The following is a 70818-nucleotide window of genomic DNA, read 5'->3' as shown; positions in this document are numbered from 1 at the left end:
CCCACGAGAGGCCAGTAGCACCTCCCTCCTGAGTTGTAACAACTAAAAAAATGTCTTCAGACATTGCCAAACGTCCCCGGGGAGGCAAAATCATCTCCAGCTGAGAACCACTAGTCCAGATGAAGGAAATGAGGCCGAGAGAGGAGACATAATTTTTTCAGGGCCACTCATCAAGCCCGGGCGAGAGCCAGGGCTCTTCCCACCGCACCATACCGCCTTCCCTAAGGAACCTAGGCAATGAGTACAGGCACCTTGCGGGTATTGGGCTCCAGCCCCGTGAACTGGGGTCTCTGGGCGAAACGAATTCCTTTCTACCACCCACACTCAATCCCCACCTCCGGTGGGCCTCGCTCACAGATGGTCTTAGGCCTAGTGGTCTTAGGCCTCCCCGTTCCCCCTGTCTCCAGCTGATCCTGCTTAAGTATGGACCTTTGACCTTTGTCTACCCACGTATGAATTCCCAATATCTCAAGCTTGAAGGAGCTTATTAGTCCCTGCAGGAATGGGGTACAATTGGTTAAAGTATGACGATCTATTCCCCACTTCCCACCTACTTTCTCTTAGTTCAGAGAAGATCTACATGATTCATATTATTCTGAGGTGCTCCCAAGGCCATCCATATTGGTTCGCAAGGAACCCTTCGGTGTCCCTGACGGTGGCGACTGACAAAAGCTGCTAGGCTGAAGAGGGGCAGGAAGTGACTGAGTGGCCAGTCAGACTAGAAGTAAACGACAGGGTCTGGCAGCTGTGGAGCTAGAAGAGGCAGTTGTGAGACCAGTTACCCCCTTATCTGATTAGTTACTCTTACACCTAGTAAGTGGCCAAATCTGCCGCGCCAACTCACCCTGGTTCGCAGCACTGTCAGGATTTCCTTTCAGAGTTAGGATTTCTGTTTCTGGCTGTAAACCTGGGGCCTTTTCTTTCCTTTTTCTCTGTATGTTCAGATATCTCTGCCACTTCATTAGAGTCTTTCCCTCTGTAATTTTAAGACTCTTTTTTCAGGGGGGGAGCCCAACTCCATTTGACAGGAATTTTGCCACTAAGATGGGCGCCAAGGCTATGAACTGGATGTTCGGGAAAATCAAAGAGAGTTACCGTAATGGTAGGTGGGGTAAGAGGGCAAGCCCCCTCCATAGAGGTTGGATCCCCATTATTGAAGCTTATTGACCTTTATTGCAGGGAGGATCTTTGCCAATACGCCAGACTCGGGCTGTGTTCTGGGGATGCGTAAGAGGGCTCTGGTCTTTCAACCAGTGACTGAGCTGAAGGACCAGACAGATTTTGAGTGAGTACATCTACTTCCCTGGTAGTTTCAGGATCTCTTCCCAACCTGTTCGCTGTCTTCAATCCTTTTATCTTAGGACTAATGCCTGTAGTCGAAACTATTTCAGATCTTAGCCCTTGCCCTAAAATCCAGCCTCTTCTACTCAACTTCTTTCCATCAGTTTTTGATAGAAGTCAGTTGGGGTGCTAAAAGGGGAAATCATCATCTCTCTCATTTCTCTGTAGGCACCGCATCCCCAAGGAACAGTGGTGGCTGAAGCTGAGGCCCATCCTCAAAATCTTAGCCAAGTACGAGATTGACTTGGACACCTCAGAGCACGCCCACCTGGAGCACATCAGTCGGAAGCGATCTGGAGAAACTTCTATCTAACCCTCTTTGGAGTGAGGGTCATGGATTGTCTGATCATGGTCAGCTCACCCCCTGATAGATCCAAGTCCATGTATTCCCAAGTGTTTTAGTGCATTTTTCTTTAGGTTTCCTTTTATTCTGCAGCTGTAGCCATGACCAGCTCTGCCAGGGAGCTGGGGCAATAGGCAGTGAGTAGAAGCCACCTTTAGGTAGAATTTATCATGACTTCTACCCCAGCTTCATCCGTCACACAAGAAGACTGGGCTCCTCTAGGGCTACTGCTAGATTTCAGCTACTCGGTTAGAATTTTCCTAAAAATAAGCTGTATTTATTTCTTTGTGATAACAAAGTCTTGGTTCCTCTACTACTTTTACTGCAGTGACAAACAATAGCTACACTAATAAATGCCAACTGGTCACTGCTTTTGGTTCTCCTGTTGTCACTTGCACAAGTAGCTGTCATACTGTCAGCCCTAAGGACCAGACTCTGCTCAGACACTTGGGAAGATGCAGCCCATACGATCACCCCCATGTACTTCTCTCCACCTCCTGGCTTATTTCCCGCAGCATCTCTTGGCTCTGTACGTAAGGTCCTAGGACATCGTACGCTGGTCCTTACCCTCATACCACACCAGTCCCTCCCGCATCCTCTGCAGCCACAGGATGCATCAGCCTCTCTTAAGCAGGAAGTTGTGTTTCACCTTTTGATCATCTACCTATTTCCCAGGGGTGCTTTTTTCCAGCCATCCCACGATCTGTACTCCTCTTCTGACAACTCAGCGTTCTTCCTTCTCAACTCTTCCCCTGTACTCCTTCCTAAATGAAAGGCAGACTCCGTTTGTGGGGAGACATGCACATTTTGAGAGCCTGGGAAAGAGACCCCCCCAGCCCGGGACCTGGTTTGGTGGGTTGGCTGAAATAGGGCTTTAGAAAGTTGTCAGTTCTTAATTCAGCTCAGTTTGTGTTCTGTGCCGTAACAATAGCTTCTTCCTCCTCATCAGCCAAGTGACCATGTCATGCAGTTGGTCTTCGGGAGCCTCCAAATTGACAGGACGGTGCCCGCTTGTGGCTCTCGGCACAAGCACACATATTCCTCTCGACCCAGTCTCCTCACTTGCTTGATGAAGCAGGAAGAGGTTCAAGGTTTTACCAGTGGTGGAGGACGGATCAGCTGTAATACATCACTTTTGCTTGCTATCCAAACTATTACCTCTACACCCTGAAGACAGTTCTAAACAGTAACTGAGAAGGCTTGTCGGAGTCCAGGATTAAAGCAGCCAAATGCTCTCTGTGCAGCTCTTTACGGGGAAGAGAACTTAACAGTAAATAGCAAGCACTGTTAGCACTGCATCCTCAAACCAGCTTAGTAGGAGGGTAGTGACAGCCCCATTTCAGAGTTATGGCCAATAGGGCTCCCAGGGATTTAATGATGATGTGGAGAAAAGTAGGAACAGTAGAAATTGCCAAACTCGCTTTTAGAAGTGTTTATTTCTTTTTTTTCAAGTGAGCAAAAAAAACCCACCAACAGCAAAAGGGCAAAAGCAGACATTGTTTTTGAAATCAGCTGTGTCAGCAGATTCCAGTCATTTTTATTTGTGGTTCCCAATCGGTTAAAAAAAAAAAAAAAAAAGTTTTCAAATTTGCATCTGGGTCATCCAAGATCAATAACAACTTGCTCTAGTTTAGGAACATGAAAAGAAAGAGTATTGTTGACTAAGTATGGTTCACTAAAGCAGTTCTTTTTTGAGTAGGTGGGCCATCTCAAAAGAAGCTCTTATAATGCTCTTCCCCCGCACCCTGCACTCCCCAGTGTCTTGTATAGATCAGTAGAAAGCAAAGTTTCCAAAACAACTGAAAGGAAAATAACTCCCAACTCTTAGCAGAGTGAGCTGCCTATGGGGAAATGAAGACCCATGGGAAAAGGCAGCCCAGTCCATCTCGTCCCCTGCTGGAGTAAACACCTTCACCTAAGGTGTACAAACACCTGCTAAGCCCGTTGGAGCAAACTGGCTTTCACAAGGAGAAAGACCTGCATTAGGAGAAAAGTTCTTAGGACATCTGAGTTCTTAGGACTGCTCAGAACCTGCTCTCTCTTCTACTACGTGGAAAGCAGCAAGACAATGTTATTTCTGAAATAGCATTGCTGAACTACTGTAACCCTCAGGCACACCCATGGAAAAGAGGCAAAGGCTGCTGTTTGCTCTGATGGTGAGAGGGGGCTAGTCCCTTCTGCACACTCCGTGATGGGGCACGCTAGGGGATCATCCGTATCATCCAGCCCAACTGTGCATCTGCACACCATTGGAGGTTGTAGTATCTTCATCTTTGGGCCACATCTGTTAGCTGGAATTTTCTTAAACTTCTTCACTGACCAGTTACAATGCTTCTAGAGGGATTCTTCTGAAATGTTAATCACGTTCCCAAAGGAAAACTAAACACATACTCTTTAAATACTCTTCATTTTCCTAGAGAATTTTGTTGCATTGTTGACTTTTTCCCTAAAGGGGAGGGTGGGGGAGACCTCTTCTTTTGCAGGCTGCAATATAAAAAGCCAAGTAAGCAAGAAACAGAAAACAAAAGTGAGGGATTTTTTTTGTTTGTTTGGTTGCTTGGTTTGGGGAGGGGAGATGGTGTGGAGGTTACCGTTGGGACACATTGTCTCTAAATACAAACCACGCAACAGGAACAACTGCTTTTCCTGTTTTCCAAGACAAAGAGAGGACTGCAGGGAAAAACCTCCCCCCGGGGTTGCCTGCGTGAGGGTGCAAACGGCTCCTGCAGCCTATTCCACAAGTAACAGGTATTCCTTCAGGGAAGCTGGCAGTGGAAGGCCCTTCACCGCATCTGGGAGGTACTGGAGTCCCAAACTCCGACGCACAGCATAGCGAGAGAGTGTTTTTAGAGTTCCTGGGGCTGAGCACAGGACAGTCAGTTTTTCACACAGCTGCTGGTCTCTGGCCACTTCTCGTGGCATGGTGCCATTCTTCCTTAATTCAAAGTGTCCAACAGCTCTGTGCAGGAGCTCAAAGCAAGAGTCTTCTTTCTCTGTTCCAAGTCCCCTGACTAGCAGAGCTACCAGGCGGGAGATGGGCGTCTGGCCTTTTAGGTTGATGACTCTGACCTCTGCACCATAATCAAGAAGGATGCTGACGCTCTCAAGGTTTCCCTTCATGGCGGCCCAGCTGAGCGGGGTATCATTGTTATAATCCAGGGCGTTGACAGAGGCCCCACTCTCTAGGAGGGCCCGCACACACTCGGCATTGTTCTTAAAGGCTGCCCAGTGAAGTGGGGTGTCTCGGTTGCCATCCAGTGCATTGGGGTTTGCACCATACTCCAAGAGGACCTCCACGCAAGCCTCATCTTTCTCAGCTGCATAGTGGAGGGCTGTTCGGTTGTAACCATCCAGGGCATTCACCTGTAAAGAGGGAGGAACTATATTACTGTAGCTAGACTACCGAGAGGAAGATGGGTGGGCAAAAGCAGCTTGCGTGTGTTTATCCAAGACCTTTGCTATGTCATGTTCTGAATATAAGAGTCAACAAACAATTCCCAGCGAGTCTTGGTGATCAAGAGGAGGTATGACAGGAGCTTAGGGGCAAATAGGAAGAGAACGGCCTCAATACGATCGGCACTCTATTCTGTGCATTGATTAGTTGGCCTGCTTTATTTGGGTTTTTGCTATGTTCTTGTTTATGATTCACTAGGATCTCTACCATGGGGGAAGGGGTAAAAAAAGAGAAGATGAAGTCTAAATCCTCGTAACTACTCTGGAAGATATTTATTGGAAAGTTAGCTTGAATATATTAGCCAGAGTAAAGGTTCTGGATTATTTTACTTATCCCAACTCACTCTGTCCTGTGGCTAATGGCAACCAGACTGAAAAATGAGGCCAAACTCTGCCCATGTAGTTTTGCTATGTTCTTTAGCCGTACAGAGAGGCTCAAATTCTGACTCCAATCAGCGCCCTTGCAAATATACGCCGTGCAGTCACAAGAGGACCTTGATAAAAGCCATGTAAAGGGAAGATCACAGATCTTCCAATGCTGGAAAAGCAGCTGACTTACTGAAAATCAACATTACTTATCATTTCTGAAGGCTGCAAAGACTTCAAAACCCAAATTATATCTAGCATATTATCTTCCCCTCAAAATGCCATAAAAATACGCTGGAATATTTAACTGAGTTCAACTTTCTATTTAGCTAAAGACTTTTTTTCCACAGGGTATTTTTGTCATTGATATTAATCACTGGCTTTCATTTCAGGGTCCCTCCCAAGAGTGATGGAAAAGATAATGACAAGTAGAGGACAGCATGGCCGTGAACAGCATGGCCATGTGGAGACGATGGTGCTGGGGGCTGGCGCCTTGGGCTTACTGACCAATGTGTTTGGGGCCTGCACACCAGCTTCACAGCATGTCTGATTCCAATGAGCGCCTCAGCATCTGCAACTTCCAGATTGCTTACAAAGAGTCAAAACTGCTTATTTATTTATTTAACAAGCAATGACTTAGCAATTACTACATGCCAGTGTAAAACTAAATACTTGACAACCTTATGAAGAAGATACCATTATCATCTCCATTCTACAGGTAGGGAAACTGAGGCAAAGAAAAATTAACTTGTTCAAAGTCACAAGAGCTGGAAGTGACAGAGCTGGGATTCAAATCCATGAAGTCGGGCTCCAGAGTCCACTCTTTTAATCATTCACTACACTATGCTGCTTCCTGCTAATGCCAATATAAATTAATCTATGTTTCTTATCTTAAGATACATTAAAAAGAAGATAGGAACAAGACACGATAAATGGATAATAATGAGTGGGCAGAAATAGCCCCAGTAGCTACTTCTGAGGAATGGATTACCTAATGAGATCTATCTCCCAGTAACGGTGGTATTAGAAGTGCATGTCCGGTAGCGGGTTGTCAATGGTTTCCATTTCATCACTCGAGGGGCCTTTGTACTTAGAGCACCTGGACAGTCAATGGGCAATGAGAGGGCTGAATGGAAAGGTAAACAAGCCCAGGAGGAAGGCTGGGAGAGAAAGGGGAAATAAAACTCCCTCTTCCCGGAGCCACGGACAACTTAAGAAAGAAAGGCAAAGGAATGAAATCCTTTGGATCACTGTATATATTTACCATTACATTTTGCTTTAATATTGGCCATGCCAATGTTACCACGGGCTAGAAGGTGGGAAAAGATGGGAGAAAAGACAGAAATGTTAAGGAAATGCGAAGCTCAAGCTTCAGTGGGTCCGTAACGTGACAGTGTTAAAAAGTTTTACCTGCGCTCCCTTTTCCAGGAGCAACTCCACACAGTCAGCATCTGACACCATGCACGCACAGTGCAGGGGCTTCAGGGTGCCATGGGTACAGTTCACATCTGCTCCCTGCGGGCGGAAGGAAACTCCGGTCAGCATGCTCGGCTCTGGCTCACTGCGCAGGATGAGAGTCAGAATGGAGTCCGGGGGGGAGGAGGGCTCTAGCTCTGACCGCACTCTAAACATACAACTGGTCCCGGTTTCCAGTCCTGTTTGTTAAATAATATCCAAACCAAGAGAATACACTGAAGATGAAGGAAAGGAACTATCGATTCCTTAGACTGAATTATTATGTTTTTCCACAAGGTAACTTGCCAGATGGTCATCTGGACATCACTGAGGACATGACCTCATGTGTAAAAGCAGTGGGAAACTTAGCATCAGGCAGGAAAGCTGGAAAAGCAATCCACCTTCTACGGCCACCAGGCTCTGAAAAAGTCAGGAAAGTGAGTCTGTCAGACTGAAACCAGGAGAACTGGCATGCTCTTTCTGGCATTCAACAGATGACCATCATTAATAGTAAGGTCATCTTAATGTTATCTTTTTGTTTATAAACATCTTCAAAGTAGCCTCTTAGCATCGGCATTCTCTGCTACCTAGACCCTGCTGGTACTTCTGTTTCAAATCTGATGAAAGGAGATGGGGATCCTACAGGCAGACCAAAGTCGCTGAATGACTCAGCAGCAGAGCTAGAATTAGAATGTGACAAACTTCCTACTGCTGAATCCTCTGGTACCGCTTTTGCTGAGAACAAGCTAACGCTGTATGACTATTTCTTCTCAAAGCTGCGCCCAACTTCGAAGCAGCTATAGAGCTCCAGGCAGTAAATAAGGATTCCACAGTTGTTGAAAAGAACGTACAAAAGTAAGCATCTGGATGCATTTTCTAGGGATCAAAAAATTACCCTGTAACTTCTCTTCAACAGGAATAACATTTAGAAAAAGATAGCAAAGACCAAAGACCGTCTAGGACACTAGTCATATAACAATTGCTGAATAGCAGTGGTTAGACGTGTTAAGATGTTTTCTTAAGTCAAAAATTACCATGCACTTTAGGGGCTGTTGTCAAGATAGATGGCAAGTGATATCTCTCCATGTAATTATTATATACCACAAGGATTTGAAAACCACTTCTGCTTTGCTCATCTCCTTCCTCCCTTAGTAAAACATGTGTAGAAGACTTTGAGCTTGCTGGATCCCATATGTACCATATCCAGACAGAGATTTTACAAAGAATGTGAGACTAGGGTTATCTAGAACACATTTCCTGAAGAAAATATCGGATGCACAAAGTGAAAGGGAGAAGGAAAGAGAAGCAAAACACAAGGAAAATGTATTTTCATAGTCAAGCTAATGCATGTAAGAGGACTGTAAAAACTCCTTGTGATCTTGTGCCAAGTCAATGATACAAATCTGTAATCTATTACGATTCCCCAGGAACTTTCCCGCTTCACCTCCCATAGGACTCTCCGTCAATCCAGCACACTCACCCCTCTGATGAGGTCCTCTACATTATCATGTGGGAAGGAACGAATGGCAGCGATTGTTCGGATTAAGCGCTCTGAGAGGGAGTATTTGCTCTGAATGCTCTGCATAATATACCACATACTGGAACTCATCAAGGCTCAGAGTATGTTCACATGCTCCAAACTGCCTGAAACAAAGAAGTTTTAGGCATACACAATATCACTGAGCACACCTGTCCCTAGGATTAGGAGTTCTCTGAGGCCTTTCCAATAGTAAAAGTGGATTTCAAAGAGATCAATGATTAATATTTTTTCTGAATCATAAATAGATTGTAATAGCTGCTTAGGGAGCTGGGTAAACCCAGATGAAAATGCTCTGACCCTCGGCACCTCAATTCTACATTCTGAACTAGTCTGGAACAAGATTTCCCCAAGAGGCCCAAGACCCTCATGGAGCTCTGTGTAGTTTACAAACAAGACTAGGCAAGCAAGGGGATTTTTTTAGAAGTCTGAAGATGCCACGAAATATTCTTTCCCACCTCTGGATTCTGTGGTCTTCACTATCACCATCACCTTTAGCTTACTTGTTATATTTGGCCCTGCAGTATATTTATATTCATATTGTTTCTCCTCTAAATTATAATCAATTAGAAGGCAAGGTCCCTGTCTTCTATTTTTTTGTTCATGTAAGACCAGCCACAGAATCTCACGAAAAGTAGGTATTTAATAAATACTGGTTGATTGACTAAAGGCTATACAAGTGATCGATACCTGTGTGAAGAGAGGGAAAAGGCTATGGAGAAAATACATCTATGTTAACAATGACGAGGCATCAGATTAAAATGTCTTCAGTAAAGAAAAAAATGGGAAATATCTGAGGTCATATTTTAAAATAAAAATCTCAAAAGTATCATTAGTCATGTATATAAAATTAGAAAAAACTGCAAAGTTCATACCAATGACATATGCTTGTGGTTGTAGGAAAATGAGATTTAAGAGTGCAAAATGAATTAAAAATTTTAATAACTGGCCGTTCATGACAACTAAGAAATAGACTTGGGCAAATAGATGTTCATTGGACCGAGAGTTCTAGCATGGAAGAAAATAATGCAATATACTTAAATTTAACTGTAAAAGTTTTGGCTGTATAAGAGCCATATACTAGTTGGGGAACATTTAAAATTATAGCAAACAAGGTGGAGCATTTCCATGAAAAAGCATATATCAAAAACTGTAGAGAATATATAGTATGCAGTATCAGCTCTCTAGGAATATGTGTTCTTATTGAACTGTAAGTTCCTTGGCAGTAAATACAGTGTTATTTTCAATAGTTCCTGGCACATGGCAGGTTCTCAATAAATATTTGTTGAATTAATGTAAAGATTATTACTTTAAATCCTAAAAAGTTCACAATTTGCATAATTAAATATGTTATGCATATGAGGACTACTAGGGTAAAAAACCTAAAATTATTTCGGTCATTTCACACTACATAATTTTTGCTTTTTGTAATGGAGTATCCCCTTATGCATTATGTAATATACTATAAATTTGAATAGTTTCTATTTTGCTAATCAGTAGCCATTAATCTGTTTAAACTATATACAGTATTAATTAATAGAATGCAGGTTAACAATGCTCAATTCATAGGTATCAATGATGCATATTGGGCATTCTTCTCCCCTACGTTATTATGAATGAATAAGCTTACACACTTGTTTATATGTCTCTCTGAAATTTTCCAGATAGTTTAGACTTGGCATATGTTTTAATCCAACAGCCACTAAATGAAGGGACAAGGGTCTGTATCTTATACTTGTTTGTTGTAAGGGAAAAGGAGAAAAAAGCAGAGGTGCATTTGAATCAGAGATTGCAAGAATGGGGGCAGAAGACAGAACATCTAAAGTGGAAGGCTTAGACTGAACTGGTTCTGTTAACCGTTTCTGGGCTACGATAATCTGCAGAAACTAAACCCTGCAATCATTTTCAGGGCACTCTTGGGACTCCAGGCTAAGAACTCCTAACTCAGGACATGACCAATGGTTCTCTGCTGTTGCATCGAAGCTCCTGGTGAAGAGTGAAACTTCGGGGGCATACTGTTGTCAGTATGTGGGGATGGGTCAAGGAAACGTAAGCTTGACCTATCTCCAGACAGCAGCCCGTGCGCCGTTTGACCCCACGTGGCCTCTTTCCTCTGCTGGAACTGAAAGCCCTCTCTCCCCCGGTTTTCTTTAACTTCGGATCCAGAGAAAACACCAAAGGGTTTTCTACTGCGATGCTAGAAGCAAAGTGGGAGAGAGGCGACATTCAACACCTTTGGTGCTAGTGAGGCCTTGGCTTCCGCCCAGGCAGGGCAGACCCTCAGCCCAGCCAGAGGCGCCCCCAACCCCACCACACCTGCTGGGGCGAGGGGTGGGGGCGGCTCGCGGCAGCTGCGTCTTGCCGAGCCAAAGAGCCGGAGGGCAAGGGCACGAAATGCGAGGACGTGTGGTGTCACTTTCCGCATGGGATCCGCAAAGATCGCAGCAATGCCGGCAGGTCTCCCAGAGCGGGGGGTGAAAGCAGGTCGCGCAATCTACGCTGGTGGAGCCCCGGAGGCTAACCAACCCCCGCCCTGATTCCCCCAAGGCCGGGAACCCTGTCTCTGCCTCGAGGACTAACGAAACCCGAGCTGGGAATGTAGAAAGAGCTACTGGGCGTAGTGCCACGGGTGAAGGAACCCGGCCGCAGGCACTCCCGCAGCGAGGTACGCACTCACCAAACCGCGGGGCTGAGCTGGGTGGTGAAAGCCGCTGTCAAGGTGTGACCCGGAAGCAGAAGTTGTTGTCTCCAGCGGGCCCCTCTGTTTACAGGATGTGAAGGGTGACTGGCATGGGTGCCGGCGCACCGGCCAATGGCTGCAGGCGGGGTGCGCCTGCGCAGACTCGTGAGGCAGCTTCCGTCCTACCCAGGTATAGTTAACAGATTACTTCGTTTGCCCGCCCGAGGCTTTGCGCGCAGGCGCAATGTAGCGCTCTCGGCCGCAGCCCGGCAACTGGAGGCCGCAGCGGTAGGCAGAAAGCTCACCTGCCCCGGGTCTTGGGCCGACCCTGTGGGGCCGCGCCAGTACGGACCAGACCTGTAGTGGGTCCTTCCGTGCCCTCCGCTGCCTCCCACTGTCTCTAACTGAGGTAGGGCCCGAGCACCTCATTTCAAGATTTCTAAACTCGCTACACTTGATCAGTTGCGTAGGAGACGAAACTGTTAGTAAGAAGTGTTTGGGGAAAATAAAAGAGACTTCCATCATTATTCATAATATTGGAACGCATATATGCTTTTCTGAACCCTCCTGGATACTGTCCACCCTCCCTCAAAGGGAACTATACCGAAGATAACCACCCAAGAGGTGTAGGAGCCCAAATGTTGAAGACTGAAAAAGACGTACATGCTTACAGAACCCTTCCCACCCGGGAGAGGCTGACACCTGTCAGTGATGTACTTTCCATGCAAAGCGTAAACATTCGAAGCCCGCAGCACGTAGTGGTCAGGTGAAGGGTGAAGCAGCCCACCCGGGACGACTTCCAGTGCCGAGATCTACCCGGCAGCCTCTTTAACAAAAAAACGCCCCGGCACAAACTCCCCAAAGCGCGTTCTAAGCAACACAATCGAATGAGTTTTAGAGGAAAGCAGGGCCCAGACAGTTCATGAACATCCCCAAGGGGATGATGAACTGGAAAAGCTCATGCCTTGTCTGAAGAGTGAGCCTCTGAGTTCCAAACTCAAAAGATTTTTGCCATGCAGGAATGTGTCCCCCACCTCCGCCACTCTGCTATGGTGAGATTGTCCAGTTTTTCAAAAGAAGCTGAAATCCAGATTTTCAGAAAAGTGAATCCTCCCCAATTGCAAATATTGGCAACATTAAAAAAAAGAAAAAGAATCATTTTGAAAGCAGGCAACATTCAGTCTATAGGCCACCAATTCCACACTCTGAATTAAAGGCTGCTTTGGTCATTGGCAGCTCTATGGAAGAAGGGCTTAGGGACAGCCCTCTGATTGGGATGGAGTCCGGGGAGTTGACTTGAGGCTGTAGCTACGTATTAACTACATTGCTTTTAATTCATAGATTTACTTAGGAAAGGTTGAAGGAATCCCAATGATATGTGGAGGCTAGACCCTTCCCCCCTCCCCCCAAGCTACCCTAAGGCATTTGATCAAATTCAGTGAATGGAAACAGTTTGATTCTGTGCGCATTGCTTCTAAACCAGAAATCTATATTATTCTCTAGGGCTCTAGAGAATGTTAAACCTTCAAACACAAGGGCAAGAGATAGCTGTGTGCTGATCCAAAATGGGGAAGTTCATCCTGTGAACCTAAGTCCTTCCTGGCCACCAGAAGGGAAGACCATAGATAAATCAAGCCACTATGTGTCTTATCAGACCTAACCTTGTTTCAGTCAGTACCTCTCAAACTCCCACCCCTGTGTCTAGAACTGTGTGACTCACGTTAATACCCCAATGGTATATTCTCCCTGGAATTCCCTGGAATCCTACTTGGCTGGGGAATTAATGAGGTGAGAGGCAGATGTGTAATAAAGTCCACTGCATGATGCACTGGGCCAAGGTGTGCTAGGTCTCCCTCTCTCTAGACCCAGTAAGATGATGCTCTACTTGGCACCACCCATAGCTTCCTCTAAGTAGAGCACAAGCTTCAGACAACTGACCTATTGAGGGGTTGGTGACTGCCTCTCTGGCCTTCATTTTATTAAGTCTAGCTCTGAGTCTACCACTCGGTCTTGGAATATCCAGTGCACAAAAGAAGGAGGTCCCCACGTGTACACAGCAGAAATGATAGGGTCAAAGGATGCAGCAAATGAAAATAGTGCACCTGAGTTTCCCTGCCTTGGCAGCTTTTGTTCAATGTCAGATGGCACCCAGGTGGAAAGAGAAACCAGAGTACAGAAGTATAGAAGTCCTGGCTCTGAGATTGATAGTTACTTCATCCCATTTCTTTGGGCATCAGTTTTCTCATTTGTCAAGTGAGAGCATTGGCTGAAATGATCTCTGAATATCTTTCTATTTTTATGATATTTCTACATTTCTATAATTCTGAATCTATTTAATTCCTAAGCAAAAATTCCTGCTTCCAAAATTTTTACTCTCTCATCAGATAAGAATAGCTTTATGGCTATCATAATACTACTATATTAATGGGACCTGTGAAGGCTTAATTATGAGATGCCAAAGTCTACATAGTTTCCATTCCATTTTTGCTTCTTCTGGTGCTCCCTTTCTAAAGCAGGGTAAAGACAGTGCCGATTCCAAGCTTCAATTTTTAAATGTTATTTGTGTTACATAAATGTTCAAGCATACTGAAAAAACTAGAGAGAATAGTACGATGAACTCCTTCTATCCATCATCCATATGTTAACATATTAACATTTTGCCAAATGTTTTAAATCTATTTTTTTCTTTGTTGTTTTGTACAGTGTTAGGGTTTCTGAATAGACTATTCAGATAATATCCACAGTTCCCACAGTTTGGGCGGAATTTTTTTCTGAGAAGTTTTGATTTGATATTCTACACATTTTCTAAAAACTTGGGCTATCTCATGTCTATCCATTTCTTCCTTGAAAAACTATGAATTTTTCCCTGGGTTGTCTATTTCCTCAAAAGTTCTTGATTGGTAAACGTTAGGGTGTATAAATTCTGGGAGACTCCCAATATCTTATAAATATAGAATGATTAGTCTCCCAGTGAGACTCGCATAGGCCATCTATACGGATTATTTCATAGTGTCTGAAAAATCTACTTCACAACCAAAGGAGGTTTCAGATCTATTCATTCTTACATTTATCAAACATTTACTGGCACCTACTTTGTTCCAGGCTCTGTGCTCACACTGCAGGGCAGACAGTGATGGAGAAACATATTCTCTTATCGAGAGAGAGAACTAAAGTGAACTGAAATTCCAAAGACGGGAATAGTGGAATGCCTCTATGTACTGATCCTTGACCTTGAAAAAGAAGTCAGAAGTTACATTTAAAAGAAAATTTGAAAAGGAGCTTTGGAAATAGAGCAAAGGAAAAGAAAAAAAGTTCAGAGAAATACAAGCCTTGTGAAACTTTTTTTACACTTAAACTTTGTCCTAGAAAAAGTAGTTCAGCAGAGAAAAGAACAGTATTAGTGTGCAGCAGGGGTAGTCTCCCAAGATGTGTCAACAGGATTAAGCAAGGACTTCTTTCAGAAACTGCTCAGAAGCAGACATGCTCCCAATATTTAAACTGTATTCTTTTTACTTTTCCTTTTAACTTTCCCCAAGGCTCAAGGAAATCTATGAATTGCTACTTTTTGAAAATTAGCTTTTAATCAATATTTTATTATTTTTTTGCCTCATAGGTTACCAATATTTTCCACAATTAGAATCATTTTAAAGCATTTTGAGACTTTGTAGAGAAAGAATGCCTGAAGGATTTGGGGGGGGATGCAGTAAAAATAGAAATAACAATGTTAATGATAATATTTAAATTACATATACATAGATACTATTTTTCCAAGAATGTGGGCAGTTACAGCTAAATCACCTAGCAAACTGGAATAGACAGACTCTAGCAGGAGGGATTTCAAGATTGTTCAAGGAAGGGAAATTAACGGAGGAAATGCTCACTTGTCTGGTACCACTGGGTGGTCTAGACTGATCTGGAGAGTTCTATTAGCAAGGAATGATTGGATTCTCTGAATCAATTTCAGGGACTTAAGAAGCTTACTAACTTAATTTGAGAATTTTGTGCTCTCTTGAGGCCCATGCTATTTCTAGTAGGAGTAGGCCTCCCCCTAGAGGGGAAATAGAGAAATTTTCCTCAAGCTTCTTGCTCAGAATTCAGTAACTAGTTCTTTGTTCATTCACTCATCATTCGTCCATTCATTCAGTAAATACTTATTAAATTCTATCACTGTGCTGTTCCTTATGATAGATGCTGAAGATACAGCTGAAAATAAGATCAACATGGTCCTTGCCTCCAGGAAAATTATAGTGTCAGAAATAAACATTAGGTAAAGAATCACAAAAATAATCACAGTAGTGATAAGTTCTATAAAGGAAAAGTATGGAGGATAATATGACCACTCAATAGAGAGCCTCAACAAGACTGGGAGGTAAAGGAAAACTGCCCTGAGCATGAATTTGAAAAATGAATGGATATAATCAGATCAAAGCTGTCTATCAGAGGTGTAGGGAGTGGGCCCTCCAGCAAATGGTCAAGAGTATCCAAAGACTCTGAGAGGGAAAAAGCTTAGGAAGTTGGAAGAAGAGTATGAGGCCAGAATGATAAGGAAGCAAAGGGCACAAGTTAAGGCTGGAAAGGTACAGATGCTCCAGATCATCCAGGGTCTTGGTAGACATACTAAGGATTCTAAACTTTATCCCCAAAGAAGAAGCTATTGATAGGTTTTATACAAGTGACATAATCACATCTGTGATTTCAAAGGATCACTTTGACTTTCTGATGAGTGGATTATGGAAGGAGCAGAGTGAAGATTAAGATAGGAAAAATAGCAATTAAGTGATCTAGGCAAGAAGTGTTAGGGACTTGGACTAGGGTGGTGGCCATATAAAGGGAGAGAAGTGAGTGAATTTGAAATATTTTAGGTCAGAATTGATAGGGCTTGGTGACTGACTACAAACTGAAGATGAGGGGGTATACCCTCATTGTTTGCCAACAATGACTCTTAGATTTTTACTGTATGCTCCTAGATGAATTACAAAGATAAGAACTTGAGAGGAAACAGGGGTGTGTGTGTGTGTGTGTGTGTGTGTGTGTGTGTGTGTGTGTGTGTTGGGGGATCTGATCAAAGATCAGTTTGTTAAATATTTATTAAGGCTACTACTAAATGTCAGGCACTGTGTGGTTGGCAATAGACACTGGAAGTTAAAAAGTGGAGGCAGTACAGGGTTCCTGTCCATTAGAAACTTTTGACTAATGGAAGATAATGATAACATTAATGAATTATTTCAATGTTATGCAGCTATATAATAAATGCCATCCAGTAGAAGCCCAGAAAAGAGACAACGTAGCATAACCCGGGGTCTCAGAGAAAACTTTTTAAAGATTATAACTGAACAAAGTCTTGAAGGATTAGAAGAAGTAAATAAGGTAAAGAAAGGTGGAAGTTTTTTTCTTCAGGAAAAAGAAGGAATAGATTATTTAGACCAACCATCTGCTGAAAACAATTAAAATACTGGATAGAATATTTCTTAAAAATCTCCCTAAAAATTATCCAACAGGTTTCAAATAGGTTTTTTTAAAAACAACTTCAAAAAGTTTTAATGAAATAAATATAACATTGAAACCAAAATCTGATAAAGATCGTACAAAAGAGAAAGCTATAGATGAATCTCATTCATGAATATCAATGCAAAAATCCCAAATACAGTATTAGCAAATAGAATCAAACAACATGATATGTCATGACCAAGTAGAAATTGCTTTAGGAATGCAAAGATAGTTCAATGTTAAAAATACATTGATATATTTATTAATATTATATATAAGAAGAAAAGTCTTGTGATTATCTCCATAGATTCTGGAAAAATATCTAAGAAGATTCAAGATGTATTCCTAATAAAAATAATTTTCAAAAGAGGAACAGAAGAGTATTTTCCTAACACATAAAGCATCTTGCTTACCAGTATCTTACTATTTTTATGGGAAAACGCTGGAGGCATTCTTGCTAATGTTTGAAACAAAACAAGGATGTCCACACTATTACTATAACATCTAACATGGTGTTGGAGGTATTTGCCACAGCACTGATACAGAGAAAGCAATTAGATGTATGAGAATTGTAGAAAATAAAATCATGTGTCTAGAAAATGAAAGCAAAGCAACGGGAAAACTACTGAAAATAAAAAGATAATTCAGTAAGGTAGCAGGATATAAAAGCAATTGACAGAAGTCAGTAGGCTTCATACATACAGGAAAACTTTATAATACTCCCCCAAAACACAAAAGTAAACTTGAACAAATGAAAGACATACCTTAATTTGTAAATTTAATATAATTTCAGTAAAAGTTCTAACAAGTTTTTTGTTTTTTAGTTAGATAAATTGATTCTTTTTTTTTTTTAAGATTTTGTTTTTTTATTTGAGAGAGAGAGTGTGCACCAGCTGGGGGGAGGGGCAGAGGCAGACTCCCCAATGAGCAGGGAGCCCAAAGCAGACTCCACACGGGGCTCAATCCCAGGACCCAGGACCCCAGGATCACTACCTGAGTGGAAGGCAGATACTTAATCAACTGAACAACCCAGGTGCCCCTAGATAAATTGATTCTTAAATTCATATGGAAAAAACTAAGTAAGACTTTCCAGGAAAAACCCTGAAAAGAAGAGCAATGGGGAGGGGCCAGTCTTACCAGACATTTAAAATTCTATAAAGCCTTCACAATTAAAAGTGTAGAATTGGTACATGAATAGAGAGTTACACTAATGAAACATAATAGAAATCCAGTACATAAAGTAATTTAATATATGATAAAGATATTGCAAAACAATGAAGAAACGGACCTTGCAATAAATGTTGCTGAGACAACTGGGTACCATTTGGACATAGGTAAAATTGGATTCATAGGTTATACTGCACACCAAGATAAACTCTGCATGGATTAGTTAACTAAACATGACAAAAATGGAAACCCTAAAAATAATAGAAGAAAACATGGGTAGATTTCTATATAAACATCACCCATGGGAGTAGTTAGGAAAGCATTTCTGTGACTTGAAATCTAGAATCAATAAAAGACAAATTCTATTACATAAACATTTTTAAAAATTGCATGACCCAGATACCACAAATAAGGCTAAAGGCAAATGATTCACTGGACAAAATATTTGCAACTTAAACCATAGGAAAAAGTCTCCTTAATATAAAAAGAAAGCCTAGAAATAAAAAGATAAATCCAGTGGAAAAACAAGCAGAAGACATAAACATAGTTAAAAATTCATGCAAGTGGCCCTTAAAGTAGTAAGACATACTCAACTCATTAAAAACAAAAGAAGAAGCAAATTATATTACATTGAGATAGCATTTCTCACTGTGTTGGCAAAAATCCAAAAGTTTGAGAGCACACTGTTGCCAAAGGTCTGGTGAAAGAAACATACTGATATGTAGAATGATATAGCCCTCAAGGAGGGGAATTTAGTACTATCTAGCAAAATTACAAATGGATGCAGTCACACTTTAACCCAGCAAGCACATTTACCAGACATTTAAAATTCTATAAAGCCTTCACAATTAAAAGTGTAGGGGATAAGTGTTTTCTAGGAATCTATCCTAAAAGTACATCTGCACAAATTTTGAATGATATATGCACAAGGTTATTCACTGTGGCATTATTTTTAGTGGCAAAATATCCCAAATGCCATTAAGAGAGAGGAACTGAATAGTTAAATAAATTATAGTATATAGTGGACTAGTCATACAGACATAGGAATACTTCTTTGCATTGCTATAGAATGATTGTCATAATAATGTGAGGCAAGGTGTATGTGGTAGCTACTTCTTGTACAAAATTAGACATTAAAGAATCATCCAGAAACTAATTAAAAATGGCTATTTATAGGAGGTGGGGATGGGAAACGGGGATCAGCAGGTAGGATTGGAAGAGATTCCTCTGAGTATACCTTTTTTTGTAGTTCTGACTTTAGAATCATGTAATTATTTTAAATAGTCAAAAAGTAAATTAAATCAAAAAGAGAAAAAAAGAGCAACCCCTAAATTGAAAACAAATTAAGTAAACCTAAGCGTGTGATTGGTAACACAACCAAAAAAAAAAAAAAAAAAGATTCAGTTCACATGACTTTTGAATGCAGGGCTTTGACCTTTCTTAGTGGGATATATCCTAATAACAAAACAAACTGTGAAGAATCTTAAACTTCATTCTGTAGTTTTATTGTTAATACCAACACTGGTATCATGAAACATTTTATGTATCTTATAGGATAAAGCAAATAAGTTCAGTGCAAGAAATGATAAAAATGTAAAATCAATAAGTTAAAAATCAAGTGTTTAAATTAAATCTGCAAGCTATAGGTATTTTGAAGAAGGTACTAATCTCACTGAAGAATATGAACAAGCTGAATGACGTAGAGCTATGGATGAATCTTTAAATGAGGAATCATAGAAGACCGTTCTTCGGTGCCTGAGGCTGATGATTCCCCAGAACACTTCTGTGAAGCTGATGACATTTAATATCCTGATACTGAATATGTAAATTGTCCTTAATTCTGAACATTACACAGTTATAAGGGACCAGATGCTTGGAAGATAGGGGATATCATCATCTATGAAGACAACTGTTTCAAGTCACAATTAAAAACCTTTAAATATTTTAGCTTCTCTTCGAGGGAAATGTGAAGAGAACATTTTTCACAGATGGTCTCCATGTACAAAACTACTCTCCAGATTGCCTGCAAGCATTAATGTGCCTCTCAGTGCAAGATAGCCCTCACAGTATACCTGTTTGGAAAAGAAATGAGGATGCCCATTACAGAATTTGACCAGTGTGTTTGATGGGGTTTTCAAGAACTTGTACTTTCTCTACTTAAAAGAATTAAGGCCTTTATCTAAAGTGCTACCATTCTCTGAGCACCCAAATTTTCAACTGTTCAGTGGAAATGAAGTTTAAGATTCAGAAGACAAAGTTACTCTTGGAAATACTTCATAAAGTTACATAATTTCTCTTGCATTTTTATAAGAATTATTATTTTTGTTTGGAATAGAAAAAGGAGCAAGCTAACTAAAGGCAGACTTTAGGTTGCATTATAGAAATGTTTCAAAAATTATGGATTGTATTTGTTGGTTTAAATGTCAACTGTGGGAAAATATTCAGAGTCAGGGTTTGGGCCCTGCTTCGAAGGCCTTTTCTTCAGAGAAATTGATAGCAAACATAGCAGAAAGTGGGCCCACTTATGAATTCCATCTAACCAGACAAGAAATAGTATCATTGTTTATTACAGTTGGAAGAATTTCTACAAGTGTGAAAAAAATGGAAAACTTCAGGAACTTGTTGCAAAATATTCATTAAAGAAATGAGTTGAGGGGCGCCTGGGTGGCTCAGTCCGTTAAACGTCTAACTTTGGCTCAGGTCATGATCTCGGGGTCCTGGGATTCAGCCCTGGGCTCCCTGCTCAGTGGGGAGTCTGCTTCTCCCTCTCCTCCCTCTGCCCCTCCCCCCACTCCTGCTTTGTCTCTCTCTCTCAAATAAAATCTTAAAAAAAAAAAAAAGAAATGAGTTTAAATGTGCCTGTCTCTGGACAATAGAGGCCAAAGAGTGGAATAGTAAGACAGTTTGAAGTCAAACCTCTTATATAAAGTCACTTCTATTAAAAGAGAATGATACTGTTTAAGTAAATAGTTTTATTCTGTGACTTCTTGAATTTAAATATGTAAAATATTATTGTGAGTCAAGTAATATCTTGATTATGTGGCACAAATTTTAAAGTTTAAAATTGAACAAAATCATGATTTTCAAATTTAAAAATTTTTTTAATTTTCACAGGAGGAGATATAGCAAATTATAGACTATAGAAGAAAAGGTTAGAGAACTTGGAAACCTAGAAATAGGAACTATTTAAAATTAAGTACAGAGAGAAAAAAGACTGAAAAAGAAAGGATCAGGACAAAAGTGATCTGCGAAATATATCAAGCAGCTTAACACACATGCAACTGAAGTTTCAGGAGTTGGGGACTAAAAATATATTCAAATAAAAAGATGGCTAAAAAATTTCCAAATTTGAAAGTCATGAAATCTAGGCAGAATAAACTTAAAGAAAACATGCCAAGGCACATCCTAATCAAACTGCTAAAAACCAAGGGTAAAGAAAACATTTCTAAAAGTAGCCGGGTAAAAAAGACATATTACACATAGAGCAAGGATTGGTAAACTATGGCCCACTGGACAAATCTGGCCCACCGCTTGTTTCTGTAAATAAAGTTTAGTTGGAACACAGCCCTACACACTCATTTATGTATTTGCTAGGGCTGCTTTGTGCTCCATTGGCAGAGTTGAGTAGTTGCAACAGCCTAAAAGGCTTTTATGGTTTGCAAAGCCTAGAAGATTTATTATCTGGCCCTATATATAGTTTAAATCCAAATATTAATTTTATTGATATTAAATGTAATTAGACTAAACACTCCAGATAAAAGACAAAGGCTGCCAAAATGGATAAAAAGCAAAACAAAACAAAAATCTACTTATATGCTATCTACCAGAAATAATTAAAACTTAAGGAAACAGGCTGAAAGTAGATGAATGGAAAGGGATACATCATACACCCTATTCAAAAGAAAGCAGGTGCAGCTATATTAATGTCGGTCAAAATTTAAGACAAAGCATACGTAGTGAAGAAGAAAACCACCTAATAATAAAGATGATTCAATTCACTAAAAGTTATGACAATTAAAAAATTTAGATTACACTTATAGCATCAGAATATATAAAGAAAAATTTATGAGAAGGACAAATTCACAAATATAGTAGAAGATTATAATAACCCCTTGTTAGTAACTTGTAATAAAAGCAGAAAAATCACTGATATAGAAAATTTTTATAAACAGCTTATAAATTTGTTTAAAAATTTGTGCTAATGGATATATCTAAACCTTGCATCCAACAAATGCAAAACATATTCTTTCATTATATATATATGTAATGATTATAAATAAAAACTTGTCTATTAGGCAAATTTCAACAAATTTTGAAAAGTTGATATTGAACAGGAGGTATTCTTCAACTACAATGAATTTAAGCTATTAATCAATAACAAAATGACAATCCAAAAATTCTCATATTTGGAAATTAAGAAATATGAATTTATTCAACAAATATTTAATGCATGCTTACTATGAGCCAGGCACTGTTCTAGGCACTTGGGATTATATCAGAGAGAAGGTAATAATTACCCACTTGGTAATAATTACCCACTTGGTATTATCCCAATACCAAGTGTTGGGAGAGAATATGGAGTAATGAGAACCTTTGGCATGTTGGTGGAGTATAAATTATTACAACCACTTTTGAAAGCAATTTGATATTTTCTAGTAGAGCTGAAGATAAGCATACCCTATGATCAGCAAGTCCATCCATATGTATAAACTTTAGAAAAATTCTACTTTGGAAAAGCTTCTTATGTGTACCATGAGACATGTACTAGAATATTCATAGTAGTATTGCTAGTAATAGCCTACATTTGAAAACAAATGAACTGTCCATCAACAGTAGAATGCAACTATAAATACAGATATTTATGCATTGTAGTATGTTCATATAATGGAATACAGTATAACAATGAAAATGAATGAAGCACAGGTACCCCAAAAACATTGATGACATTTACAAATTTCATGTTGTGAAAAATAAGCAGGACATAAAACACTAAAGATAAATTGTGATTCCACTCATGTAAAGTTCAAGAGAATAAAGTCCTTGTGATTCCATCCATATAATATTCAAAAACAGGCAAAATCACACTATATTGTGTAGGGATGTGTAAATGCGTGATAAACTATATAGAAAAGTGAAAAATTATTATCATGACAATCAAGATAGTGGGTACCCATAGGAAGGAGAGAGTTTGACTCCAGCGTGGCAGTGGGGCACTTTGGGGAGGGGAGTGAAGATGATTGCAGTATCTGTTTCTGTTTCCTAGATAGTGCTCTATTGCCTTTCTCAATTGTAAATGTATGTTTATTTACTTGTATGCATTTGTGTTATATTTCATAACTGATAAGGGTCCAAAAATAAAGGGAAAAAAAGACAAGAAAGGCGTTAAACATAGAGGACAGTGTGAATAAAAGTAGGGTGTGGCATGAAAGTGTGCTGGGTGCATGGGAACTATAAGCAGATTTGTGCATCTGGGAGGTAAACAGTGGAGCAGAAAGTGGTGGGAAAAAATGAGGCTGGAAGCTATGGAAGCCTTTGGAACATTTAAGCTGGGCTGTGAAAAGGCTCAAATCTGAATTTTAGGTAGATTCCTCTAACTACTGCCAGGGAGAAGGATGCACAGGGAGTAGAGAGAAGGGAAGGGGCAGAGGCAAGGCTGAGAGAAAAGAGCTGTTACAATCCTCTGGGCATGAGATAGCAAGGGTCTGCAGTATGGTGTTGCTTATAGAAATGGGGAGGAGGAAATGGATTAGAGAAATATCTGTGTGCATTTCGGCAATCTTCCTATTTTGAAAAACAGTCACTTCAGGGCTCTTTTAACTCTGGGTTTGTGGTTAAAACGTGGATAGTATGGTGCCAAAATATCACAGAGCTAGTCTCAAGTATATGTTTCCTTCCAATATCTATTTCTTTCCAAGCTAAAATCAGACAGGTAAGACTCTCCCAGTTTTCAAGTCCTCCAAGCAATTGAGGCTCCTTCATCTCAGATATCTATCACTCTCAAGAAGCCCTTTAGGTAGTATAGACATTTTAACAACATTTGTTCTTCCAATCCATGAGCATGGAATGTTTTTCCATTTCTTTGTGTCATCTTCAATTCTTTTCATCAGTGTTTTATAGTTTTCAGAGTACAGATCTTTCAACTATTTGGTTAGGTTTATTCCCAGGTATGGTTTTTGGTGCAATTGTAAATGGGATCGATTCCTTGATTTCTCTTTCTGCTGCTTCATTATTGGTATATAGAAATGCAACTGTTTTCTGTACATTGATTTTGTATCCTGCAACTTTACTGAATTCATGTATCAGTTCTAGCAATTTTTTGGTGGAGTCTTTTGGGTTTTCTACACAGAGTATCATGTTGTCTGCAAATAGTGGAAGTTTGACTTCTGCCTTGCCAATTTGGATGCCTTTTATTTCTTTTTGTTATCTGATTGCTGAAGCTAGGACTTCCAGTACTATGTTAAATAATAGTCATGACAGTGGGCATCCCTGTCTTGTTCCTGACCATGGAGGAAAAGCTCTCAGTTTTTCTCCAATGAGGATGATATTAGCTGTGGGTCTTTCATACATGGCCTTTATGATGTTGAGGTATGTTCCCTCTATCCTTAATTTGTTTAGGGTTTTTATAAAACATGGATGCTGTACTTTGTCAAATGCTTTTTCTCGCATCTGTTGAGAGGATCATATGGTTCTTATCCTTTTATTAATGTACAGTGTCATGTTGATTGATTTGCAAATATTGAACCACCCTTGTAGCCCAGGAATAAATCACACTTGATCGCGGTGAATAATTCTTTTAATGTACAATTGGATTCGATTTGCTAGAATCTTGTTGAGAATTTTTGTACCCATGTTCATCAGGGATATTGGCCTGTAATTCTCTCCTTTAGTGGTATCTTTGTCTGGTTTTGGAATCAAGGTAATGCTAGCCTCATAGAATCTACATATGTAATGCAATCCCTATCAAAATACCACCAGCATTTTTTCACAGAGCTAGAACAAACAATCCTAAAATTTGTATGGAACCACAAAAGATCCCAAATAGCCAAAGCAATCTTGAAAAAGCAAAGCTGGAGACATCACAATTCTGGACTTCAAGGTATATTACAAAGCTGTAGTCATCAAGACAGTACAGTACTGGCACAAAAACAGACACATAGATAATGGAACAGAATAGAAAACCCAGAAATGGGCCCACAGCTATATGGTCAAATAATCTTCAACAAAGCAGGAAAGAATATCCTGAGAAAAAGACAGTCTCTTCAACAAATGGTGTTGAGAAAACTGGACAGCAACATGCAGAAGAATGAAACTGGACCACTTTCTTACACCATACACAAAAATAAATTCAAAATGGATGAAAGATCTAAATGTGAGAAAGGAAACCATCAAAATCCTAGAGGAGAACACAGGTAGCAACCTCTTTGATCTTGGCTGTAGCAACTTCTTACTAGACAGGAGGCAAAGGAAACAAAAGCAAAAATGAACTACTGGGACTCCTCTTCAAGATAAAAGCTTCTGCACAGCAAAGGAAACAATCAAAAAAACTAAAAGGCAACCTACAGAATGGGAGAAGATATTTGCAAATGACATATCTGATAAAGGGTCAGTATCCAAAATCTATAAAGAACTTCTCAAACTCAACACACCCAAAATAAATAATCCAGTTAAGAAATGGGCAGAAGACATGAATAGACATTTTTCCAAAGAAGACATACAGATGACTACCAGACACATGAGAAGAGAAATACAAATCAAAACCACAATGAGATACAACCTCACACCTATCACAGGAAACAACAGATGTTGGTGAGGATCTGGAGAAAGGGGAACCCTCTTACACTGTTGGGGGGAATGCAAAATGGTGCAGCCACTCTGGGAAACAGCATGGAGGCTCCTTAAAACATAAAAAACAGAATTACCCTAGGACCCAGCAATTGCACTATTAGGTATTTACTCAAAGGATACAAAAATACTGATTTGAAGGGGCACATGCACGCTGATGTTTATAGCAGCATTATCAACAATAGCCAATTCATGGAAAGAGTCCAAATGTCCACTGACTGAAGAAAGGATAAAGATGATATGGTCTATATATACAATGGAATACTAGAAATCAAAAAGAATGTAATCTCGCCATTTGCAACAACATGGATGGAGCTAGAGCGTATTATGCTAAGCAAAATAAGTCAGAGAAAGACAAAGACCATATGATTTCACTCATATGTGGAATTTAAGAAACAAGATGAACATAGGGGAAGGAAAAAAAAGAGAGGGAGGCAAACCATAAGAGACACTTATCTATAGAGAACAAACTGAGGGTTGCTGGAGGGGTGGAGGGGTAGGCTAAATGGGTGATGGAGATTAAGGAAGACACTTGTGATGAGCACTGGGTGTTACACATAAGTGATGAATCACTAAATTCTACTCCTAAAACCAATAATACCCTATATGTTAACTAACTAGAATTTAAGTAAAAACTTGAAACATGAAAAAAAAAAAAAAAGAAGCCCTTTAAAAATCTGACTTAAATCCATCATCCACCTCTTGCCCTCACAGTGGATCAGGGAATGATGTTGCTGTCTATCCTCTGTACTATCTTCTTTCTAGCCTTTCTTTCTCTCTCACATCTCTGTTGACTATTTCCTTTCTTTCATTAGACCTTTGATTCAAATTATACCCCAGCATCACCTCCATGCTCCATCTCTAAAGAATCTTTCTCCATAATCACTGTTTCCAATGAAGAGAATTTCCCCCCAAACACTAAAAAAGTCCACAAGTGTGAAGCAGAGGGGATGTAGGTCTCCACATACTCATTACGATTAAACACCAGGAACGTCAGTGTTCTAATCATGTGAAATTGTGGGCAGTCCCTGAGCTACTGGCAGCTTTCTGGGGGCAGAAAATATATAGAAAGGATGGAAGGTACATGAAGCCCTGTATCAGGCATCATGTTTGGCTCCAGAGCTCCAAATGGCAGACTGTGGCCAACTACCCAGCAACCCTTGGACTGGAACTAGTCCTGTCAGAGTGGCACAGGATAAATGACTGAATGTACAGTGAGGGGGGAAAAGGTCTCTGCAAGTGTTGACACAAAAGCAGCCGTAATGCAGAAAGGGGAGATAGGGTGAACACCAGCATAACAGGTTTAACTGGAATGACAGGTGATTTTCAGTGGAAATTCAGACTGCATAAGAAGGAATTCTTGCTTTTTTTTTTAGATTTTTTTATTTATTCATTCGAGACACAGAGATACAGAGAGAGAGAGAACATGAGCAGGGGGAGAAGCAGAGGGAGGGGAAGAAGCTCCCTGCTCAGCAGGGAGCCCGATGTGAGGCTCGATCCCAGGACCTGGGATCATGACCTGAGCCGAAGGCAGATGCTTAACCATCTGAGCCACCCAGGAGCCCCAGGAATTCTTGCTTTGAATAAAGTTAATATGGAAGAGAAAGAAATGTGTGTGTGTGGGGGGGGTGGCCTTTTTAAGACTCCTAAAAATAGTTTGAGGGCAGAGAGCAAGCAACTGAAAGTCTTGCTCAGGCTTAGGTGATGGGGTGTGTGTGTGTGTGTGTGTGTGTGTGTGTGTGGCTCACCTCATGGCCATGTCTATGACAATAGAGCTCTTGAGACTGGGGACATTTGGACACCCTCTCCAGCCAAAGTCTCATAATAGTTCGGGGTCCTTGCAAACTACCAAGTCCATTTCTCTGTGTAAGAGTAGAGGAAATGAGGGGCACCTGGGTGGCTCAGTCGTTGAGCTTCTACCTTCACCTCAGGTCGTGATCCCAGGGTCCTGGGATCCAGCCCCACATGGGGCTCCCTGCTCAGCAGGGGAATCTGCTTCTCCCTTTCCCTCTGCCCCTGCTCATGTGCACTCTCTCTTGCTCATTCTCTCTCTCTCAAATCAATAAATAAAACCTTTTAAAAAAGAGTAGAGAAAATGAGAAAAACAGTTTGTCTGGAATACCAGACAAACCACCCTCACATGATGAGAATATTTAGTCTGTGTGACAGACCAAACCTACAAGAATGAGTATTCTCAGTCTTTCTTGCCCTCTAGGAAGAGACTCTGTCATTGACAGCTGATGCTCCGGGTACCTGTGCAGAATGGAGGGCAAAATCAAAGGAGCTGAAACAAGGACAAGAAGTTCCTTCTCACAGAAGAGAAAAAGAATACATCCAAGAGGTGAAGTAAGCAGGCTTGAGAGAAAGTCTGGGGGTGTCTGCAGAGAAAGGAGAGGGAATGGGAGCTACAGCTATGTCAGGATGTGTGAGATGAGTAGAGAAGGAGGGAAGAAAAGTTTAAGATATTTTGCTCTGTGCTGAGAATGCAAATTCCTTTAGAGTTTCCCCAGAGACTATAATAAAAATTTAAAGTGCTTTTCAATTCTTTTTGGCTGTTGGATGTGTTTCTTTTGAATGTGATATCATGCTGAGATGGGCCCCAAGGCAACTCTATGCCATAAAATTTACATCTGAAAAGGACTGTCTGGGATCGTGAACCTTAAGTATAGCAGTCAGCTCTGCCTTGATTTTGATCATCACTCTTGATTTGGGTCAAGAGAGCATCTTCATCATGGCTGTTGTAATTATAGTTCAAAAAGTACACTAGCTTTATAAAAGACAGACTGGAGATAAACTGGCGTAATCACAATCCTAGTGAGAATGTGATGTTTGGAACTAGGTGTACCTGATGGAGACTTGTATCTATGTACCATGGAGTCTCTTCCCCCCCATTGGCTCATGAGACTGGGTTGAAGAAATAGAACAGCTAGGGTGGTTCCCTGAGGATGAGAGAAAGGCAGGAAGCAGGTTATTTTTTTCTTGCTATATGGCATACATGCTATGTGTGAATACTCTAATGACATGGCGAGAGTGCCCATTCAGCCCCCTTTTGCTTGGGAATGGATCCCTTAAACAAACCCTAGGGCACTGGTGTCCAGAGGTCCCAGCTCTGAAACCCAGCCAGCCAACTAAAGCTTCTTTCCTCTCTGTATCTGTCCCCCTTATTTTTCAGCAGCTAGACCCTTCTATTTTTCCTAGTTCCATTTTCACACAGAGTTCCTAAAATGATCTGGTTCTGAATCTGATGCACCAATTGTCTCCTCCTCACATTTTCAAGTCCTGCTACTAGTCTATCCCCCTAGTTCCCACCTCCCTTAGTTCTCAAACATCTGACCTGGAACTTGACTGGATCAGCCACACCCCTTGATCTCTGCACCTGTTTCCCATGTTCTTTCGTGCTTCTCCAATAATTTCCCTTCCCTCTAGGCTCAGACCCCCTGTATTCTCAGCAGACTTCATGCCAGTGCCTCTGGGCAGCATGAGGTAATCTTATGCTGAAAGCCTTGACATACATGGTATCCTCAACAATAGTGGCAAAAAGCCCTGTATGATGACATAACCCAGCTCCTACTGTATGGGGACTATGGTTAATGTAAGAGTAAGACTAAGATGGAAGGCCCTATATGAGGGACAGGGTCATCTTTATAGGTAGAAGGCAGGGACCCACCTGAAGGCTGAGAAAACTGGCAAGATGAAATCGTCCATGTGAAGTGCTGGTCAAGAATGTAAAGTAACAGACCCAGGCAAAAAACCCAAAAGTCATGTCTTTTCTGGCTATAGAAGAGTTCTCCTGTTATGAACAGCAGGGTTGAACCCATATGCCCTGAGAACATGCTTGCTGTAGTATGATCAGAAACTTATGCTGTGTAAGCTCAGCTGTGTGTCTGTGTGGTGTGTCTGTGTGTTTGAGCACGTGCATTGTCTCTGTTTCTAGTTTTCCTATATTTTTCTAGTAAAGTCTTTTTGTAAATACCAGCTCACTTCAGCTGTGCTTAGAAAAGCATTTCTGTCCTCTCCTAAGCTTTAAGAATAACCTGTGGGGAACAGGGTGGAGGTAGGAGTGATAACCAAGGTGAGAGCGCCACAAGCTTGTGGAATGAAGAAAGGAATGAACAAGCAAATAGGACTGAATCATTTGTTTTAGAAAATATCATACTGTAGGGTTTTTAATTTGTTCGTATATTTATTTTGGGAAACCAAATTTCTTTTTTTTTTTTTAAAGATTTTATTTATTTATTTGAGAGAGAATGAGAGACAGAGAGCATGAGAGGGAGGAGGGTCAGAGGGAGAAGCAGACTCCCTGCCGAGCAGGGAGCCCGATGCGGGACTCGATCCCGGGACTCCAGGATCATGACCTGAGCCGAAGGCAGTCGCCCAACCAACTGAGCCACCCAGGCGCCCGGGAAACCAAATTTCTAATGGCACAAAACTTTATTATATCAGCAATGCCTTAGGTTAAACTTTCTGCTGTTTAGGTTATTTCCCCACTTATTTCTATTTTAATAATAGTAAAATAGGCATAAACCAAACTGTTCTTTAGTGCTAGAAAAGTTTCTCTGGGCTAGCCCCACTCTTCCTTACTAGAGTAGGCAACCAGGGAAATCCCAAGGTAACATGTTGGCTATTGCGGAACCACTAGTGTACAAAACATTCACCCATACCTAGCTTTTCCCCATCTTGAAGTGATACAATTTGTTTCTCCTCCTTAGATTTATTTCTTCGTATGAAATTCATCTTTAGTTTCTGAGCACTTGGCTTCTCCAATTTACTAGGGTCATTACTAGTTAGTATGCTGCCGCCCAGGTGCTTTTGCTTCTCAATCTCAAGTCATCTGCAAATATATTACATTCAAATTTTCTTCCTCCTCTCCTTTCCCACTCCACTCCTCAAATAGGGAAAGGAGTTGTCACAAAGGTTGAGGCACTCAGAGTGTGTCTGTACATGGACACTGGGCCTATGGAGGGGAAACCACCCTCACACACACACTGTCCCCACCCATCCCTTCCACACATGGCTAACAGTTTACCCTTTCCCCTGTGAGCTGATGCAGAGTGTTATTCAGGTAAGAAATAATATTATAGATTATCCAGTCCAATTCCCTAACAGATCAGGAAGATTATTCATCCAAGATCCCTGAATTAAAAGGCAGAAACAAAATTGAATTCAGGTCCCCTAACATCAGCTGTGTGTGGGCTGGAGAGTTCTGGATGAGGGAACGGGGGCATAGTGGTTCCTGTTAAAGTAGTCATTCAATAAATACATAGAGCATTTACTTACTACGTGCCAGGCACTATTTTAGGTGCTGGGGATTCCGTGATTGAGGGCGTGGAGACAAACCTCTGCCCTTATGGAGCTTTCGTTCTCAAAACTTAAGTACTTTGCTTCATCATCATGGAAAAACTCCCAGTGCCCAGGGTAGGAACGGTTGGGTCTCATCTCATATGGAAGGGAATCCCATCCTTTCTTAGCTTCTGTGCTATCTACAGCGAGAGGGCTGATTTACTGCAGAAGCTGAAGGGAAAGGCGGAAACCTCTTTTAGTGCCCTCCCCACCCTCTGCACCGCGGAGGCCGGGCGCGCCCCAGCTCAGGTCTGGGATTATTAGCGTCGGCCTCTCCACCCTCTCTGCTTTCCTGCGGACGGCTGGAGGGCAGAGTAGCAAGACCTGGCTCTAGCGCCATCCTCTGAGAAAGGATTGCGGGTGGATGAAAAATCCTTCCAAGGCAGTTGCGCTCAGGCTCTAGTACCCAGACTGGGGGAGGGACGATCTCTCCCTGACCTGGAGGTTTATGCAGCAAACTGCTCTCTCATGCTTCCCTACTAAGCATCGCAGCCACACGCTCTTTCCACCCAGCGGAGGCCACTGCAGCGTCCCCTCCCCTCCTGCCCCACCCGCTAGTTCAGACTCCAGAGCCCCACTGCAGCTTCGCAACCATCCTTCCTTTTCCTCTCCACTTCCTGGTTGCCATGGAGACACACGTCATTTACGTGCCGTGCGTCGCCTTGGAAACGGAGGAGCATCCGCGGCGCCGCTGGGAGACCCGCCCCTGCCACTCCAACCACACTCGCGGGCGCTGCCCGTTGATGGCCGGGGTTAGTCCCGAGCGGTACCCACTGCCGGCCTCCACCCGGGCCCCTTCGCGAGCGCTTCTGTGACCCAGAGAGCCCGCGGGCACTTGCAGCTCGCGGCGCCCAGAGGGCGGCGCTGACACGGGCGCAATTCAGGAGGCGAGGCAGGTCTGGGCGCTTTCGCCCCGGGGCAAGCCGGAGAGTCGCCGGCCTGGGACTCTCGCCGGGTCCTCGTCCCGCCGGCTCTTCCCGGCCTCCCCCGATCCTGCCCGCGCCCTCCGCCCGGGACTCGTCTCCTCACGTCGGCTCCTGGCCCCTCTCGGGAGCCTCCTCTTCCCTCGGCTCCTCCCCGCCCCTCCGGGGACCTCTCCCCCATCTCCGTCCTCCCCCCACGCCGGAGGCCGGGCTGGACCGGACCCAGAGCCGCCACCGCCCGCTTCTGCCATTCAATGGAAGACGGTCCGCTGGAGATCATGACCAAGGACGGCGGCGACATGCCGGCACCTCTGGAGGTGTCCACCGTGCCGGCCGTGGGGGACGTGATCTCCGGGGAGTACAACGGCGGCATGAAGGAACTGATGGAGCACCTGAAGGCCCAGCTGCAGGCCTTGTTTGAGGACGTGAGGGCCATGCGGGGGGCCCTGGACGAGCAGGCCTCGCACATCCAGGTGCTCTCGGACGACGTGTGCGCCAACCAGCGGGCCATCGTCTCCATGTGCCAGATTATGACCACGGCGCCCCGCCAGGGCGGTCTGGGCGTGGTCGGCGGCAAGGTGAGCTGCCCCGGTGCCCCCCAGGAGCCGGAGACCTCTTCGCCTGGGATCGGGGACAGCGGTTTGCTGGGTCGCGATCCTGAGGACGAGGATGAGGACGACGATGAAGAAGAGAAGGAGATGCCCAGTTCCACCACACCCACTAGTCACTGTGAGCGCCCCGAGAGCCCCTGTGCTGGTCTCCTTGGGGGGGACGGGCCACTTGTGGAGCCCCTCGATCTGCCCGACATTACCCTGCTGCAGCTGGAGGGCGAGGCCTGTCTGTGAGGGGACTCCGAGGGGGCACTACTTTCCCGGGCTGGCTTTGGGTTTCCGAGTGCATGACGCGAGGGGACTGAACGGTGCGGTGCAGCATGCTTCACTCCGACCGCTGCTCTTGTGGGTCAGACAGAGACTCCCTCGAGAAAGGATTTATAGGGTGAAGGACTTTGGGAGCATCAAGAATTCTTTCTGCCTAACCAAGGGAGACCTAGCAAACTGCGGAAAGGTGAGGTTCCGGGAGAGGAAGCGCCCATCTCTGGACTCCCATCCATCCCCTACCCTGCCCATTCCCCCTCCCCAGCCAACAGGAGAACCCCTGAATTGTGTAAATAAAATTCTGCTTTTTCTATTCTGAAAACGGACTTATCTAGGACTATGGCAAATAATCTCTAACGATTTACCTAGACATTAAGGAATTGGGGATATTCTGTTCTGGCAACAGAAAATTTACCCTTCTGCTGAAATCCAAGATATTCAGTGCTCTGCAGAAGTCTCTCCCTCTCACATATCTCTGCGGCTGCTGATTGGTAAAGGAAGCTTGAGGAGGGATGCAGCCCTAGGAATCTGGGTGAATGGGGTTCCAAGGGCCCCTGGGCTGGGAGGAGCTGGCTATGAATGTGCATGAAGACATAATAGCTCAACCTCTAGGATTTTTGCATGCAGAGCGGATCCTGCCTTGTCACTGACTTCATCTGGGATTGCTTTATCCACTCACTGGGGCTTAGAGAACAAAGAGCCCAGTACACAGGCAGAGACTTGGGGGTGCTCAGCAGCAGCCCAGATTTAGGGGACGTTTGAGGGACTCTTGGGGGCCGCAGCCAAAAACTGTCTCTCTCCTGGCTACACCCGCTTAACTTTAGTTCCTTTTCCTGTCAATTTGTCCCTGCCCGCTGCCTCTCGGTGTTGCCTCCATAATGTCTTGTGTGTGTTATGTGTGTCGACTTGTGTAGTAGTGTGTGAGCCCTGAGGGGCAGGGCTTGTGGCTCTGGTGTTAGGTTCAGGGGGCTTCAGACCCTTCTGTGAGCCCCAGGCTATCATGGCGCTTTCCCCTCCCCTTTCCTCTTTCCCCCACAACCAGGGCATGGAGCATGTGGCTGTCCTGAGGTTCCCAACTGATGTGCCTCCCTCCCACCTCCTCAAGTAGTGACTCTGTGTGCCCTTTCTCCTCCGCTGTGTATTCTTTCTCAATGCTTTCCTTGGTGTTAACCTTAATAAAGAGGCGTCATCTCCCCTCCTTGCTGACTGGTACTAGGGGGATGTCAGGGTGGGGCTTCTGGGCCCACTACACGGACCAGGGCTTAGGGGGAACTGCAGGGACCATGCCTTCCTTCCTCTCTCCTTGCCTCCAGTTCCAAGGAGTTGACTGACCCTGCCCTGGTCGGACGTGCATTGCCAACTCTACCTACTTTCCCTTCCATCCTGGACCTTGAACTCAAGCTGGATGGGGGGGTGGGGGTGGGGTAGAAAGAGAGCGTATGTGTTGAGTCTCCCAAACTAACTAGGGTTTTTAGTAGCAGAACTCCAGATGTGCAAGTGACTTCTTTTCAGTGAAGCACCTGCTCCCTGAGAGATGGCTTCCAGATCTGAGCCCTGGAATGGCAGGCATGACACCTGTTCCATGGGAGGGTTAGGGATGGGGTATTGTGGGTATTGTTTGGAAGGATTGCCCGGAATCTCTGGGAGTAGAGTGACACATCACAAAAGAAACCACAATAACTGCCTCAGGCCTCTAGTGGAGAATGCTGGTAAGGTATTCCCTGTGGAGCTTAGACTGACATCAGCTCTAGTCTGCTCCCTTGGGCTATGGAATTTCCCAAGGCTGCCCTTGGGAAGAAGAATGAGCTGGAGTGCTGTGTGTGTGTGTGTATGTGTGTGCGTGTGGTGTGCATATGTGTATGTCTGTGTGCCTGTGTTCTTGCTGCTGGTTGCTGTGGAGAGGTGGAAAGAGCACTGGAACCACAGATCTGGGTTTGAATCTCGGTTCCAACACTGAATGACTGTTTGAAACTTGGCTTGCTGCTTGAGACTTAATTTCTGCATGTGTAAAATGGGGACAAGAAGTTGTTGGGGATAAAGATATCTAAGACCTGTAGGAACTCTTGTGCAAAGGTTAGTTTTTTATAGTTCTCTTGGGATGGGGGTGGTGATGGTTGTGACTGGCTTCTCTGGGAAAACAAAACTACCTAGAGAAGGTTCTAGAAGCTCTCTTTTTATATAATCCTTCCCCATCTAAAGAACTCTTAACTTTCAGGATAGTCAAATAAAGGGGGATGATGAAATTCCCAAGGTGACATGGGGCTTTTCATCATAAATGTCATGCAGCTATGGGCCAAAAAGGTCTTGGGGGCCAGCCCTGTATAGGATGACCAAAGGAAGCTTTGGGTTGTGCAGTGGTTGGGGAATGTGTGCTGGGGCCCTAGAGAGGGCAGCTAAACCATAGTTGTGGGGAAGTATCCCCAAAGGCTGGGAGATAGTTTCTTGTTATAGTTCCAGCATTCAGCACCAATAACAATGATAGCTATCATTTACTGAGCACTTACCATGTGCCAGACACTGTCCAATTTCATCTCCAGTGAGAAGTAAACACTATTTTTATTTTCACTTAACAGTTCCAGAAACAGAGGCCAAGACTTTCTCAAGGTCACACAGCTAGTACTTGGCAGAATCAGGACTTAAACCCAGGTCTTCTGACTTAAAGAATCCTAAATTGGAACCGCTGTGCTAATTGCTCTATTATTTAGATCCTCGGGTCCCTTATTTCCCCAGTCAGGAGTCTAAGAGTCCTGAAAAGGAAATGACATTTTAGTTTTAGTCCCTTTTCATCTTCTCAATGAGAACAAGAAATTGTAGTTCAAGTTTTGGTCTGTGGCCCTCATCAGAGTCTAGTGGATGATAATGTAATAATGGCACTGAGAAGATGGCCTTCTGGACCTGCTTCTTGAGAGGAAGAAGCCAAAGCTCCCAGATATTCCCCGACATAGCTCCATTCTTGTGCCTCTTTCCTGTTCCCTATAGCTCCGTTTCTGCAGAGTCTGACATGAATCCCAAGGCAGCTAAGCCCTTTAGCTTCTATAGAAAGGTCTGGTTGAGCTCTTTACCCTTTGGCTCCATTTCAGTTCCCCTTCCTATGCCCACTGTCCTAAATGTGTCATAAGTCCCTTAGCCCAGGACTTCCCAGAAGTTCTCTAGCTACTTCTCCCAAGACCAGATAAAAATCTCCCCAGAAAAAGCAATTCTTCAGCTCTTTAAAGTTACCTGCACCAGCATCTCCTAGGGGTCCAGCACAGGTGTCTCCCACCGCCTTATTTCTCCCTCTTCCCTGTCCTTCCCTTGCATTTCTCCTTTGGGATGCTCCTGATGAGTGAGTTTCAGGTGAGATACCTAACCTGGGACTCATGGACAGGGTTATTATTGAACTTCAGGGGGCCAAAGCCTCTTGAAATTAAATGCTGAAGTGTGTAAGTATGAACATTCTCTAGAGAGATCTGTTGTTTCAACTTAATTCTTAAAGGTAAGAATTAAGTAAAAAAGGATCACTGAGCTAAAGAGTAATGAGACTTTTTACCTTGAAGAATACCAAGCAAGAGATGACCCTGCTGAGCCAGCACTATATGGCACCCCTGCCTCCTGGGGCCTCCAGAGCATTTCCTACAGTGAAGTGAAATCTTCACATAAATCTGGTTTATTCACCACCTATTTTATTATTCACCACCTATTCAATAAATTCAAATTATATCAACATCTGTGCTAAGAATCCTGTCTCGCATTATTTCCAAGTCTTCTCGTACTTGGGAATTTGCCAGAGCACTGCTGATGAATACAGGTGAGGAGATGCACCTCGCCCTCCAAAAGTTTTGCACTGCACTGCACTTTCTGTCTGGGCCTAACACAATACTGTGTGTAACTCATCATAATTCTTTCCATTTCTGGCACTTCTGTCTTTCATCAGTCTAAGGGAAAGCTCTCAGGGTTAGCTCTTAATCTCAAAATGAAAAGACATAAAACTTCATAGAAATAAGCTACAATTTTAGCTTGGTACAAGTAAAATCTATTCTAGAGAAATAATTATTTTTATAAGAGATGCAAAATGGCCTCTAACATAAATATGCACTTTTATGTGGCCTCAGTGTCATGAAAGACTATGGTCTCTGCTTGATATGTGTAATGAAATGTCTCACCTAGAAGTTTTCCCAGAGCTAAGGAACAGTTCTTCCCCCAATACATGTAATTTTATACTTCTGGCAAGATGGAAAACTGCTTGCATCTTTGAAAAGGCAGGTTTTCCTAGGCATCTTTCCACGTGAACATGCCTAGGGATAGAAATTCAGCCGAGATACTCTGTGACGGTAAGAAATGACATAGAAGAATAAAAGGAGTAATCTTGAATCTTTTATCCCAACTACCATTTCCCCCAACTTCTACATTGTCCCCAGAAGGTGGATTCCCTCACAGAAACACAGCCTTTCTGCTTGGAAGCACCGTGTGTCTAGAAGGAAGTCGGCTCTGTAAATGGCGCTGTCATGGTGCCACCTGGCGAGGAATAGGGACAGTACAAGGGGACCCTCGGTGAATTTATGGCTCAGTTCAGCAAGTGCTACCAACTGCATACTAAAGGCCTGGCTCTTTGCCAAATAGTAGGTGGCGGGGGAAACAGAATAAATAGAATGTATTTGAACAATATAAAAACCAACTGCAATAAACTCCTGACTGCCCCGGCCTCTCACACACTTGTAATCCTTAAGATTAGTCTCTAAACCACAGCTCTGAACACTCATTCTCCTCAGAAATCTGCATCATGTCCCTATTACTTCCTGAATTAAGTAGAAAATCCAGTGGTTGTAGGGAGTCAAAGTTCTCCTGGGTAAGACCCTGGCATACTTTTTTTTACCCATACATTTATTTCCCAGGTACATTTTCTAGCCAACCATTCCATCTTTGGAAGCCTATATCATCCAGTCAGCTAGAAATGATTCCCAAGGGTATCCCAGTTCTTTTAAATCTCTGGACCAGTAGACTGGATGAGTCCCTCCTGGCCCTTGATTCCATTTCTCTTAGTCATTCTTCCCCAGTTCAGTCAGATGTAAATCTCTCCTCCAGAAAAGGGATTTCTGCAGCCTTGGTCACCTGCACCAGCTTCTCACGGGGTGTCTGGGAAGACTGCTTTTCCCTCTTCTCTCTCTCTTATGCTACCTGCAAATGTTGGAAGTCCCCAGAAATAGTATGCAAAACTTTTTGATTATGAATTTGTGCTTTTACTTCTAGGAATTGGGTTCATTGCTTTCATCCAATTCTTAAAGGGATCTATAAAACACAAAGGTTAACAAACCCTATAGTCAAAATAAGTTATTGACCATTCCCCAGAAATGCCCACCTTCCCACATCTGATTCTTTGCTCATTCTCTTCACTCTTCCTGCTCTATTCTGTTTCTGCCAGTTGGAATCCTACCAGTTCTTTGAGGCCCTTCTCAAATGCTACTTCTTTCATGGAGCCTTTCCTAATGTGATCTCTTCCTCCTTTAAATATCCAAATCTTTTCGTTGGTACTTCTTTTGGGGACAATTATTATATTTTTACTTACTTCTATTATTTATGTGCTTGTTATTCTCTCTTCCAGATTATGAGTATCTTGAGGACTAGAACTTCTTTCTCATTTTTATAGTCTCTTAAGTATTTACCTTATTTTATTGACTTTAAGGCACCACCAATTGTGTGACATGTAATTTTATTTTATTTTTTAAGATTTTTTATTTATTTATTTGAGAGAGAGAATGGTATATAGAGAGAGAGCATGAGAGGGGGGAGGGTCAGAGGGAGAAGCAGACTCCCCGCCGAGTAGGGAGCCCAATGTGGGACTCGATCCTGGGACTCCAGGATCATGACCTGAGGCGAAGGCAGTCACCTAACCAACTGAGCCACCCAGGTGCCCTAATTTTAGATACCATTAAGAAAGAATTGGCCCAAATTCCAATGCCAATTAAACTTCATCACTTTTATTTTAAATTTTCATTCTGTTTAAAGAGCTGATTTAGACTTATTTAGAAATAGAACTTTTTTGTATCACTACAATGCACACAAATATAATTGAAAGTCATTATGGTATTCTTATAATTTCTTCATATTGAGTCTGACACTTATGAATCACTTTTGACTCACGGTTGCTGATGTCTGTATTTTTCCAAACATTTATATTCTCTAGGTCATTTTGAGTGTTAGTGAAGCAACATTTCTTAAAAAAAAAAAAGAGCTTCACTATTGTCTTTGGCAATTTCTTCCAGGCCACAAACCTATTCTGCAAGTTTTAAAGCTGGGACTTTTTTGATCTTGCCAGAAGCATTCAAGGAATATGTTCAGACAACAACCAGGACTAATATTCCTTCGAATGGGCCTTGAATGGTTAATTAATGGAAACATCAAAGGATTGTAGATTTCCAGTCACACTACCTAGAATAACAACTAGGCCCAGGCATGTGTGGGCAGTGACAACTTTGTCATGACTGCTGTTTGGCCAACAGTAATTGTAAGCTGACATTAATTACTGATTATAAGACACATCCCATTTCAGAAATGCTAAAATGGGGAGGTGGGGGAGGGAGTATGTTTGGAATTGATGAAATCAGTAGAAATGGAAACTTTCTCATAATAGGCAGGAAATAAATGTTTGAGCCTTACATATATAAATGAAAAATTATAGGATTTTAGAGCTGGGAATAAAAAAAATATGTTCCCATATCTTAGAATCTTCAAAAATGTTACTGCTGTAAGAAATCTTAGTGATGATCATATAGGCTTTTTATATATAACTCAGATGTCTGAAGAGACTACTTTGTCTCTTAAAGTATCTGATTAAATTTGGCCCAAATTCCAATGCCAAATTCTGAGAATTCCACAGCATTCCATACAATTTCTATAATATCTTATAGTTTATTGTGCTTTTGCTTCTTTCTGCATCCACACCCCTGAGTCCATGCAAGCTGCCTCAGTTTGACTTCTTATCAGCCCTGGGACACATAAAACAGCACATTTACTGGTTTCAATAACAAATACAACCTTACTAGGCATTTAAAAATGTTTACTGTAGATTTGAATAAAAAAAATAGAGGGAGGAATGATCACAAGGAAAGTTCCCATTGAGGAATTTATGTCTTTCACAGGCTCCTCCACCCTATCTGGCCTTTACTCTCTTCCTCCTCCGGCCTGCTCTGGAGTAACAAGCAAATTCTTTCTCTTATTTTGAGAATAGTTTCTCTCCCATTTAGTCTCCTCAGTGGGGGGGAATTTACCTTATATCTCCCCTAAGTACTTTATAAAAAGGCATAGTCTCCTAGAATGAATATATATGATGTCATTGCATATAATTAAGAAACAGATGAGATGACATGCCCAACGTTGTATAGTTAATGATAGTATGAGGACCAGAATCCTGTTTGTCTAAATTATATAAATCAGTATTGTTTTTTCCCCCCCATTAAGTGGTACTGCACCTTACTTTGTTATAAGTGGTTATAACATACTAAGGGAAGCTTATGGTGGCTCAGCTTCAAGAATAAAAAGGGCAAGTTAAAATTCCTTTTAGAGCAGGTGAATAACTCTTATAAGCATGATGGAAAAAGACATCCAAGAAGGGAACCATGACTGAGTCAATCTGCCAGCAAGTATTTACCAACTGCCTACTGTGTATCATGGAAGGTGGTAGACACTGGAACAGACTCGAAGAAGTCATGGTCTCTGCCCTTAAGTTGCTCACAGTCTAATGATAAGGAAATGATGTGTTCTTGAATTGGGACAGAGTGCTTCTCAGAAGATTGAAAGGAAAATCTGTTTTCTGTAAGCATTGTCAACTGAATTAAGAGTACTTCAATTTTGAAATGGGAAGGTGTGTGTGAGTGTGTGTGTGTGTGTGTGTGTGTGTGCGCGTGCGCGCGCGTGGGCGCGCGTCTTGAGGGCCAAGCGGTGGGAAAGACAAGGTAAAAGAAAAGAAATGCTGAGGAGGGCGCCTGGGTGGCTCAGTTGGTTAAGCGACTGCCTTCGGCTCAGGTCATGATCCTGGAGTCCCAGGATCGAGTCCCGCATTGGGCTCCCTGCTCGGCAGGGAGCCTGCTTCTCCCTCTGACCCTCCCCCCTCTCATGTGCTCTCTGTCTCTCTCATTCTCTCTGTCTCAAATAAATAAATAAAATCTTTAAAAAAAAAAGAAATGCTGAGGAAACCCACAAAATTTCATACTACAGAGGACATCAAGTATGACATTGGAAGAAAAGCAGTAGCCCAGCTGGCATCTCAATTCCCTGGAAAAAGTAAGTAGAAAGGGGTTGGGAAAAAAATACTTATGGCCTCTACACCAGTGCACAAAGTACAGGTAATACACAAATACAACAAGGAAAATAATTTCTCACAGATACAAAGAAACTTGGTAGAATGGACTCATGACTGGGACATGGCAGTGAGAAAAGGTGTAGAACATTGTTCCAAATAAATAAAACTGGGTTCTGATGTGCAACTGGAAAGGAATTGGCAGCCATGTGATACACACTGCATGTCTGTGGGGACAGAAAAAGCTTCTATGCTGTGATCTACAGAAAGTCGGTATTTATAAGCCCCTACTCTCAGCATTTATAAAATTCAGAAAGGAAAGGATGAAGAAAAAGTGTAGGGACAGAAGGAAGGAAGGAAGGAGACAAAAGAAAGTAAGCAGGAGGAATAAAATAAAAACAAAAGAAAGTGATAAAAGGAAAGTCAGAGTAGCACTTTACATCATGAAGATACTCTTATATGGGATTTTATACCCTTGAGAATGGAAACAGGAAAAGAATTATTTAGGTGAAGATAAAGGAGAGGAAAAGAAATGACATCATTGTAAAAATGTGCCAGAGTCTGCCCAAACAGATAACTGGATTATAGATTCCAGGAACAAATCATGAAACTGGCACAAAGAAGTTCCAGAAGTGAGGGAAAGTTGATTTAATGTAACATAATCCTTCAGAAGGAAGAAGATGGCAGAGCAAAGATGATGATTCTGGATCTAACTCTGACCCACCAAGAGGGAATTGATTAGCAAAATGAGGGTGAGGAAGATCTTGAAAGAAAGTAACAATGCCATTTTGGTTCTTCCTGATAGCCAAGAAGGTCAGGTGAGATGCAGTCCAGTGCTACTGGAAGCCTGACTTCAAATAATTGAAAGATATGATTTTCATAGCCTGTAACTCTATAGGGGGAAAGGGCTCAAGGAAGATGGGGTTCTCTTAAGAATGAAATTTAGTCAGTGCAATTACTTTGGGGTCTAATGAAGAGGACTGGATGGAATGACCACAGGGACCTTGCCACTGAACTCAGATTTAGAGATGTCAGGCAGAGAGCAAGCATAATTAAGAGAGTAGTCCATATATTTCAGTACCTTCAAGAGTATAAACAAGGCAAAAACTGGGGGATTTGATAACAAAACAAAGATTTATGTTCTACAAAGGGCACCTTGGACAAAGCTAATAGGGAGATGGCAGAATGAAGAAAATATTTGCTCTGTCTAAAACTGACAAGGATGTAATATCCTAGAATATACATGGACCTCCTGCAAATGAACAGGAAAAAGCAACCCAAGAGAAAAAAAAAGGTGCAAAAGATATCAACAGGATTTAAAGAATAAATAAAAGCTAATATGCATATGGAAATCTGATCAAAACCATTAGTAATCAAATGCAAATTGAACCAACAATAAGATATTAGTTTATACCTATCAAACCAGCAAAAACTAGAAATCTAGATAATTACAGATGTCAGCGATGTGGAAATCTGCTGCAAGGCTGGTTTTACCACGTCTGGAAAGCAAGCTGGCATTACTTGGACACATTAAATGGATTCATACCCTAAAGCCCAGCAGTCCCTTTCTTAAGCAATATAAAACAAATTCTTTACAAGTTCAGAAGGGGACTAATATGAGGATGTTCACTGCAGGGTTATTTGTAGTGGCCTGGGCAGCCTGGGTGCTCATCACTGGAGGAGTGGATGAGTACAATGTGTGGAATGCGCACCATGGAGTACTAGGCATCAGCATGAAGTAACAGATTAAATGTTAGCATCTGGCAAGATGGATAGAGATGAAAAACAGTGCTTAGTGAAAGACATAAGACACAGAATGAGACATATAAATCAGTAGCTTTGGAGTACATTTAAAAATATATGCCTATTGAATAATAACTATTTTCTAAGAGCACATTTAAACACATTAGAAAATTGCTTATTGTTGGGGGTGGGGATGGGAGTGGAGATAGAGTGTAACGATGGAATAAAGAAATAAAGACTTAAACAAGAGGGCTTTTCTTTGCAGGGACAATGATGGTGTATCATGAACTGAAGAGTATAATTAACTCAATCCTTCAAGGAACAAAAACTTCAAACAAAACATAGAAAAACACAAACACAAATTTATCAGCACCTAGACCATGAACAGAACAACACTTAGAAAAGGAAAAGTTGAAATGAAGAAAAACTTGTAAAAATACTGACAGCAAAATGGGCTCATTACTTGAAAAAGGAAATAACAAAGAACAGATACCTTTGATGCTCAGAACACATGGGATGCTATTTACATTTAGAGAAAGTAACATTTTTGGAGACACTGACTTAGATATTTGAAATACTTCATCTCATTTAATCCCCATAACCACATTGAGGTAGGTATTACCTTAGTAATATCTTTATTTTGTAATAACTTTTTTGGTTGCAAGAAATATAAACCCATCTGTAATAACTTTGAGGAAGAAAAGTTTATTATAAGGATGCAAGGTTATCTCACAAAACCCAAGAGCAAGAATGCAGCTGGCCCTCCAAAGCTGACTGAAACCAGGGCAGCCATTATCTCAGGCTCTTTCTCTGAAGATATAGTCTTCTGTCTTTGCTTCTCTGTCCTCTGACTTCAATCTATTCTCCCTGCCTGCCAACTTTCTTTGCTTCTTCCCATACATGGAAGAAGACAACTGCTCCATAGCTTGAGTGTTTGCCTGTTCCAGCCCAGAAATGACTAAACCCACTGCATACCAATTCCAAATTCCCAGGAAAGAGGACTTAATCAATCCAGCTTCGCTGCACTGATGGTGGTGATAATGGGGTGGGGATGTTCCATGATACTAACTTGGTTGCCAGGACTCACCCCAGTGGGAGAAGAAGAGGGTTCTTGGAGAATGGTCTGTGTGCCATAGCGCACTCTAAAATATCTACCACAACTAATAGGACTGCGGAACATTTGCCAAATGAATATGAATAATTGAATGACGTGAAACTGTTTTCTCTAACTTCAAAGCCCATGCTCTTTCTATACATCATATAGCCTTCCAAATGTTTCCATTTGAAATAACTGTTTTCATTGCCTCAGTAAGAGAACAGTCTTGTATTACAGTCCTGTATCCCCAGGAAACAGAGGGCATACTTAAAATAGTTCGGAAGTTTCATAAAGGATTATTTACAACAGTGTGAGCAGGGTGTAGGGAAATTGCAAAGGGGCGACAGTACCCCAATTCTGGTTTTAGAAGGGCTAAGCCTGAAGAGGTAATGGGAGGTGGCAGTTCCAAAACTTAGAAATAGAGAACTAGGTAGAGAAGGCTACATGACAGGAGCTGCGATCTTAGCTAAATGGACTCAGGTGAGCTTGTCACAACCCCACGGGGAAAGAGCTAGAAGATTAAACAGCCTAACCTCACATTCCTACTTCCCTCTAATCTTCGGCCTGTACTACTCATTGGCTGAACCCAACAGAAACCGGCGGTAAGGGGATCTGTTGACATGCTTCCACGCAGGTCAGCCTCCCAAGCCCGGAGCTGGGTGGATAAAGAGGATGAGGGACTGACCTGAAGAGGCAAACAGGTATCTTGTAGACTGAAAAATAAAAACAAACGTGCAATCGGATTGGAAGTCCAAAAAGATGAGATTTTGAGTGCTCCTACAGGATCTGGACATGTTTAATTTTCATGTCCTGGGTAAACCATGTTTCTGTATATTAGAGTGAATATTTAGCTTAAATCATTAATGATGAGTGCCTCAAGGGTTTTTTGGGGGCTTCACGGCTCTGGACACTCCCTCCCCACACCTACTAGAAGAGCTTTATTATTTGGTTAATACATCAGCATTCTGCTTATGATTTCATTGAGAAAATAGCGCCACAACACCTCCAGATACCGTGCTAAGGACTCAAAAATGAATCACAAACAAGTGGGGAAGACAGAAAAGTAAATAAGTAAGAGTACAGGGTTAGGAAAATGCACAAGTTATGCAGGGAACCAATATTAAGTCCAGTGAACCGAGAAAGGGGAAGAGGTCAAGGAAGACTTCCTGGAGTAACTGCAAAGGGCAGGTAAGGAAGTTCCGAAGACAATGACGGTGTCCAGGAGGGAAGAGGAGCCCAACAAGTATTCAATTCGCTAAAAGGGGGGTTACCACCAGGAAAGAACCAGGACCAGTGCAGAAGGCTAGGAGGTACGAGGACTCGCTGTGATTGGCAAAGATCTCCGCTCAGCCCTGCCTCCAGCCTTGCTCCGCCCCCATCCCATCCTATCCCATCCTCAACCCAAGGGGCGCTACATTTCAGCAATTCCACTCAGCTGGGAGGGTATCCCAAGCCTAAAACCCGCGTCTCCAGCTGGGACGGCGGCTGCCGAGTCTCCCAGAATAGCTCCTGTTTCCGGGAGGTCTTCGGGTTAGAGCGGCCCGGCCGGGGAGCTGTCAAGGAGAAGGCGCTCATTGGTTGCCGTAATGGTGATCCGAGAGGCTGGGGAAGGCTGATTGGCAGGGTTTTTTTTTTTTTTTTTTTTAGCGCGGACCACGCCCATCTCCTCTACTCCCGGTAACCGGCTCAGGGCCCAAGGCCTCATGGGTAGTTTGGGCGTGTGGCTCCGACCTGTACTGGGAGACATGGCGTCGGCTTTAGCTGGGAGGGAGCCCAAGGCGAGGTTAAAGCCTGAGGGCGGGTTGAGCTGGGACCACAGCTAGAATTTCTGGGTTCCCTACCCACATTTTCAGGCCCTGGGCGCGCGCCCTCCCACGACAAGTGGATTTGCATCTGGATATGCGAGAGGGCTGGGACGGGACGCGCGTTTCAGAGTGATCGTTGAATTCTGGCTGTTGCATTCACATTGGTTTTCGCGGTCCCTGGGGGCTTCTCATGTGCCTCCAGGGACCAGGGCCGAGGCTGCGGCAGGGAAGACCGCCAGGGCGGTGGCTTTTCGCGCGAGAGCGCTGCCCGCGCCTAACAGCTCCTCCCCTCCCCGCCCGCGTCCCCGCCCGTCCAGGGTCGGTTCGTGCCAGGCGCCCAGTCCTCCCAGGGCCTTGGATGAGAAAGTGCTCGCCCTTGAGAAGACAGTTTTATTTTAGGTCGCTCAGCCTGATTTTACAGCATTCCCGGCCATGCTCACCATCCGCCATAAACGTTGAAAGCATTTCAACGACGAATCAGGTAGCTCCTTACGGCCTGGAATTACTTGTCCCTGGCTAGCCGTACCCCACCCCTCGCCGCCCCGCTCCACTTTACAATTCACTGCTTATTCTTCAAGGCTTAGTTCTAATACCATCTCTCCCGTAGAAAGCCTGCTCCATGCTTTGGGACAGTTATTCAATTACATCCTTAGGAGTGTGGGCTCTGGAATTGGTGCGGGAGTTAGAAATGCCTTTTTGAAATGTGTGATTTTGAGCAAATTACTTAACCTCTATGAGCCTCAGTTTTGCATCTCAAAATGGAGGTAATCTGGTACTTAAAGGGTTTTGTGAAGATTAAATGTAGAACTGTTAGAACATAAGTGCTTGATAAACGTGAGCTTTTATTATCTGTCCTCCCAGTGTACTTTGTATAGGCCCCTTATAACGTTTGCTCTTTCTATTACCATTATTTGTTCTTGCCTGCCCTATTAAACTTTGAGCTTAAAAGCCCAAACTGTCTTGTTTATAATGTAAGCGTACAACAGCGTTGGGCAAATGTAAAGTGAAGAAATTGCTTGGAAAACTTTTTTAAAAGCACCCTTTCCTTTTTCTTTCTTTTGTTTCCTTTTTTTCTTTTTCTCTTAAAGGCTCTTTGAGACGGGAATTCTCAAACTTGAAGAAGAAGTTGAGATCCTAGGGGGAATAATAAGCACTTCTTTTGTTCTCCATGGTAACCAAGTGTGGACCAAGAAGGCCCTACCATTCCCTTTTCTGCTTGACAACTTGAGACTGGTTTCATCTTAAGTATAGGCCCCTGGCCTCCCTTTTCTCAGACAATTTATTTTAGAAACCTGTAATTGCCAATCTTTCTCTTGCCTCTTTTTAAATGTATATGAATCTCCTTTAAAGCCTTTTGCCAGTTTCAAGACCCAGGGAAGGTCCTTCTCAATGACCTGGGAGCCATCCCTTTGAAATGTAATCCTCAGGAAGATGGTGTTCCTATTTCCTAGTCTCTATAGAAGGGTAGGAGCCCAACATCAATGGGCTCCTTGCTCCAGTTGCAAAACTACAACCTGTAAGCTTACTTCTTTGAGTAAGACCAGTCACCACACACAGGTGGCCCTACGGCAGCTCTTAATAACTCTCTAGCCACTTGTTTCAGTAGAGTTGAGTTCAATTTCCTATTGCAATAGTCTTAAATAAAGTCTTTCCTGTTTAACTTTGCCTATTTAATTTGCCTGGTGTAACTTCTCTTTGATAATGAAAATTTTATGTTCTACACTTATTGTTTCTTCTCAATTACACTGGCGTTTCATTTCTTCTTTGCTGCTGACTGAGAAGGCCTTCTCACGTGTCCTCGGATATCTAGAGATTAACCAATTTGGATTCAAAAGATTAGAACTTTGTGGAGTGAAGCTACCACTTTAAAGTCATTGCAGAAGGTAGTGTGATGTGTATGATGTGGAAAGGGTAGTACATCTATTTGAGGGAATCCTAACTGAGGTGCATTTATCTTATGGAAGTGGCACCAGAAAAGAAAGAATAGACCTGTCCCCCCCCTTTTTTTTTTAAGATTTTTAAAAATTTATTTGAGAAAGAGAGACAGCGACAGAGATAGTGAGAAAGCACAAATGGGAAGGAGAGGGAGAAGCAGGCTCCCTCAGCAGGGAGCCTGATGTGGGGCTGTACCCCGGGACTCCAGGATCATGACCTGAGCTGAAGGCAGATGCTTAACTGACTGAGCCACCCAGGCGCCCTTGACCTGTCCCCTTTTCTATTATTATGAAAGGGGCATGAGAAAAAAATGCAATTTTCAAAGAAAAGTTGGCTAAAAATATAATCCCCTCTCAAGGGACAATAACTGTGGTTGAGGAGAGAAGCTAGAGGAAGTGAGAGAGGTGAGGGTTGCAAATGGAAAGGCTTCTGCAATGGTACAGGTAGTGTGGAGAGGTGTTCCTTAAAGTACAGGGAATGAAATGTATCCATATAAGATGGGAAGTAAGGTGCAATAGGATTGAGTTGGAATGAAATGAAAGATAGTTGGGAAAAAAGGCAGACAGTAGGGAGAGGGGAGTTAATTGGGAGTCTATACCAGGGAAGGAAACTAGTAGACTGAGCAGCTTGGCAGAGGCATTGACTACTTGGATCAGAAGGGAAATATCAAGCAATCATGCTACCTAGGAAACTAGAAGATTTAGGAGAAGGGGTTTGAAACACTAGCCTCTCTCACCTTCCTTTCCTCAACAACACACAAGCATAAACTTAAGCTGAATGCATTATTATGGTGGCAGTTTAATACCATTACAAGTTCTCCCCCATGGGCTAGTGGAGGCTAACATACGGAGTTCAGGCTGACGATCTTTTTCATTTTCTTCTTTTCTCTGACTTTTCTTAATATCAACACTGTTCCCTAATTTCCTTTTTCTTAACTTTTCCCGCTACTTTTTCTTATGTAGAGGTGGGGTGGTTGAAGGTGGATTCAGGATATGAGAGTGGAATTTGAGAAAGAATAGAAGACTAAAATGACAAGTTGAAAGAGAAGAAAACTTTACTTCTAAATGTATATGCAAAACTCAGGCTGGGAATAGAGTGTAAAAGTACTGTACAAATAAAATGAAATGGAATTAAGTACATATATGTCTTTATAAGATCCTGTTTTGACAACATAGAAGAAAAAAGTAGGAAAGTCTCAAATTATCCTGAGAAAGGACCAAGAGAAAACAACACTTGAAGTGAAATCAGACAGATGAACATTAGACATCAACATAATCTTCCAGGTCTGATGCTAGTAGGAAGAAAACTATGAATGCTCTTTCCTAGAGCCTTTCAGCATTGGAGAGTTACCCAGTTGTCAGGGCTGGGGGAGGAAGCTGCTCTTCCAGGAGGCTTCCCCCTAGACAGACTCTGTCTTGGCCAGGCTGGTCCTCCCAAGGGCCCTCACCATGGCCCCCTTCATTTCCTTGTTTCGAAAACTATAGATGGTGGGGTTGCACATGGGGGTGATGATGGTGTAGAGGAGGGAGAAAGGCTTGTCTTTTTCAGGGCCATGTGTGCTGCAAGGGTTCATATAAGAGAATATGGCTGAGGTGTACAAAAAGATGACCACAGTCAGATGGGAAGCACAAGTGGAGAAGGTCTTTCCACGACCTGAGGAGGAGACTCTGCCAAGGATGGAGGCCAGGATGCGAGCATAGGAGATGGCAATGAGCACCATGGGGCTGAGCAGCACCACGATGGCATCGGCAAAGATCACCCTCAGACTAAACTGGGGGTCTCCACAAGAGAGAGTGATCACTATGGGGGCCTCACAGAAGAAGTTTTCTATGTGGTTGTCTCTACAGAAGGGATTCCGGAATGACATATACTCAAGAAAGATGCCATTGATCAGCCCAAAGAACCAGGCAGTACTTACCAGCTTCACACAAACCTGCCCGCTCATGATCTGGGCATAGCTGAGTGGGTGGCAGATAGCAACATAACGCTCATAGGCCATAAAAGCTAAGAGGATGCACTCAGCCACACCCATACAGAAAACCAAGTACATCTGGGTTGAGCAAGAGACAAAGGAGACAATGTGGTTCTTGACCACCAGGTGGATCAGCATCTGTGGCATGGTGGTGGTGATGAAGCAGACATCCAGGAAGGACAGGTGGCCAAGGAAGAAGTACATGGGGCTGTTGAGCCTGGGGTCTGTCCAGGTGATGAAGATGATGAGGCCATTCATGGCCATGGCAAGGCTGTAGAGGGCTAGGAAGAGGGCAAAGATCAATGCCCGAGTGGAAGAGGAGCTCTGCTCAAAGCCCACAAGGATAAACTCTGTCACTGTGCTGCCATTCCTTAGGTCCACTGTCTTGGACCTGCTTGAGGAGGGAGGACAGAAAAGCACAGGTGAGATAGTTGGAGGGGAATGTAAGGTACTCACTTGGGCCCAGAGATCCAACTATAAAAGAACAATGAGTGGTGGTAAACATCTTGGAACTTTAGTAAACTATGTAATTGGCAATGTTGTGGGGCAGTGAAGATGCCAGGGTCACCATAGGCAGCATACATGGAATTGTAATATCAAAAATTGAGGAAGCAATGGTTATACTTTGTTCTGGTTTGGTCAGGCCTCAAATGAAGTACTGTGACTGCTCCAGGCCCCTCAATATTGAAGGATTAGCCACTAACCAAAATGTGTTCAGAGGTGTTAAACTAAGATGGTTGGGCCCGGAACCCATGCCAAATGAGGAAAGAAAGGTTTAAGAAATTGAGGAATGGAGTATTTGAGGGAAGAGCATGGTGGCTGTTAGCGTATAGAAGATCATATTTAGGAAGCACTTGGGAGATGTTTAAAGACATATTTTTCTAGAAGAAAGAAATGCTCAGTGAAGTATATGTATTTAAAATAATGGGTTGAGGGATGCCTGGGTGGCTCAGTCGGTTAAGCATCTGCCTTCGGCTCAGGTCATGATCCCAGGTCCTGGGATCGAGTCCCACATCAGGCTCCTTGCTTGGCAGAGAGCCTGCTTCTCCCTCTACCTGCTCTGCCTGCCGCTCCCCCTGCTTGTGCTCTCTCTCTCTGACAAAAAAAAATAAATAAAATCTTTAAATAAAATAAAATAAAATAATGGGTTGAAGTTTCAGAGGAAACAGTAACATTCTAGCCTTCAGCATTGCCCCTTAGGTGAGAATGATTTGCATACCTCTGGGAACAGCCATGCTTACCAGTCATCCACCCTCTTTCCAGACTCCCTCTCCCAGTGGTTGATGCTGCTGTATCCACCATCCATGCAGTGCATGCTGGAGACGGGGCCTCGTTGTGAGCTCTCGCATGCTTTCCCAATAGAAGACAGTTTTCCTATAGGGGTTGGAACTTAGGGCTCAGCACTTTTGGGTGGAAAGGATGCAACCCTTGCTGTGAGACAAAGGAAGCTATGAGCAGCGCACAAATTCAGCCTTTCTGGAATGGACCTTCAGAAAACTTTGATCTGTCCCTTTGCTTCCAGGATAAGTCTTGTTCTTTTCCCATAATCAGAGAATGAGCATTCAGAATTCTCATGTTCTTTTCTCATTATTATAACTTTTAGGAAGTCATTATGTTCATATTAAATCTCTCTTGTACTCTTCATCTTGTCTTGGAGTTAGATATCAGATCCCTTCCACTTTCAGATGCTTATAGATGGTTAGTATATTCCTTCTTAACCTTCAGTTCTGCCAACCACTCTTCTTTGTTTCCTTTTCTCTCACTCCTTTTTCTACACACTCTTACTCTGCGCCCTCTGGGAGTCTTTCCCCCTCCTTTCTCCCACTTCCACTTCTCACTCTTTTCTTCTTCCTCTCCTTTTCTCATATTTGGTGTGGCTGTCTGCCATTCAGCTACCTCTGGTTGGACTCCCCTCTCTTTTCCATGTCTTTAAGCATCTCATGTTGCCTATCTTAATTTTAGAAGAGACCTACCCATTGACTGCCACTCCTTTCCACATTAGATTCCCTGTAGGTGATTTCCTGATAGGTCAAGGCAATAGGCCATTCCCATCATCCGTACTTTGGAACGCTCCCCTAGAACTTGTACCTAGAACTTCTCCTCTTCGAGGCCCATAAAGTGCAGGGAAGATCAGAGAGCAATGTTTAACCCCAGAAGTGGCCTGGAATCATGGGCCCAATGGACATGTTGGGGTTAAGGTCAGAGTTTGGGCAAGGGAAGGCAGTGAGCTATGCTCCAGACAAGCCTGGGGCTTGTCCAAGAAGAAACTAAAGTTCAACCTAAGAAAGCACTAGGATTTATAGGAGTATATAAATGCTTATTGTGGTCCACTGTGCCAGAAAAAATACTCCATGATACCTGGCATCTAGTGCCCTGTTAACCACCGGGGTTAATCAGTCAAGCATTTGCATAAATAAATAGGACAATGACTTGAAAATCACATCCTACCTCATTCTGTTGCTTGGCTGGTGATGATGTTTATCACTGAATCACCACAGCAAAAAATAGAGAAAATCCCATGGTGTTTGAAGAACTGGTCCAGGGAGGATGGTCTGACCTGGTGGGCCACTCTGGAAGAGAGTTGTGATGATGGCCTTGTTAGTTCTTCAACGTCCATACCATAGATGATGAATGTTTACTTAAATAATAATACTAAGTTACTTACGTACTGCACTTTAACTGTCACATATTCCACTTGTTAATAAGCTTACTTGCTCCCACTTTTTCAGTGTATGTTTTGACCTTCTCAGGACTTTTAATTTTGTCCCAGAGCTAATTGAATTTTAGCCCCTTGACTTGAAAATCACATGCTCTCTTAATTGTTACTTGAAGAAAACACCAGTAAGAAAATAAGAAAACATTCATACTCCTTTAGCTGCAGACAATCTCATATTATTCTATAACATAAAACATATCCTTGCAATTGTTTCTGACAAAGAATTTTCTGAGACTGGACATCAGAAATTGTTGCTATGCTCTAAACCTAATTGTGAACCTCTAAAATATCATTTTTATTGGTGGCCTTAATCATGGCCATCGTAATATTTAAATTGATATCTCTTTGTTTTCAGAAAGATATATATATATATATATATACACACACAGACTTGTGAGATTTCTCTGTTAAACCAGAAGAGGATCATGGGATTTTCTTCTGCCCAGGGTACAGATAAATAACCACCTACGATCCCTTGGACTTCTTGTTTAAAGAGTCAAGGGTCTGTAATCTCATTTAAATTAACAATAATTTATAAAGTAGTTCACACATGCCATTATTTTTTATTGTAATTTAAGGATATAATTTAATCTCATTGAAGAACCTCTGTTATGTTGGACAATGTAGTTGAACACAGTTTGGCAAGGAGAGAGGAATAGGGAGTAAGTTTTCAGCTGTGGGTCTAGACTGGCTTCAGAGTTGACTTACTGTTCTGATTCCTTTTAGAACCACTTGCAAGGAAAATAGAACTGTTCCAAAGTTCCAAGAGCCTCTCACCAGAGCAGTGATTTGTGTTGGAGGGGCAGCCAACATGAAGGTGGAAGTAGGACTGTTTTAATATCTTACACCCTATGGTTAACTGTAGACTTAATGGGGTTAGAGAACACAATGCTAGATACTGTTAGGGGTGGGGTAGGTAGGGAATAAGTTCTTCCACATTCCTGATGTTTCCTTCCACATGGATAGATTGTGATAGCATAACCCTCTTGACCTTTCTCTTCCTCATGCAGACCATCCCATGGGGAGTGAGTGGCTTACCAGATTGGTGATTTTAGAAGGAGAAACCGAGCACGTGTTTTCTATCCCTTTCCTCTCACCTTCCCCTTGGGAGGGAGTGGCCTTCTCCAGGGCAGGCTCTACCCCTGTTTGGGGAGGCTTTGTGGCAGTACGGTCCTGCCAGTTACAGGGGAATAGGTTTGTCTGTCTAACTCTCTGCTTCTGGATTAGGAAGTCCAATTGCTGCAGTGTCTGCTTTGTTATTAGTAAAGGTGATGTTTTAACCTCCACCTGCAGACTCTGTCTTATTTCTCAGATGATTCAGAGCCAGATGAGAAGAGCAGTGTTATTTACTGGACCCCTCAAAATCCCTAACAATTATTATTAGTGATATAATCACATATATGGAAATAAAATTTTAACAAAAATGTGATAGAGCTTTGATTACAACGACAAGAAACCATTAGTCACAGTGATGTCTGGGCAGATCCTGAGAGGGAAGAGTTCTGCTGATACAGGTATGCTGAATGCTCAAGGTATAGGGCTGGTGAGTTCAGGGAGAGAAGCGTACATTCCTTGACCACAGGAGCACGATGAATAAAGTGTGCTATTGTAGACTAGACAGGTGGGAAAATGTCTTATTGTAATGTTAAGATTCTGATTCCTGTCATGTTTACTGAAGAGGAGCAGGACACTGTTGAATACCTTCAGCAGTTGGCCACAATGTTCCTGTAGCTTTCCTAGCATGCTATGGCCACAGGAAAGAAAATATAATACAGCACTGTATCATTCATTTATTCTGGAGAGTATGTTTGTTTTAGGAATGAGATTGGCTCACTTAAGTTGTAAACGAACTCATCAGCCTTGTTTAAATCATGTAGATTCTTAGAAAGCTTCAGCTTCTGTGAGGCTTGGCTATCTTGCAGGTCTGCTGTAAATAAAATGTGCCTTTAGTAATTTCAAATCTAACACAGCTTGAAATCTGGTTTCTCTTCTGCATACTCTAATCCCTTCCTTTTTTGGATTAAATACATAATTTCATGACTTGAAAGCCAAAAACCATTATTTTTCTGAGCAGAAAAACTTTATGGTGGATATATTTATCCTGAGGTTCATGGAGCTCTAGGGAGTCAGAAGATATGTTTCAGTTTGTCCATGCCTCTCTGAAATGTTGTATGAAAACATGTGTGCATGACAGCATTTTTCTTGAGAGTAAAATGAAGAAAAACATATTTGTTGGTGTGGTTGGTGTGAAGATTAGAAGGAAATTTATTCAATCAAAAATGTGCGTGTGTATGTAAATATGTTTATATGTAAATCACATAGAACAGTATTTGTAGTAGGGAAAGTGCTCAACAAATCTAGCTTCCTTTTCTAGGTCACTGAATAAATAAAAAATATTAGTTAAGACATTTACTTTTTTTTTTTTTAAGATTTTATTTATTTATTTGACAGAGACACAGCGAGAGAGGGAACACAAGCAGAGGGAGTGGGAGAGGGAGAAGCAGGCTTCCCAAGCAGAAGGCAGATGCTTAACGATGGAGCCACCAGGCACCCCAAGACATTTACATTTTTAAATGTCATTAATCCTCAGGGTGCCTGGGTGGCTCTGTCGTTAAGTGTCTGCCTTTGGCTCAGGTCATGATCCCAGGGTCCTGGGATCAAGTCCTGCATCGGGGTCCTTGCTCAGCGGGAAGCCTGCTTCTCCCTCTCCCACTCCCCCTGCTTGTGTTTCCTCTCTCGCTGTCTCTCTCTCTGTCAGATAAATAAATAAAATCTTTAAAAAAATAAAAATAAATGTCAATCCTCAAAATGCCTGAAGCCTTTAAAAAACTGAAGCTGCAAATTAAAAATGTATTTCTAAGCATTGTTAAGTTCTGGTAGAGCATGCAGTACAGTTGAGGGTAGAGATATTTTACAATTTCACTGTACTATGATATGGATAAGAGCTCTAGTAGGGCTTCAATAAAATACTGCGTTATCTCAGAGTAATGAAATAATGAAATACTCAAGGAAAAAGTGTGTAAGAAGAAAAAACATCAACTCCAGAAAAAATAGCTGCTTAATGACTGACAGATTCAGAGGTTGTTCTTGGAAAAGTGCTTTTTTTTTTAAAGATTTTATTTATTTATTTGACGGAGAGACACAGTGAGAGCGGGAACACAAGCAGGGGGAGTGGGAGAGGGAGAAGCAGGCTTCCCGCCGAGCAGGGAGCCCGATGTGGGGCTCGATCCCAGGACCCTGGGATCATGACCTGAGCCAAAGGCAGACACTTAACGACCCAGCCACCCAGGTGCCCCGGAAAAGTGCATTTTTATAAAAGAAAAAATGGCCAATGTAAGCAGAAACATGGATTAAGCCCAGAAAGTCTGAAACTGAAAGTTAAAATTATACCCAAACTTTGAGAAAGACTTTAAGAGGTACAAAGTGGCCCTAAAAAGATGTTCTTTTAGTAAATTGAATTATTAGTAGGTTTATGATTATTGTGATATAAAGGATAGATTCAGTGATGAAAACCAGTTTCTCTTCAATATTTAGTAAGGAAGATAGAAATTCCTGTCCCCAACTGGACAATGCATGGATCAATTGGAGGCCCCAAATTCCATAATGGCTGATACTCAATAATTTTGAAATCAAATTTATAAAATAAAAAATGTTAATTCATTGGGGCTTCTTTGAGAATTGAGTGAAGATTTCCACTGCTTCTCAAGGCTGAGAACTAAGAGCCAGGCTGAAAATTCTCCTAATTCAATAGGATTAGATCAACAGGCAGTCTTTAGGAGGAAGGCAAAGGCATCCACCGTCCTGATTCTTGCTCAGACAAGCTACAGTTCATCCTAAAGTGGATAATCAATTTCTCTTTGTTAACTAACCATGAAGATTTAGAAATCAGATTTGAAAAAGCAAAAGAAGGGCCATTAATCATTCAAAAATACAGCCTGAGGGTTGCGGAAAGGGAGGGGAGTGGGGGGATGCGATAACTCGGTAATGGGCAATAAGGAGGGCACGTGATGTGATGAGCACTGGGTATTATACGCAACTAATTAATCATTGAACATTATATCAAGAACTAATGATGTACTATACGTTGGCTAATTGAATTTAAATTAAAAAAAGAAAAAAAAATGTAGACCTGATGAAAACCTCTAGAAAGGAATAAGGGTGAGCCCCAGAATTAGCCTTGCTAAAAGAGAAGGGCAACCAGGATCTACCGAGTTCCTTGTTAGTGAGACGGGGGTCATCCACAACTGGAGGTCAAGAAGAATACACAAGTTGCAGAGTTGTTGGGAAGATTTTGGCACCTATCTGTGGAGGAAGAGAACCAAGTAGTTGTATCTAGCTGAGTGGTGTCTCACATCAGAAATATTAGAAAGACAGTAACCTACACTGAGACACTTCACCAGGAGCAAAAAAGTGAAATTAGAAAGACCTTGTAAGACCAGAGCCATTGTCTGCCAGGCCTTACTCTGCATCCTACTGCATTAGCCCCATCATTAGAAAGAGCCCAGGCCCTTACCAAACAAATCCTTACATGGCCAGAAAAAAATCATTGTTTTCGTTCTGATTTTTGCATTATTCAGAATGCCCTGTAATTGTGGCATATCTAAAGATTTTTTGTGATTCATCACTTACATATAACACCCAGTGCTCATCACAACAAGTGCCCTCCTTCATATGCATCACCCATTTAGCCCAGGGCCCAACCACCTCTCTCCATCAACCCTCAGTTTGTTCTCTCTAGTTAAGAGTCGCTTATGGTCTGTTTCCCTCTTTCTTCCCCCTTTCTGTATGTTCATCTTGTTTTCTTTCTTAAATTCCACATATGATTGAAATCACATAGTATTTGTCTTTCTCTATTTCACATAGCATAATACCCTCTACCTCCATCCATGTCATTGCCAGTGGCAAGATTTCATTCTTTTTGATGGGTGAGTAATATTCCATCATAGATAAATACGTATATGTGTATATATATATACACACCACATCTTCTTTATCCATTCATCATTCAGTGGACCTTTGGACTCTTTTCATAGTTTAGCTATTGTTGATAATGCTGCTATAAACATTGGGGTGCATGTGCCCCTTCAAAAAAGTATTTTTGTATCTTTGGGTAAATACCTAATAGTACAATTGGTGGGTTGTAGGGTAGTTCTATTTTTACCTTTTGAGGAACCTCCATACTACAACAGCAAAAATGAACTATTGGGACTTCATCAAGATACAAAGCTCTGCACAGTGAAGGAAACAATCAACAAAGCTAAAGACAACCTATGGAATGGGAGAAGATGTTTGCAAATGATGTATCTGATAAAGGATTAGTATCCAAAATCTAGAAATTTTAAAAAATTTTAAATTCCAGTATAGCTAATGTACAGTGTTATTTTAGTTTCAGGTGTCCCATAGAGTGATGGTACCATTTAGTACCATATACTGATATATCACCCAGTGCTCATCACGACAAGTGCACGCCTTAATCCCCATCACCTATTTTACCCATCACTCCACCCACCTCCCCTCTGGTAAGCATCAGTTTGTTCTCTACAGTGAAGAGTCTGTTTTTCGGTTTGCCTCTCTCCTTTTTTATTTTTTTTTTAATCTTTGCTCTTTTTTTGTTTCTTAAATTCCACCATGAGTGAAAGCATATGGCATTTGTCTTTCTCTTACTGATGTATTTCACTTATTTCAGTTAGCATTATACTCTCTAGCTCCATCCATGCTTTTGCAAGTGGGAAGATTTCATTCTTTTTTATGGCAGAATAATATTGCATTGTGTATATATACCATATCTTCTTTATCCATTCATCTCTCCATAGACACTTGGGATGTTTCCATAATTTGGCTATTGTAAATAATGCTGATAGAAACATGTATCATCCTGTGTGTATCCTCCCTACAATGCATTATCCATATGAATTAGTGTTTCTTTATTTTTGGGTAGATACCCAGTGGTGGGATTACTGGATTATAGGGTAGTTCTACTTTTAAGTTTTTGAGGACCCTCTATACTGTTTTCCACAGTTGCTGCACCAGTTTGCATTCCCACCAACAGTGCAAGAGGGTTCCTTTTTCTCCACATCCTCGCCACACTTGTTCTTCCTTGTGTTTTTGATGTTAGCCATTCTGACAGGCATGAGGTGATATCTCATTGTGGTTTTGATTTGCATTTCCCTGATGATTTGTGATGCTGAACATCTTTTCATATGTCCATTGGCCATGTGTCTGTTCACATCTTCTGCCCATTTTTAATTGGATTATTTGTTTTTTGGGTGTTGAGTTGTATCAGTTCTGTATAGATTTTGGACACTAACCCTTTATTAGCTATGTCATTTGCAAATCTCTTCTTCTGTTCAGTAGGAGGCCTCTTAGTTTTTCAGTTCCCTTTGCTGTGCAGAAACTTTTTATTTTGATGGAAAACTTTTGCTTTCATTTCCTGGCCTCAGGATACATATCTGGAAAAATGTTGCTATGGCCGATGTCAGAGAAATTACTGTCTGTGCTCTCTTCATAACTTTTATGGTTCCAGGTCTCACATTTAGGTCTTTACTCCATTTAGAGTTTCGTTTTATGTATGGTGTAAAAAGTGGTTCAGGTTCATTCTTTTGCATCTAGTTGTCCAGTTTTCCCAACACCATTTTTCCCATTGGATATTCTTTCCTCCTTTGTCTAAGATTAGTTTCCCATATAATTATGGGTTTATTTCTAGGTTTTCTATTCTGTTCCATTGATGCATGTGTCTATTTTTGTGCCAGTACCAGAGTGTTTTGATTACTAGAGCTTTGTAATTTAAGTCTGGAATTGTGACACCTACAGCTTTTCTTTTCCTTTTTTTTCTTTATATACTTTCTAAAAATTTTATTATGTTATGTCATCATACATTACATTATTAGTTTTTGATGTAGTGTTCCATGATTCGTTTGCATATAACACCCAGTGCTCCATTCAATACATGCCCTCCTTAATACCCATCACCGGGCTAACCCATTCCCCACCCCCCCAAAACCCTCAGGTTGTTTTTCAGAGTCCTTAGTCTCTCATGGTTATCTCCCCCTCCGATTCCCCCCCTTCATTTTTCCCTTCCTACTATCTTCTTCTTCTTCTTCTTCTTTTTATTTATTTATTTTTTTAAAGATTTTATTTATTCATTCATGAGAGGCAGAGAGAGAGAGAGGCAAAGGGAGAAGCAGGCTCCCGAGGACAGGGAGCCCGATGTGGGACTCGATCCCAGGACCCTGGGATCATGACCTGAGCCGAAGGCAGATGCTTAACCATCTGAGCCACCCAGGCGCCCTTCTTTTTTTTTTTTTTAACATATAATGTATTATTTGTTACAGAAGTACAGGTCTGTGATTCATCAGTCTTACACAATTCACAGTGCTCACCATAGCACATACCCTCCCCAGTGTCCATCACCCAGCCACCCATTCCCTCCCACCCCCCACCACTCCAGCAACCCTCATTTTTTTCTTGAGATTAAGAATCCCTCATATCAGTGAGATCCTACGATACTTGTCTTTCTCTGATTGACTTATTTCACTTAGCATGATACCCTCTAGTTCTATCCACGTCATTGCAAATGGCAAGATTTCGTTTTTTGATAGCTGCATAATATTCCATTGTATATATATACAACATCTTCTTTATCCATTCATCTGTTGATGGACATCTTGGCTCTTTCCATAGTTTGGCTATTGTCGACATTGCTGCTATAAACATTGGGGTGCACATACCCCTTTGGATCACTACATTTGTATCTTTGGGGTAAATACCCAGTAGTGCAATTGCTGGGTCATATGGTAGCTCTATTTTCAAATTTTTGAGGAACCTCCATACTGTTTTCCAGAGTGGCTGCACCAGCTTGCATTCCCACCAACAGTGTAGGAGGGTTCCCCTTTCTCCACATCCTTGCCAACATCTGTCGTTTCCTGACTTGTTAATTTTAGCCATAATGACTGGTGTGAGGTGGTATCTCACTGACGTTTTGATTTGGATTTCCCTGATGCCGAGTGATGTTGAGCACTTTCATGTGTCTGTCGGCCAACTGGATGTCTTCTTTGGAAAAATCTCTGTTCATGTCTTCTGCCCATTCCTTGATTGGATTATTTTTTCTTTGGGTGTTGAGTTTGATAAGTTCTTTATAGATTTTGGATACTAGCCCTTTATCTGATATGTCATTTGCAAATATCTTCTCCCATTCTGTCAGTTGTCTTTTGGTTTTGTTGACTGTTTCCTTTGCTGTGCAAAAGCTTTTTATCTTGGTGAAATCCCAATAGTTCATTTTTGCCCTTGCTTCCCTTTCCTTTGGTAATGTTTCTAGGAAGAAGCTGCTGCAGCTGAGGTCGAACAGATTGCTGCCTGTGTTCTCCTCTAGGATTTTGATGGATTCCCGTCTCACACTTAGGTCTTTCAACCATTTTGAGTCTATTTTTGTGTGTGGTGTAAGGAAATGGTCCAGTTTTATTCTTCTGCATGTGGCTGTCCAATTTTCCCAATACCATTTGTTGAAGAGACTGTCTTTTTACCATTAGACATTCTTTCCTGCTTTGTCAAAGATTAGTTGACCATAGAGTTGAGGGTCCATTTCTGGGCTCTCTATTCTGTCCCATTGATCTATGTGTCTGTTTTTGTGCCAGTACCATACTGTCTCGATGATTACAGCTTTGTAATAGAACTTGAAATCCGGAATTGTGATGCCACCGGCTTTGCTTTTCTTTTTCAACATTCCTCTGGCTATTCGGGGTCTTTTCTGGTTCCATACAAATTTTAGGATTATTTGTTCCATTTCTTTGAAAAAAGTGGATGGTATTTTGATAGGGATTGCATTAAATGTGTAGATTGCTCTAGGTAGCACTGACATTTTCACAATATTTGTTCTTTCAATCCATGAGCATGGGACCTTTTTCCATTTCTTTGTGTCTTCCTCAATTTCTTTCATGAGTATGCTGTAGTTTTCTGAGTACAGATTCTTTGCCTCGTTGGTTAGATTTATTCCAAGGTATCTTATGGTTTTGGGTACAATTGTAAATGGGATTGACTCCTTAATTTCTCTTTCTTCTGTCTTGTTGTTGGTGTATAGAAATGCAACTTATTTCTGTGCATTGATTTTATATCCTGCCACTGAATTACTGTATGAGTTCTAGCAGTTTTGGGGTGAAGTCTTTTGGGTTTTCCACATAAAGTATCATATCATTTGCCAAGAGTGAGAGTTTGACTTCTTCTTTTCTGATTCAGATACATTTTATTTCTTTTTGTTGTCTGATTGCTGTGGCTAGGACTTCTAGTACTATGCAGAATACCAGTGGTGTTAGTGGACATCCTGCCGTGTTCTTGACCTTAGGGGAAAAGCTCTCTTTTTCCCCATTGAGAATGATATTCCCTGTGGGTTTTTCATAGATGGCTTTTATGATATTGAGGTATGTATCCTCTATCCCTACACTCTGAAGAGTTTTAATCAAGAAAGGATGCTGTACTTTGTCAAATGCTTTTTCTGCACCTATTGAGAGGATCATATGGCTCTTGTTCTTTCTTTCATTAATGTATTGTATCACATTGATTGATTTGTGGATGTTGAACCAACCTTGCAGCCCAGGAATAAATCCCACTTGGTCGTGGTGAATAATCCTTTTAATGTACTGTTGCATCCTATTGGCTAGTATTTTGGTGAGAATTTTTGCATCCATTTTCATCAGGGATATTGGTCTGTAATTCCCCTTTTTGATGGGGTCTTTGTCTGGTTTTGGGATCAAGGTAATGCTGGCCTCATAAAATGATTTTAGAAGTTTTCCTTCCATTTCTATTTTTTTGGAATCGTTTCAGAAGAATAGGTAATAATTCTTCTTTAATGTTTGGTAGAATTCCCCTGGGAAGCCATCTGGCCCTGGGCTCTTGTTTGTTGGGAGATATTTGATTACTGCTTCCATTTCCTTAGTGGTTATGGGTCTGTTCAGGTTTGCTATTTCTGCCTGGTTCAGTTTTGGTAGTTTATACAACTCTAGGAATGCATCCATTTCTTCCAGATTATCTAATTTGATGGCATATATTTGCTCATAATATGTTCTTATAATTGTTTGTATTTCTTTGGTGTTGGCTGTGATCTCTCCTCTTTCATTCATGATTTTGTTGATTTGGGTCATTTCTCTTTTCTTTTTGATAAGTCTGGCCAGGGGTTTATCAATCTTACTAATTCTTTCAAAGAACCAGCTCCTAGTTTCATTGATCTGTTCTACTGTTCTTTTGGTTTCTATTTCATTGATTTCTGCTCTTATCTTTATTATTTCTCCTCTCCTGCAGGGTTTAGGCTTTATTTGCTGTTCTTTCTCCAGCTCCTTTAGGTGTAGGGTTAGGTTGTGTACTTGAGACCTTTCTTGTTTCTTGGGAAAGGCTTGTATTGCTATATACTTTCCTCTTAGGACCGCCTTTGCTGCATCCCAAAGATTTTGAGTAGTTGTGTTTTCATTTTCATTTGTTTCCATGAATTTTTTAAATTCTTCTTTAATTTCCTGGTTGACCCATTCATTCTTTAGTAGGATGCTCTTTAGCCTCCATGTATTTGAGTTCCTTCCGACTTTCCTCTTGTGATTGAGGTCTAGTTTCAAAGCACTGTGGTCTGAAAATATGCAGGGAATGATCCCAATCTTTTGGTACCGGTTGAGACCTGACTTGTAACCTAGGATGATTCTGGAGAATGTTCTATGGGCACTAGAGAAGAATGTGTATTCTGTTGCTTTGGGATGGAATGTTCTGAATATAACTGTGAAGTCCATTTGGTTCAGTGTGTCATTTAAAGCCTCTATTTCCTTGTTGATCTTTTGCTTAGAAGATCTGTTCATTTCAGTGAGGGGGGGCTGTTAAAGTCCTCTACTATTATTGTATTGTTGTTGATGTGTTTTTTTGATTTTATTATTAATTGGCTTATATAATTGGCTGCTCCCATGTTAGGGGCATAGATATTTACAATTGTTAGATCTTCTTGTTGGATAGACCCTTTAAGTAGGCTGAAGTGTCCTTCCTCATCTCTTATTATAATCTTTGGTTTAAAATCTAATTTGTCTGATATAAGGATTGCCACCTCAGCTTCCTTTTGATGTCCATTTGCATGGTAAATAGTTTTCCACACCCTCACTTTCAATCTGGAGGTGTCTTTGGGTCTAAAATGAGTCTCTTGCAGGCAGCATATCAATGCGTCTTGTTTTTTTATCCAATCTGATACCCTGTGTCTTTTGATTGGGCCATTTAGCCCATTTACATTCAGGGTAACTACTGAAAGATATGAATTTAGTGCCACTGTATTGCCTGTAAGGTGACTGTTAGTGTATATTGTCTCTATTCCTTTCTGGCCTATGTTACTTTTAGGCTCTCTCTTTGCTTAGAGGACCCCTTTCAATATTTCTTGTAGGGCTGGCTTCGTGTTTGCAAATTCCTTTAATTTTTGTTTGTCCTGGAAACTTTTTATCTCTCCTTTTATTTTCAATGACAGCCTAGCTGGATATAGTATTCTTGGCTGCATATTTTTCTCATTTAGTGCTCTGAATATATCATGCCAGTCCTTTCTGGCCTGCCAGGTCTCTGTGGATAGGTCTGTTGCCAATCTAATGTTTCTACCATTGTAGGTTATAGACCTCTGGTCCTGAGCTGCTTTCAGGATTTTCTCTTTGTCTCTGAGACTCGTAAGTTTTACTATTAGATGTCGGGGTGTTGACCTCTTTTTATTGATTTTGAGGGGGGTTCTCTGTGCCTCCTGGATTTTGATGCCTGTTTCCTTCCCCAGATTAGGGAAGATCTCTGCTATAATTTGCTCCAATATACATTCTGGCCTTCTCTCTCTTTCTTCTTCTGGGATCCCAATTATTCTAATATTGTTTCATCTTATGGTATCACTTATCTCTCAAATTCTGCCCTCGTGATCCAGTAGTTGTTCATCTCTCTTTTTCTCAGCTTCTTTATTTTCCATCATTTGGTCTTCTATATCACTAATTCTCTCTTCTGCCTCATTTATCCTAGCAGTTAGAGCCTCCATTTTTTTATTGCACCTCATTAATATAGCCTTTTACTGCATGGAGCACTGGGTGTAATACAAAAACAATGAATCGTGGATCACTACATCAAAAATTAATGATGTATGGTGACTAACATAACATAATGAAATAAGATTTAAAAAAAACAGAAAGAAAAAAGATTTTTAAAGCAGGGGGGAAGGTGGGGCAGAGGGGAAAAAAATAGCCTTTTTGATATCAACTTGGTTAGATTTTAGTTCTTGTATTTCTCCAGAAAGGGATTCTCTAGTATCTTCCATGCTTTTTTCAAGCCTAGCTAATATCTTTATAATCATCATCCTGAACTCTAGTTCTGACATCTTACTAATGTCCATATTGATTAGGTCCCTGGCAGTTGGTACTGCCTCTTGTTCTTTCTTTTTTTGAGGTGAGTTTTCTGTCTTGTCATTTTTTCCAGAGGAGAATAGATGAATGAGAGAACAAAATGCTAACAGGTTTACAATGACCCCAGAAAAATATACACTATCAGAAAAATATAAACAAATCAGAAGAGACCCAAAACCAGGGGGAAAAACAGGGAAAGAAAGAAAAAAAAAATATGATCAGGCTGGTGAATAGATCAGAGCCACACACAAGATTTTGGGAGTATTTTGGTCTCTTAGAAGAAACTGCCTCCAAAAATTTTAAAGAAAGAAAAACTTATATATGTACAAAAATAAGGGTAAATATGATGAAGGGATGGAATATGACTGTAAAGATGAAAATTATAAAAGATTTTATAAAAGGAATTGATAAGTTGGTTGGAAAAAGAAAGCAGAGAAATTTGAAAAAAAAAAAAGGGAGGGAGAGAATGTGATCAGGCAGGAGACTAGAACAGAGCCATACACTAGAGATTTAGGGTATATTTTGGTCTGTTAGAAGAAAACTGTATCCCAAAATTTTAAAGCGAGAACAACTTATATATATACAAAAAATAAGGTTAACTATAATGAAGGGATAGAATATGACTCTAAAAATGAAAATTAAAAAGATTTTTAAAAAGGGATTGATAAGATGTTGGTTGAAAAAGGTAAAAAGAAAAATTTTTTAAAAAATAGAAAAAGAAAAAAATAAAGAAAATTTTAAAAATTAACTTTGAAAGATTAACGAATCAGGGGGAAAAAAGCCATGAATTCTATGTGCAGTATTCCCCTAGCACTGGAGTTCTGCCGTTCTCATTGATTGGTAAACTTGGCCTTGGCTGGCTGTTCTCGCTGATCTTCTCGGGGAGAGGCCTGTTGCCATGGTTCCCAAATGTCTTTGCCGGAGGCGGAATTGCCCTGTCCTTGCCGGGTCCGGGCTAAGTAATCTGCTCGGGTTTGCTCTCTGGAGCTTTTGTTCCCTGCAAGCTTTCCGTACAGCTTTGGAGGACGAGAGTGAAAATGGCGGCCTCCCAATCTCCGCCCCAGAGGAGCCGAGAACTCGGGGCCCTGCTCCTCAGTGAGCCCCCCAGAGAAAAGCAGTCAGTCACTCCTGTCTCCCTGTCTCCAGCCGCACTCCGTGCTCACCCTGCCTGTGACCAAGCATTTCTATCTCTGGCACCCAACTTGGTGTGGAGTCTCCAAACCCAGAAGATCCCTGTGGTGTGCTCCCACGCCGCTCCTCCTGGGGGAGGAAGGGGAGTCTCCCTGGATCTGCTGCTTGTTGGGTCCCTGCTGGAAGAGCAGTGGCCCGACTGTGCCCCGGATCACGGTTTATGGCAACCCGGAGCTGAGAGCCCGCGCCTCGGCTCTGTCTCTGCAGCCAGCTTCCCCACTCCGATACCTGGGAGCTCTGCTGCACTCAGGCACCCCCGATCTTTCTGTGATCCTGAGGGTCCTGAGACCACACCGTCCCGTGAGGGTTCCACCCCCCGCTTAGCCACTGGAGCGACGTCCCTCAGCGGAGCCAACTTCTAAAAGTTCCGATTTTGTGCCCCGCAGCTCTATCACTTGCCGGTAGCCAGTTCCCCCCGCACCATCTATCTTCCCGAATATCGCCTCAGATTCACTTCTCCGCACGTCCTACCTTCCAGAAAGTGGTCGCTTTTCTGTTCAGAGAGTTGTTGCTATTCTTTTCTTCGATCTCCTATTGAGTTTGTAGGTGTTCAGAATGGTTTGACAGCTATCTAGCTGAATTCCTGGGACCAGACGAAATTTAGGTCTCCTACTCCTCTGCCATATTGCTCCACCCCTCCAGCTTTGCTTTTCTTTTTCAAGATTGCTTTGGCTATTTGGGGTCTTGGTGGTTCCATATAATTTTTAGGATTTTTTGTTCTAGTTCTGTGAAAAATGCTGTTGGTATTTTGATAGGGATTGCATTAAATGTGTAGATTACTTTGGATAGTATGGAGATTTTAACAATATTTGTTCATCCAATCCACGAGCGTGGAATGTCTTTCCATTTCTTTGTGTCATCTTCAATTTTATGGAAATATTCTTAAGCTAATGATTTATCTTTATGATTACAAGTGAGTTCATGTTTTCCTTCTTTCATCATTTGTGGAAAATAATATTTTTCTAGTACTTTTTTCTATTTATCTAAGCAGATTTAATGTCATAAAGTTTTCCATGGTATTTATGTTAGAATTTAAAAAGCTTGTTTATTAGTAGTCTATTGCTGTGTAACAAATTACCACAAATTCAGGGACTCAAAGTAACACAAACTTACTATCTTACAATTTCCTTGGGTCAGGAGTCTGGGTATGGTTAGCTGGGTATTCTGCTCAGGATCTCACCAGGCTGAAATCAAAGTGTCAACCAGGCTGTGATTTTCATCTGAGGCTCAGGGTCATCTCCCAAGCTCAAAGGTTGTTGGCAAAATCTGTTCTTTACTGTTGTACCACTGAGGTACCTATGTCCTTGCTGGGTGTCAGTCAGACATTGCTGTCAGCTCCTGGAGGCTGCCTGTACTTCCTTGCCACATGGCCGCCACAGGCAATTCACAATTTGGATGTATGCTCTCTTCCAGGCCAGGTGGAGCATTGTCTTTCTTTGACTTCCAGCTCCTCTCTAGCCCACTACAATGGAGTTTTAAATAAGATAAATTTTATATTTTGACTTTCATTGTTGAGAAGATAGCTGTCAATCTAATTGTGCTTCTTTTGAAGGGAATCTGTCCTTTTCTTCAGGCAGCTGTTAAGTTTTTCTCTTTTTCAGACATTCTAATGGTATGCCCATGTGTGTATTTCTTTTTGTAAGTAACATATTTGGGGTATATTTAGGGCCTCTTTAATCTGTACACTGATGTCTTCTTCAGTTTTGGAAAAATCTGGGCTATTTTCTCTTCAGATATTGTATTTGCTCTATCCATTCTTTCTTTCATCTTCTTCATGACATCTCTCCCACTTTACTAATCCTCTTATCAGTTCTTTCTAGATCTGCTTAAATGTAGATTGACTGTTCCTGGGTTTTAGCTCCCAAATTCTTCACTGCCTCTTTAGTGCTTTAGTGCCTTCAAGTGGATGGTTTAAAATATTTTGTCCAGCTTTTGTTGTTTTGAGTGACATAGTTGATCCAAATTACATGGTCCATCAATATCAGAAACAGAAGGCCTCTTATAATTCATTCTGTAACATCTGTAGTTATGGGCCCCTTTCATTCTTAGTATTGTTTAAGTCTGTTTATTTTTGATCATTCATGCCACAGAACTGTGAAATTATTAATTTCTTCTAATTCTATCAATTTCATCAATCTTTGGATTTGTTTGAATCAATTATATACATTTTTATTCCTTCTATGTTCCTTGCATAATCTGTGATTCAGTTGGTAGCTTAATTTATTACTTTTTAACACGTCCTTTTTTCCTAATAAAAAAAGTATTGCTCTAGGTACATCCCACAAAATGGTAAGTAGTTTCATTACTAATTTGGGGTTTGTAAACTTTTCTAATCATTATCATAATCAATTCTTGTGTTGAAAGCCTGACATGAGGTATCAGGTAGTAGGAACCGAGGTAAATAGGCTTTCAGTAGGGGGTTTTGTGTTAGGCTGTGTTTAATGTTTGCTGTAGCTGTGGTGTCAGAGGCTAAAATTTCCTCACATGTCCTTTTGTCTCCTTTGCTGTCTTTTTTTGTTTCCCTATAGACTCCTTCTTAAATAGGGTCTCAGTGTTGCAGCTCTTTCAGCTGTGATCCTTGAAAATCTACAACCTTATTGATGTGGTAGTAAGGTACAGGGGAGTGGAAACATTCCATAGTCCTATGATTAGGTCTTGGTCTTCTAATGAGCCTGTGTCCCTGGGCTGTAACAACCTTCACAGGTCCCTCTCAGCTTTTTGTTTGTTTGTTTTTTGGCTTTTGTGTGTTTGTTTTGTTTTTGTTGTTTTTTCATGGATCCTTCTCCAGATTCATTAGATTCTCATCAAATAGTTTTCCTTAAGGGCAGACAGTGTTCTCTGGGCTTATTTCAAAATGCTAACTTGTCCCTTCCCCCTGCTGAAGCACAAGGGGATTTTTTTCTCATCTTCATCATGAGAATGTGGTGGGGCTGCTGGAAGTAAAACTCATGAAACTATGAGGGCTCCTCTGAGGTCAGGCCCTGAGGAGATTTTATCTCTGAAGTTAGCCCATTCTCAGTCTCCAATAACTAGTCAATTTCCCTTTAAGTATTCTGACCAGGCTCCAGTTGCAGCCTTCACTCCCAGAAAGCTGTGATTTTCTGTCTTCACTTGTCTCCCAGTTTTTTTTGGGGGGGGGGTGGTTTCCCCTGTGACTTCAATTCTCTGATAGATCTAAGAAGTGTTGTTGATTTTCCATTTGTTTACCCTAATTTATTGGTGAGGGTGGGAGTGCGAGCCCTTTACTTCCAAGCTCTTTACTCTTCCCATGTTGGACTACTCTTATATTCATTCCTTGGTAAATACGTTGATTACAATTATGTTTCTTAATTTCCAACCATATGGGTTTCTTCTAGTAATCGTTTTGATACTGCTTTCTAACTTAACTGCATTACGGTCAGAGAACTTGGTCTATGTCACTTCATATCTTTGAAATGTTTTGAGATTTGCTTTATGGACTAGTATATGGTTTATTTTGAGAAATTTTCCATTTGTATTTGGTAATATGTACCTGGTACCTGTTACTAGGTCAGTCAGTGTGCTGGGAGGAAATGGTTGGCATACTTAAATAGGACTAATGAGGGTGCTTACCAGGATATGGAAGGATTAAGGGGAATCAAAAAGGGATGGTGAATCATCCTGGGCTCTCAAGAGCAGGGAGCAGGTACCACCTTATGGGGACAGGAAAGGGAACTGTAGAAGGCCACCTGATGGTAACTCTGGGACATCAGGGAAGGAGCAGGAGAATAAACATCCTCACTCCTTCTTCTCCTGCCTTCCTCTATCCTACTAAGTAACTCTTACTAGTTGAACCCGACCAGTATGTAGAGGCAACAAAACCCATTGAGGAAACCAACAAAGGTCTGTCTACCAGGACAGAGACCAGAGGGAAAAGGTGTGTATTTCATTCTAGAGGGGCAAAAGAAAGTATCTAGCACACATAGAAGGTAGAGTGGACTTTCCTACGAGTGGAACATATGGGTTGTTTGTAAGTAACATATTTGGGGTATATTTAGGGCCTCTTTAATCTGTGCACTGATGAAATATAAGCATTGGTGAAAGAAGGAGATTGATAAAGTGAATGAGAAAAATACTGACATTGTAGGAAGTATTCCCTTAAGTATTCCCACATGGTTTTCATGGGTTGCACTGAATGGCATGTGCAGGAGTCCTACTGCAAATGAGCAAAGATGATGGATGTTAGGATTTAGTTGGGCAGGAATGTGAGATTTATGGGAACAAGGGAAAGATGACTGTTGGGTGGGTGAAGTTTGGGTTGAAGTAACAGAGGAAAAGGGCAGAACTTATGTAGGTGTCCATGCTTGTGGCAGGCAGGAGTGCATGATTGGATAGGAAAAGTCTTATAACTTGGGAAAACTGGAGGAGTAGAAGTAGGCTCAGATAGAGACAAACACAGAAGTTTTTTTTTTTTAAAGATTTTATTTATTTATTTGAGAGAGAGAGAATGAGAGAGAACATGAGAGGGGGGAGGGTCAGAGGGAGAAGCAGACTCCCTGCCGAGCAGGGAGCCCGATGTGGGACTCGATCCCGGGACTCCAGGATCATGACCTGAGCCGAAGGCAGTCGCTCAACCAACTGAGCCACCCAGGCGCCCTGAAACACAGAAGTTTTAGAGCAGGTTTTATCACAAGTACTTAACATAGATAGTTGCCATGGCAGTGCAGGAGAAAGCTTGCTCACAGTAAACCAGAAATGAGATAGAATTCTGAATTCTAAACTCTTGGTTTCCTCCTGCCTCTTCTTTTCCCATATCAATACCTCTTATCATCTTCCCCATTCTGCTCTTTTAATACTTCATCTCCTGACCAGGGTTACTCAAGCTCAGCACTAATGATTCTTGGGCTGCATAATTCTTTATTGTGGGTGCTGTTCTGTGTATTGTAA

At 41.8% G+C, this 70818-nt stretch overlaps 4 protein-coding genes and 1 pseudogene across 12 annotated transcripts in view; 3 read left to right on the top strand and 2 right to left on the bottom strand.

Moving 5' to 3' along the window:
* PFKM (phosphofructokinase, muscle) overlaps positions 1 to 2054 on the top strand; it is a 46412-nt gene extending 44358 nt beyond the window's left edge. For all 5 annotated transcript variants that reach the window (XM_021704788.1, XM_021704787.1, XM_044915431.1 and 2 more), the window contains 3 exons: positions 1003 to 1102; positions 1180 to 1285; positions 1510 to 2054. In XM_021704788.1, the coding sequence (XP_021560463.1) occupies positions 1003 to 1102; positions 1180 to 1285; positions 1510 to 1654 (351 nt within the window). In that variant the 3' untranslated portion in view covers positions 1655 to 2054. The remainder of the gene's footprint in view (positions 1 to 1002; positions 1103 to 1179; positions 1286 to 1509) is intronic.
* Positions 2055 to 3107: 1053 nt separating this feature from the next.
* On the bottom strand, positions 3108 to 11282 carry ASB8 (ankyrin repeat and SOCS box containing 8). Of its 5 annotated transcripts, none has more exons than XM_021704817.2 (4): positions 11173 to 11282; positions 8439 to 8602; positions 6914 to 7018; positions 3108 to 5047 (listed from the first exon to the last, which is right to left on the bottom strand). In XM_021704817.2, exons 2-4 carry the CDS (start codon positions 8565 to 8567, stop codon positions 4415 to 4417), a joined length of 867 nt encoding a protein of 288 aa, XP_021560492.1. In that variant the 5' UTR covers positions 8568 to 8602; positions 11173 to 11282; the 3' UTR covers positions 3108 to 4414. The 5 variants fall into 5 exon arrangements, with proteins under 5 accessions (XP_021560492.1, XP_021560493.1, XP_021560494.1 ...); XM_021704818.2 differs by having other exon boundaries at positions 8439 to 8598; positions 11173 to 11269; XM_021704819.2 differs by lacking the exon at positions 11173 to 11282 and adding an exon at positions 10556 to 10575.
* Positions 11283 to 19461: 8179 nt separating this feature from the next.
* On the top strand, positions 19462 to 20469 carry LOC110593628 (annotated as a pseudogene).
* An 11671-nt stretch (positions 20470 to 32140) lies between these two features.
* On the top strand, positions 32141 to 33998 carry CCDC184 (coiled-coil domain containing 184). Its single transcript, XM_021704896.1, has one exon. The coding sequence runs from the start codon at positions 32189 to 32191 to the stop codon at positions 32777 to 32779; it is 591 nt and encodes a 196-aa protein (XP_021560571.1). The 5' UTR covers positions 32141 to 32188; the 3' UTR covers positions 32780 to 33998.
* Positions 33999 to 49059: 15061 nt separating this feature from the next.
* On the bottom strand, positions 49060 to 50947 carry LOC110593578 (olfactory receptor 10AD1-like). Its single transcript, XM_021704859.1, has 2 exons — positions 50874 to 50947; positions 49060 to 50023 (listed from the first exon to the last, which is right to left on the bottom strand). The coding sequence occupies exons 1-2, from the start codon at positions 50945 to 50947 to the stop codon at positions 49060 to 49062; spliced, it is 1038 nt and encodes a 345-aa protein (XP_021560534.1).
* Between the last annotated feature and the right edge of the window lie 19871 nt (positions 50948 to 70818).

The sequence above is a fragment of the Neomonachus schauinslandi genome, chromosome 5 (genome assembly GCF_002201575.2).
Source record: "Neomonachus schauinslandi chromosome 5, ASM220157v2, whole genome shotgun sequence".
NCBI lineage: Eukaryota > Metazoa > Chordata > Mammalia > Carnivora > Phocidae > Neomonachus > Neomonachus schauinslandi.
This window is presented reverse-complemented; position numbering and strand designations above follow the sequence as displayed.

Excerpts from the sequence above, each read along its gene's own strand:
- ASB8 (XM_021704817.2), bottom strand. The coding sequence starts at position 8,567 with ATGAGTTCCAGTATGTGGTATATTATGCAGAGCATTCAGAGCAAATAC. Across the intron at positions 7,019-8,438 it reads TAGAGGACCTCATCAGAGGG|GGAGCAGATGTGAACTGTAC; the intron begins GTGAGTGTGCTG and ends TTCCGCCCGCAG. Across the intron at positions 5,048-6,913 it reads TCCTGGAAAAGGGAGCGCAG|GTGAATGCCCTGGATGGTTA; the intron begins GTAAAACTTTTT and ends CCCTCTTTACAG.
- CCDC184 (XM_021704896.1), top strand. The coding sequence starts at position 32,189 with ATGGAAGACGGTCCGCTGGAGATCATGACCAAGGACGGCGGCGACATG.
- LOC110593578 (XM_021704859.1), bottom strand. The coding sequence starts at position 50,947 with ATGCACTGCATGGATGGTGGATACAGCAGCATCAACCACTGGGAGAGG. Across the intron at positions 50,024-50,873 it reads GGAAAGAGGGTGGATGACTG|GTCCAAGACAGTGGACCTAA; the intron begins GTAAGCATGGCT and ends CTCCTCAAGCAG.